This window comes from Benincasa hispida, chromosome 1, assembly GCF_009727055.1.
Source record: "Benincasa hispida cultivar B227 chromosome 1, ASM972705v1, whole genome shotgun sequence".
Classification (NCBI taxonomy): domain Eukaryota; kingdom Viridiplantae; phylum Streptophyta; class Magnoliopsida; order Cucurbitales; family Cucurbitaceae; genus Benincasa; species Benincasa hispida.
The window spans coordinates 18833629-18905717 of NC_052349.1; the positions used below are offsets into that span (position 1 = coordinate 18833629).

The window sequence follows — 72089 nt, forward strand, 5'->3', positions numbered from 1 at the left end:
TGGACCCTTGCAGAGCATTCTCCTTGTGATGCCACATCAACGGGGAGATGTCAGGGTCTTCCTTGTCATCTGAACCACGGAGTTGAGCCTCCGACGCAACTAATCTTGAATGCGGCCATGAGGTTTTTTTTTTCGTTGCCAGTTCAAATTGTGCTGACACTCCCACTTCCTCCCTTGTGGTAGTTGATTCTCCGTCGAAATCCGTGCTTTACGCTCTTTTCCTCTGCTGTTCCTCTTTTCTCAGGCGCTTCTCTTCTAGCCTGCGTTGTTTTCTTTCACTTCTCCTCTTTTCCTTATTTTCTTTCTCCAGCCAAGCGACTTCATCTTCCTCTGCCCATTTCTCTTCGACTCCTCTCTCCTCCTTCCCCGCTTCTTCAGACTGCTCTGTCCGCCTCCTTGCCTCCATGACCTCCAAAACAGCCTTAAGTGTTGCAATACCCAAGCAATCTCACTAAGTGTTGCAATGAAAGTAAAGATGCTAAGCAAGAAGATGGAGATGTAGTCGAAGGAATAGAGAAATGCATTGAAAACCCATTGTATTAATTTCTTAATTCAAAATGTCATACAATACAATATAGGAAATGAAAAGAAAAAGAAATGACCGACTAGAAGCAAAACTTTGCGTCCAGCAGATGTGTGTGAAGGCTGTTGGTGGTGCCATGGATGGTTGGAGAAGCTGACTCTCTCTAGATCTAGCTCCAGTCGAATGGTCCAGTCATCACTCAGAATGACTGAAGGAGGTGAAGAACTCTCAGCCATATTCTCACGCAGTTTCTCTAGATTGCGGGGAAAATCCCCGGTTGAGAGATAATCATCGGATGATTGAATTTAAGCTCTTCGGCCCCTATTTAAAGAGCTTGTGTTGCTAGCGTTAATTGGACTGCTCTGAGTCTGACATTCGGCGCATTAGTCATTTTTTGAACCTCTGCCACTAACAGCGTGGTAGGTGAAATGTCAACATCAGCTTTGGATTTTCTCGAGGTAGATGCGTAGTTGCGTTCATTCCACCTACCTTGCATTGATCCTATTAGTTGCGTTGTCGCGCAGCCGCAATCCTTCAATGACCACATTCGTTTAATACTGCAACTCTACACGATGAATGCATTCGCTTGACGAGCGCAACTCTCATGCGATAGACACATACGGCTGATTACCGCAACATTCATATGTTGATCGACGTGTTTGCCTTTGCGATAGAGTGTTTTTCCACATGTGATCGTCTATGCGGTCGTCCAGTTTTCGCGTTTGCGTTCATTTCCTACATTAGCTACAAAAATAGAACATTGAACGCATGATTAACGCAAAGTAATGGGTTAGCTAAGATTCATCATGTTGATCGATGTAAACTTTTTTTCTTGTGAATCTCTTTCATGATCGATACATATTCTGCCTAACAACCTTCATAATTCTAAGTAAAAGGCCTAAGATGACATGCATTTCTGCATGTCATCAAGGAGTGAGGTGATTGCGGCCATCTGAGTGGCCAGTGTGGTCATTGTATCAGTTGGTACAATGGTACTCTCTGCTTTCCCTCGTTCTGGGCCTCTTCCTCCATATCCTTCATCAACCCAGTCATCCGTATTTCGCGGGATGCGATCTAGAATAACTTTTGCTTCAGTATACGTTTTATCCATAAACCCTCCTGTCGCGGAGGCGTCTGCAACTGCTTGTGTTGCTCTTTCCAGGCCAATATAAAATGTCTCCATAAGGACGCAATCGAAATCTCAATATGCAGACAGTCTTTCACCAATTGTCTAAAGCGCACACATGCGGTGCTCAGAGTTTCATTTTCTGTTTGCTCAAAATTTAACACTTCCCATAGTCTTCTTGCATTGATAGCGGGAGGGAAGAATTTCTTCATGAACCGTTCAACCAACTGATCCCACAAATTTATCTCATTTGGCTCAAACGAATGAGCCCACCTCTGTGCTTCGTCTCTAAGTGTGTATGGAAAAAGATATAGTTTAATGCCTTCTGGAGTCACGCCAGGGATGGAGAATGTGTTGCACATCTCCACAAAACTGATCAGATGTGCATGCGGGTCGTCTCCTTGCAAACCTCCAAACTGACCTGCATTTTTAATCATTTGAAGCATGACAGGTTTAATTTCAAATCTGGCGTTCTCCTCTACTGTAGGCCTTGCGATACTCGGCAAGAAGCCGTATAGATTAGGCACCGCATAGTTCCTCATGGAAATGTTGAAGTTAGCGACAAGAAAGACTGATTCTTGCGGCGACCGATTCATTCCCTGATTCCCCTCGGGCGTCTCATTGTTGTTTGCCATATTTCTTTTACACCAGTACGATTTTGACGTGCTCTTCTGCGAAAAGTTCTCACGATCTCTGGGTCGGCATTGAATTCTTGCTCTGTTTCAGTACTCATACACCGTCAATCTGCTCTTCACTTAAATAAACTGTACGCCAGAAATTTGTCCTGCAAAATATCACAAAAATATTCAGCACTAAAATTGCCAATCTTCAGCAACGGTGCCAAAAACTTGTTGAATGGAAATTGCGGTAGACGTAATGTAATGCAATGTCGCCACAAAGACTTAATGATGATGTGTATATATGATATGCATTGCTAAATCAGGTTTCTTGATAATAAATGCGATACTACGTTCTAAAATAATGTATGTGATGCTGCTGAGATGCCCTCGTAGTATGCGTTCATGTAGTACGTGCGTGTCATAAGTTTTCTTGCGCTGAAACCAAGTATAATTCCACCGTAAGTTTCTTATAGTGATTTAAGGTCGAACAGGGGGATTGCGATGATAAATGCGATATTAATGTGATACATGCGACCAAAAACAAAATAATAATGAATTGTATTGGAAAAGTAAAATACGATGACAAATAAATAAATAAACAAATGAATGAATAACTGTGAAGTTGTGCAAGTGTCTGATGGAATGCGATGACAAGTTTTGTGAAATGTATCAAAAAGATAATGGGTTGGGGGAAAGGACATCGCAAGTTCATCAATCCTGTTGAGGACGCAACTAAGGTTCCACTTTCCCTTGGCTTACACCTCTCAGTGATCAGCCGCGTTCCCATATCTCTATGTTGAATCAGGGATGAACGTTGCGAATGCAAGGTTGGTTCCATCTCTGGAAATACTTCTTGCTTTAGTTAACGCATTATATAAACCTTCTTTCGAGAGGTGGATTAACACCTTTACTTCTGCTCTCACAGGTGAAGATATCGTTGAGCATTATTAGCTAAACTTAGCTGATTTCTTCAATAGGTATTAACTTACTCACTTAATCCTTCCCCTTTACCCTGGAGGATTAGTTACACATAGTGGGAGAAATGGAAGATGAATGTATAGTCGTGAACAGAGAAATGACGATGAATATGATAATGATATTAAAAGATAAAGCTTTTGTTACAGATAGATGAATGAAAGATTAGAAATGAATCACAGTTGATGAATAGAAAGTAAGAACAAATAAGGACAGCGTGTCAATGTCTTGACACAGATCCCAAACGGAGTTGATTTGCTTGTCAGCGTGTAGAAGGAGTGAGGTGGAAAACTTTTTTCTCAGGATAGTTTCCCAGGTAGAAATGATCTTTGCACAGAGCTTCTCTTCAGGATTATGAATGAATTTCTGGCTCCTGAGACTTCCTTTCAGACTTGTCTCATCTTTCTCCCAAATTTTCTCTAAATGTCTCTTCAGACCAGCCTGTCGCGAATTCTCTATCAATGTCTCTTCAGACCAGCCTCCTTTCTTTGGAATTGATGTAGCTATTTATAGACCTTAGCACCTCCTCCATCAGTGGTCCCGCTCTAAAAAGTTACTTTTTCTGCCAAGGCTTGGTGGAAACATCCACTCTGCTCCACATTCAATTTGTCAGATCGTACAACAAAAAGCTGTACAATTTCAGAAATCCCCACGAATGCGCCGCTCTTATTTTCCTCTAGCGATTGTCACATGCAGTGAAACCTGTTTCCTGCAAAACAAAGACTTGGCCATCCCTTTTTTCCATCGCAATGGGTTTAGCGGGTGTGTATCCAACATTTTACAACTTTTACGTTTCTAAGTCAATTTCTATATGTTCGACGCAACTTTTTCCTTCTTTTTGCCACATATTCTAAATAAAATAGTATAAAAAACTTGTATTTCTACAAGTTATCACGCCATATTGTTCAAACCCCGAATCAGCACTTAAGGGAGCAATCTATCTACTTACCCCTCCTTCGGGGAAGAAGTAAATTCTATCTTGTGTAGCTGAGTTTCAGCTCCTCAATCAGACGAATCCTTAGAGTGGTAGGTTTGAGTCGGCGATTTGGCCACTCGCACCCATACAAATCAAAGGACCGCCCTTATAGGCAGGAGTTTCCAACTCCCTCAGGATTAAGGTCATGTTACCTATGGTCATCCTAATGAAATGAAAGTCTCTGTCATGAACAACGTTATATAACAAGACTAAACATTTTGTGGTCCGGTCTTATACAAACTTCTTTGTATAGGATATCCCCACTCGCATGTCTCCACATGAATGATCAGGATCAAACTATTTGTAGCACTTTACAACACTTGTAACATCTCCAAAGCGGGTCCTATCCATAGTGTCACCAGGATAAGGTTTCCCTCCTTTATCCATATACTACAGACCATTTAGGTTATCACTTAAAGCATGATCCACTTGTATCTCTCCACATATATGCTTAGGTTACAATAATAACCAGGGATCATAGTTTATTTGTTTGTGGTTAATGCAACTAAGATATCTGATATTTCATAGACAATAGTGAAGAAAATATCTCATATTATTACATCACAAATGTTTGTTCATACATGTGTTTACAAACTACAGAACCCTACGAGATTTAGGGCATCAACCCCAATAGGGTCATCGTACTATTGATTGGTTATATCCAATGGACACATAAATATGCCTGTAGTGCAAGAGTGCAACTGTCAGTGTTTAGTGGAGTGCCCGACAATTAACGAATGGTGGATAATGTGATTAAAGAGTGTAATTAGTTATTCACGTATCGCTAAAGCTTCAAGTTATAGGTTCATATGGTCCCCTTGGTAGCTCAATGGATTTAAGTTGAGAATCATTTTTTTGGTTAATTTGAAATGTTCAAATTAATAAGAGGGAATTTAATTATATATGATATAATTAAGTTAATTCAATTATATATGATATAATTGATATAATGTATTTAATCTATTATTGTTTGATTGGAGGAACTAAAGTCAACATTTGCTTCATCTTCTAAAAAGTTCCATAAAGGTTCAACCTCTAGAACTAAGTTTGTACCTTCTTCCTCCAACACCAAAGAGTGGAAGAAGAAGAAGGGTAGAAAGGGGAAAGCTAAGCCTGTAGTTGTTGCTCAAAAGTATAGAAAACCCATCAAGGTTGCAAAGGGAATCTGTTTGCATTACTACCAAGATGGTCATTGGAAAAGGAACTACCCTAAATATTTGGCAGAAAAGAAGAAGGCCAAACAAGGTAAATATGATTTACTCGTATTGGAAACTTGCTTAATGGAAAATGATGATATTGCCTTGATTATAGACTTTGGGGCCACTGACCATGTTTGTTCTTCATTTCAAGGAATTAGTTCCTTACGGCAATTAGATGCTGTTGAGATGACAATGCGGGTTGGAACTGGACACATTATCTTGGCTTGGTGGTGGGAGATCTCCAGTTGACTTAACAGAACAAATTTCTTATTTTAGAAAATATTTATGTAATTTCTTATTTAAAAAGGAACCTTGTATCTGTAAAGTATTTGCTTGAACATTTATATTGTATAACCTTCATTATAAATAAAGTGTTTATTTCCAAAAATGGTGTTGATATTTGTTCTGCAAAACTGGAAAATAATCTTTATATGCTAAGACCGTTAGCAACTAACGCCCTTCATAACACAGAAATGATAAGGCTGCAGTAACTCTACATAAAAAACTTAACATTTCTCCTAAAGAAAATGTCCAATTTTGGCACCTAAAACTAGGACACATCAATCTCAATAGGATTGAGAGGTTAGTGAAGAATGGACTTCTAAGTGAGTTAGAAGAAAATTGTTTATCTGTGTGTGAGTCTCGCCTTGAAGGCAAGATGACTAGGAGACCTTTTACTAGAAAGGGTCATAGGGCCAAAGAACCTATAAAGTTAGTACATTCATGTTGGGATTGGTATCCTTATTCTCCTAGAGCCTCATTGTTTGTAATGATACACATTGTTTAATGAATAAAATAATTGTTATTTTATTCTGACATTTACTCATATCCAATAAACAAAGCTCCATGGTTATCTTATGTGAACTTACGCATGTATATGTGATATACAAGTGGATCATGCCTTAAGTGATAAGCTAAATAGATTTGTAGTATAAGGATTAAGGTGGGATACCAGATCCTGGTGACATTACGGATACGGCCCATTTGTAGAGGTTTGCAAGTATTATAAACTACTACAGATGGTTTATCTTGACCATTCGTGTGGAGACATGGAGCTAGGGTGTCCTATACAAAGAGTTTGTATAAGACCTCGACCATGAGATGACTAGACTCTGTATATAACGCCGTTGATACTAGACACTTGCATCTCACCTAAACGACCATAGGTGACACGACCTCAATCCTGAGTGTTTTGTGAACTCCTACCTTTGAAGGCGGTTCTTTGGTTAGTATGAGTAAGAGTGGCCAGATTGCCAACTCAACAGGCCTACCTTTTTGGGGGCTTGTCTGACATGGGGGCTGGGAACTCAATTCACAATATGGAATTCACTCCTTTCCCGAAGTAGGGATAAGTAGAGAGATTGCTCCCTTAAGGGCTGATTCCGGGGCTTGAATATAGTGGCCACGGCTTCTCTTTGGAGGAGAAGACTAAGTCATTGTAGGACTATGACTTATGTTCATTAGAGGGATGAGTGGTACTTAGGGAGATAGATGTAACTATAGAGGCATAACGGTTATTGGCCCAACTGTACTTACGAGCGATCTGTGAAGGGTTGTCGCATTGCTGATTGCTTAAGATGGAAAAATAATATATCTGTAGTGAGGAGAGTTCAGCTGTCAGTCTTTAGTGGAGTGCTTGGCAGTTAACGGATGATGGATCTCGTGACAAAAGAGTTTAGTCAGTTATTGACGTACCGTTGGAGCTTCGGATCTATAGGTCCATGAGGTCCCCTTGGTAGCTTGGATTCTGTTGAGAATCAGTTCTTGGTGTTGATTTGAAATGTTCAAATTGACAAGAGGTATTTTGATTATATATGATATAATCGGTATGATGTATAAGATACATCTAACAGAGGAGTTTTACAAAATTTTGAAAAAGAATTTTGAGTTTTCTCTACGGCGAAAAGAAACTCACGGAAGTCGTCAAGAAAATATAGATTTACTAAACGATGACTACGCGAGCTAAACGATCATGCAGTGTTTACTAAACGATCACATAGCTTTGCTAGATGATTCCTGGCCCAAGGTAAACGATCGTGTAGAGTCTGTAGGTGACAGACCGAGCTAAACGATTGCATAGCTTTTTCTAGACAATCGCATAGTTTTATCTAAAATATTGGGCATCAACCTATGCAATAGGTCTACGACTTCTCCCACTTGTCCAGTCGTGTATGCGATCGTTGTTTCCTCCGTTCATCTACTCACACCAACTCTAAATACAGCCCACACTCTGGATTCTCACACTGAGAATACCGAGGTCGCCTAGTTGGTGGTGTCAGACTCAACCCGACTTCGTCGAGGTTTTCTAAAGGTCGTTCGTGATGCTTTGGAGAAGTTCGTTCGTGGTGTTGCGGAGGAGTTCATGTTACAGAGGAGATCATGATCGAGGAGTTCATGTGCTATGCTCGTGCAGTGTTGCGGTCATGTAGATCGAGTGTTCGTGGTCGTTGTTGTTCGAGCGGTCGCGCATCGGAGCGTGAAGACGCGTCTGCCTATGTTCGTTTAGAGTTTGATCTCTGTTCTTCTGTATTGTTCATGCTGTAATTTCTCTGTATAATTGTGTAACCGCTTTTTTTGAAGTCTACTGTAAATGTTTTGTTGATTCATGATTGTAATTTTGAATAGTCTTGCTTCTACTGCTCACGGAAATCTCATTTCTGATTTTCTTCAGGTCATGCATTGGACTAAGGAATATGCAATATGCGTTTAAGAATATATGCGATGACCATGCATTATTGTCACAAGTTTTCTTGCTCTCTCGCCAAGTATAATGAGGTCACAAGTTTCTCAGGGTGATCTGAGGTCGAACTCAGGGACTTGTAACTAAATGTTGTGAAGTAATGTGTTTGCGGCGAAGAATAAAAGAATAATGAAGTTAAAGGACTATGCGCTACTCCTACTCCTAGCTAAACAGATTAAGCAATGGAAGTATGACTATGAGAATTGGTAGAGATGCAGCAACTGTTAACGCGTAATAAGATGCATGGAAAAATAGATAAATTGGTGGAGGGGTTGAATTCACTGCATCACTAAGCTTGATCGCCAGGGTAATCCTAGCCGGCACAAGTTATACGATCATACTATACACAAATATACACATGCGATGCATATGCGAAAATGTCGATAGAACTTATGTCTAAGTCTCTATTTTTGCTTATGCGATCTAACACACATAAGACAAGGTGGACGCATACCACCATATCCTATTTTTAGGGCGCATGCGATGTGTAAATAGCATTTAGAACTTATTCCTAAGTTTCTTCTCTTGCTTATTCGATCCAATCCAACTCTCCCAAGCCTAGATTTGTTCTTTAGACTAATCTACCAAGTATGTCCAAATGATGAATGATGCACTCATAAGACAAAATGATCACATAAAACATGGTTGAACATAAGATTATTCCTATCTCTAGGAACACTGCTTACTTTGCTTAGTGAGTTCCACTACTTACCCTCACAGGCAGTTAGTCACCGTTGATCAGCTCATAGACAAGCGTTGCTACAGCCTCACACTAAGCAAAAAGGATTTACTCACTATACTCGCACAACGCACACCTCTCGGTGGTTTGCTACATGCTTCATATATCTATGTCGCATGATTAAGTATGCGATACTATCGCAATCTTACTTAATTCGTTGCAATTAAAGTAAGGGATGATAAAGAAGAAGTTAATGAAGATGGAGTCAAAGGAAATAATGAGATGCATTGATCACAAAATGTATTAATGTCTTAAGCCAAAATGTAATACAATACAAAGATAGGAGAGAGATGGAGGGCTAGATGTAGGCAATCTCTTACTTCCATCAGATGTGTGTCAAGGCTGCTGGTGGTGCCAAGAAAGGGTGGTGGAGTAGTCTCTCTCGAGATCTATCTCCGACAAAGCTCCGGTCGTCACTCGAAATAGGTGAAGGAATGAAGAAATCTCAAAGAATGTCTTCTCACGCTCTCATCTATGATCAAAAAGATCTGCCTTAAGGCAGAAGCTTGAATTCCTTGAATTTGGGCTCTAAGGCTTTATTTATAGAGCATAATCGCCGACAGCATTAATGGTCCCGCTCTGAATCTCTGCCACTAATGGCGTGATGGTCCAGCTCTGAACCTCTGCCACTAACGGTACGGTAGACGAAATATCAACATCATCTTTTCGATACTCCCAAGGTATGTGTTCATGCTCGTTTTTCCCGAAGTATCGTCATATTCTACCAACCTTGCGATCACCCTTCTATCATGGTTATTACTTTGTAGCCGCAACATCCATGCGATGAACGCATGCGATCAATAACCATAATATCCATGCGATGAACGTACGCGATCACTCTTGTGATGGCCTGGGATTCACCACATACGATTGATTTCTGCGATAGCTACAAAAATAGACATTTCGACGCAGAATAACGCATAATATTAAGCTAGCGAAGATTTCCTATGTTGATCGACGTAAGCTCACTTTTCACATGAATTCTTAGTATAATCACTGCATATTCTACTTGTTAGCCCTCATAATTCTAAATAAGAGGCTACAATAACTTGTATTTCTACTAGTTATCACTACGTCTAGACTGGGGTAAGTGAGAGATTTGTACTGGTTGTGTGTTATGCCCTAGTTTATTTGTCTACTTTATATTTTGAATATATTCTACACTCCATTAGCTTTAGGTCAAGTAGAAGATTATTGGGGTTGATGCCCTAAATCTCGTAGGGTCCTATAGTTTGTAAATGTAGTGAACAAAATCATTGTCTATTTAATAAAATATATGATATTTTGTTCCATATTTTTGTTGCATTAACCACAAACCAATAAATCAACATCCAAGGTTATCTTGTAACTTAAAATGCATGTAGAGATATACAGGTGGATCATGTTTAAGTGATAACCTAAATGGTCTGTAGTAGATTGATAAGGTTGGGTACCTTATCCTTGTGACACTACGAGTATGGCCTGCTTTGTAGGCGTTACAGTTGTTGTAAAGTGCTACAAATGATCTGATCCTGATCATTCATGTATAGACAGGTGAGCGGGGATATTCTATACAAAGAATTTTGTATAAGACTGGACCACGAAATGTTTAGTCTCTTATATAACACCGTTCATAATAGAGACTTACATTTCACTAGGATGACCATTGGTAACATGACCTGTGATAGGCATAGATTGATGGTGTTAAATAAGCACATGGACAGTGATGAATGATGAAAATGGAATATGGATGATGTGTCATGCTTATTTAGACTTTTATGCGATACTACTTCTAGGTATATGCGTTATTAATGAAATGTTGGTAGTATGCTATGCGTTGTCACAAGTTTCCTTGCATTGAAACCAAGTATAATTCCACCGCAAGTTTTTCGGAGTGATCCGAGGTCGAACACAGGGATTGCATAGTTAATGCGTTACGTTCATGATATATGCGACTGGGATTTTTCAATTAATAAAAAGTGTGTGTGTATAGCTATCTAAAATTGTGGTAAAGTAAAATATTGCAGTAAAGTAAAGTTGCGATAATAAAATAAAAGTGCATAAAAGTAAACCTAAGCTATTATGATACAAGATACATACTACTGATACATGATACTAAGTTTGAGACTGACTGTGAAGATTATACAAAGGGTCGTGTTATGCGGTGGCAAGTCTTTATGTATGAAACAGAAATAGAATGGGTAATTAATATAAACATTGCAAGTTCATTAATTGCGTTAAAGATATAACTACGGTTCCGCTTTCCCTTGGCGTACACCTCTCCGTGATCGGCCACGTTCCCATATCTCTGTGGTGAAACAGGAATGAATGTAATGAACACAGGATTGCTTCCATCTCTGGAAATACTTCTCACTTTAGTTGACGCATTCTTCCACCTTCTTTCGACAGAAGGAATGGCATCTTCACTTCTACTCTCACAGGTGAAGATGTCGTCTAGCATGCTTTAGCTAAACATATTTATTTCCTTAACTCACATTAATTTACTTGTTAGATTCATGTTATTTACCAAGAGATTAAGAAAACATCATGGATAAAGCGATTAATGGAGGAACGGAAATAGACAGAAAGATGGAGATGAAAATGATCATGACATTCAATACTAATATTTAGCGTCTGATACATGGTGTGAATGATAGAGATTAAGAAGAGGAATACAATTGATGATAAAGATATAGAAATGAATACAGAAAAGTGCCAACGTCTTGACACAGATCTAGACGGTGGATTTGTTTGTCGGCGGATGGAGTGGATGAAGAGAAGAGCTTCCCTCTCAGGCTTGCTCGTCCGATAGAAGTGACCTTGGTACAGAGCTTCCACGGCGGGGATTGAAAGAATTTAGCCCTTTGAGATTCACCTCTCGGCTTTGTCTCTTAAATCTTCACGGATCTTCTACCGATCAGGCTCTTCAGACCAGTCTCTTCGTCAATATACAAATATAATATATTACCCGTATCAAGTATTATTTTCAATAGAATTTTCATAGGGCTATTTATAGGGCTCTCTTTCACTCTTCTGAGTGTGAACCCATTTATTGTTTATGGCAATTTCTGGAAATGGTGGAGTGAATATTCCTTCTGTTACGCAATCAATCTCGTCAGAAATGCACAACGGTCAACTGTACACGTGTCTAGATCCTCCGGTGTTGCTCTTTTGCATCTTCGATCTGTGGCCGCATGCGTGTTGTTTTATTACCACATATGGTTGAGATTGCATGATCACTTAGCACTGATCGTTTGTCACATCGTCGTTATTGCATTAGATCCTTTATTAATTTTCTGAATGATTGGCGCAATGTGACGTAGATGCGTTTGTTCTTTTTATCTTGAGCCAATGAATGCATGCGGTGACTTATTTCCTGCAAATAACTTGATATATTCTTTTTCTACCATCGCAAATTTGTCAGTGGGTGTATTGACGACAATTATGAATTCTTGATTTCTTAGCTAATTTCTCTACAATTGACGCAACTTTCCATCTTTGGCCGAATATCTAAATCAAGCAGTATAAATAACTTGTATTTCTACAAGTTATCACACCCCCAAATTAGATGTATGCTTTTCCTCCAAGCATATCTTCTATTAAGCACTATTGCTCAATTCTTATCCTAAATTTTGCATCGATTGGTTACTCTGAATTGCTTCCACTAGGTACATTACTAACATCGCAATTCTTTCTATTCTTTGAAAATCATAACAAAGCCCTACTTATTCATCTATACTACAAATTTCTGCTCAAACTGACTTTTCTAGTTTTTTTTTTAAAAGAAATGTTTACCTCTTCCTTGTTGAAACCAAACTTGGATGGCGTCTGGATGCGGTGGGTCAAAATTTGCGTCATTATAGAGACTATTGATCATGGTTACACCCTTTATTTTGGCTTGTTCCCACGAGTGTCATGTGAACATCCAACCTTACGTGTGTGCCAATCTCAACTTTAACTCATGAATTTCAGAGGAGTTGGTCTCTTGTTTCTTTTATTTTTCTTTCTCATTTTTCTCTTTGATATTGGCATTGTTCTTGGAATATTCCTACCTTCGTTTGGCTTGCTCCCAAGATTGCCATGCGGAACATCCAACTACGGAGCAGGCTTCTTTTCACAACTTAACTTTCTTATCAGGTTCGGATTGTTTTTGAGGTTTTCCCTTGCGCTGGACATTGGAGTTTATATGAAATATATATATATATATAATATATATAATATATAATATATATATATATATAATATATATATTTCTTAAATAATGAGCACATTTTTCTTAATGACCGCATACTCTTGATCTCATCTGCTCAGACCTTCCTCACCTCCATATTTAGAGATGCGCAAGGTCCTCATTGCGTTGTTTGGATAGAATAGACAAACACTTAGACAAAAATTTCAAAAAGAAGGTTTGAGCCGAGTTTTGAAGGATAAAAGGTAAAGCATTGCTAAGTTACGAATTAACTAAATGTTAGTTAGAAAATACAAGGTGTGAGAAATGCCCCTAAGTGTATACATATCATACATCATGGCAGCGCAATGAATAACGCAAAAGGAAAGATTAAGAATATTGCAAAGTTGACAAAGGATGATAGAGAAGAGGCACAAGCATATGGATAGAATTGTTACTTAGTTGTATTGAAAATTAATTAAGTATACAACGAATTACAATTAACGCAATACAGAAATTGTTGCCTGTACAAAGAATCAAAGAATTTAATTAAACAATGAATTAAATAAAGATAACAGAATGGCCACAATAAAAATTAAATTGTAAAAATTATTGTGGAGCAGGAGGTTCTGGAGGAGGGTTCAGATGTGGTACTTGAGGACCTGGAAAATATCAGCCCTTTCTTTGGAACGAATTGCACCAGGTACTTTCCAACGATGTATGATGGCGATATTTTCAGATTACTTTGAGGTGTCAGTCGAGGTATTCATGGATGACTTTTCAGTTTTCGGCAATAATTATAACTCTTGTTTATCTAACCTAGAGAAAGTCTTAAAGAGATGTGTGTAAACGAATCTGGTTCTGAACTGGGAAAAATGTCATTTTATGGTTGAAGAAGGAATTGTACTGGGTCATAAAATATCAAAGGCAGGATTGGAAGTTGATCAGGCGAAAATCGACGCAATTTCCCAGCTACCCCTACCAGTGAACGTTAAAACACTTAGGAGCTTTCTGGGACACACTGGATTTTATCAAAGATTTATTCACAACTTCTCCCAGATCGCAAGGCCCCTAAGTGCACTCCTTGAGGCTGACCGTGAATACAATTTTGATGATGCGTGCACTGAAGCATTCAACACATTGACTGATGCGCTCATCACCGCACCCATTATGATTGCGCCTGATTGAACGCAACCATTTGCGTTGATGTGTGATGCTAGTGGGTATGTTGTGGGCATTGTTTTGAGTCAGCACAAGGACAAGGTTTTGCATCCTATCTACTATGCGAATAAAACATTGAATGATGCACAGGAGAATTATACAACCACGAAAAAGGAAATGCTCATAGTAGTATTTGCACTAGAGAAATTCAAACAGTACTTAATCGGAAAAAAGGTGGTGGTGTACACTGATCACTTTGCGATCAAATATCTGATGACAAAGAAGGATGCGAAACCGAGACTGATACGGTGGGTGTTGCTCCTGCAAGGTTTGACCTTAGAAAATGAAGGACCGGAAAGGCGCCGAGAACCAAGTCGGCTGATTCTCTATCAAGATTGAAAATTGTGAGTTAGGTGAAAGAAAAAAGATATTGAAAGAAAGATTCCCCGAGGAGCCTGCTAATGTCAGTAGGCATTAATTGTTCCCTGGTAGCGACATTGTGACACGTTCATCATTTTCGGCGCAAGTACCAGAGGACTATATTTACCAGCAGAAGAAAAGCTTGAGACATGACGTCAAATTTTTATTTTCTGGATGACTCATTCCTATATCGACTTGGACCTAATCACATTTTTGCGTCGATGTGTTCCTTGAGCACCGAAGTCAGCAATTCTGGAGCTTTGTCGTGAGTCCCCTATGAAGGACACTTGCAGGCGAACGGACAGCCGCAGAAGGTCCTACCAGATTGGCTATTTTGCCAAACGTTGTTTTAAGGATGCCCCATGTCCACGTTGTTCAGTGCGGATTAGATGCCAGAAGAATGGGAATATGTCTTAAAAGAAATGAAATGCCTTGACGTCAACTCTTGAGTCGAATATTTGATGTATGGGGAATTATTAGGCCATTTCCACCACAGAAGGTATCATTACATTCCTGGTCGCAAATTGATTACGTGTCAAAATGGGTTGGAGCCATCGCAATTGCCAAAGAATGATGCGCACAGTGGCGAAGTTTCTCAAGAAGAATATCTTTGCCCGATATGGAATGACCACGGGCTCTAATCAGAAGATAAATGTTCTCACTTCATCAACCGCATAATCACCAACCTGTTGACTAAATTAACCGTCGGCAAGAGTTGCAAAACTGCTTATCATCCACAGACTAAGATTAGGACAAGGCAGAGATTTCATAAACCGACCCCTAGATCAAACACTATCTTGGAGAAAGTAGTCAGTACCTCCAGGAAGGATTGTCACCCAAGCTCGCAACGAAAGTGCTGGGGCATAAGGACTGCCTACCAAAATGCAATTGCTGTGTCCCCATATGCCCTGTCTTCGGAAAAGCTTAATCATCTGCCGCTCAGTTGGAAAACATAAGACGATTATGGCATGCAAGAACTGAACTTTGGATCTGGCAAGTGCTAGGAAAGTCCAAAAATTGCAACTGAACCAGCTGGTCGAATGCGAAGGGAGCCTACCGAAATGACCAAGATCTATAGGAGATAACCTAAGAAGTGGCATGGACGAGCTGCATAACAACCGGACATTCGTCGAAAGTCAACATACATATTGTTTAAGCACGTTTTGCGATGTTTCTAGGGAACGGTTGAATCTCGCTGGTTGGTCCATTCTGGATCAAGACTATCTTCTTTCCATGGAGCAGTTGGAAACTGAAAACTGAAGACGAAAACAACGCATTTAAAGTCAATGGTCAATGGATTAAGCCTTATTACGGGGGCGATGTGGATCGACGCATGGATACCATTGACTTTGGCAAACAGGATTAACCGCTTGCAGGGGGATGCTATTGCAGTAATTCTGAAAACTTTCTCCAATCAGCATCCCTATCTATGTTTACTTGTTTCTTTACAGCTTTTATTTACTGCTTTCTAAAATTACGTTATTTACTGCTTATTAGAATTAGCCTTTAATGCTTTCTGTATTTTCCTTCAATTTAATTCATTAGTATCTTTCCATGTCATGTTTAATTCCTTTAATTCGTAGACATTAGTAGCGATGTGCTTAAAATTTCTATGAATGACGGGATGAAAAGTTGAACACCGTATATAACGTGATGATGGGTGCATTCCATGATAACAGATACACTTTGCGTCCATTACACCCAAATGCATTGCGTTGAGGGGTGTGTTGCGCTCGTATGCGTTTTTTGCCCGTCCTTAATGAAGGTGCACTATGTTGAGGTAGTGTTGTGCTGGTAGAAATACCATGAGCCCGTTTTCTAGAAATGCGTTGAGTTGAGGGGTGTGTTGCGGGAATACATGCGTTGTTGCCCGTCCTCAGCAAAAATATATTTGTGTTAATGGAAGCGTGGTGTAATTTAATCGTGCATCCGTCTGAATCAAATTCAAAAGATAACTGCAATTCATTATTTTCTAGGTTTATCTTAATTCTTTGATTCTTTGTTCGTACTGCAAAAATTTTATATTGCGTTAATTGTAATTCCTTGTATACTTAGATAATTTTCAATAAAACTAAGTAACAATTCTATCCATATGCCTGTGCCTCTTCTCTATCATCCTTTGTCAACTTTGCGATATTCTTAATCTTTCCTTTTGCGTTATTCATTCCGCTACCATGATGTATAATATGCATACACTTAGAAGCATTTCCCACACCTTGTATTTTCTAACTAACACTTGGTTAATTCGTAGCTTAGTAATGCTTTACCTTTTGTCCTTCAAAACTCGGCTCAAACCTTCTTTTTGAAATTTTGTCTAAGTGTTTGTCTATTCTGTCCAAATAACACAATGAGGACCTTGCGCATTTCTAAATTTGGGGATGGGGAAGGTCTAAGCAGATGAGATCAAGTGATGCGATCATTAAGAAAAATACGTTCATTATTTCATCTCCAAAAAAAAAAATCATATAAACTCCAATGTTAGCGCAAGGGAAACCTCAAAAACAATCTACACCTGGTAAGAGTTAAATTGTGAAAGGAGCCTGCTCGTAGTTGGATGTTCACATGGCACCCGTGGGAGCAAGCCAAAACGAAGGTGGGTTTCCAAGAACAACGCAATATGAAAAGAGAAAAATGAGAAAAAAAAAATAAAAGAAACAAGAGACAACTCCTCTGAAATTCATGAGTTAAAGTTGAGATTGGCACACGACCGTAGTTGGATGTTCACATGACACCCATGAAAGGAGCCTGCTCGTAGTTAAAGCATGCTAGATGGCATCTTCACCTGTGAGACAGAAGTGAAGATGTCATTCCTCCTGTCGAGAGAAGGTTGGAAGAATATGTTAACTAAAGCGAGAAGCACTTCCAGAGATGAAAGCAACCTTACGTTGATTACGTTCATCTCTGTTTCACCATAGAGATGTGGGAACGCGGCCGATCACCAAGAGGTGTACGCCAATTAATGACACTTGCGATGTTTATATTAACTAAAGTGGAATCGTAGTTATATCTTTAACGCAATTAATGAAGTTGCAATGTTTATATTAATTACACTTTCTATTTTTGTTTCATACATAAAGACTTGCCACCGCATAACACGACCCTTTATATAATCTTCACAGTCAGTCTCAAACTCAGTATCATGTATCAGTATCCTGTATCAGTATCCTGTATCTTATATCATAATAGCTTAAGTTTACTTTTATACACTTTTATTTTATTATCGCAACTTTACTTTACCGCAATTTTAGATACCTATACACACAAACTTTTTATTAATTGAAAAACCCCTGATCGCATATATCACGAACGTAACACATTAATTATGCAATCTCTGTGTTCGACCTTGGATCACTCCAAGAAACTTGCGGTGGAATTATACTTGGTTTCAATGCAAGAAAACTGTGACAACGCATAACACTACCAGCATTTCATTAATAACGCATACATCTAGAAGTAGTATCGTATAAAAGTCTGAATAAGCATGACATATCATCACCATTCCATTTCCATCATTCATCACTGTCCATGTGCTTATTTAACACCATCAATCTATGCCTGTCAAGTTTATGGCGCCGTTGCTGGGGAGTGTTAACGGTTATTGTTGAGTATATTTGTAATATTTTGCAAGACAGATCTCTTTGTACTGGCTGTTCATCGCGGAGATCAGTCTAACAGTTTATGAGTACTGGGACTGACCCAGAATTCGAGGCTGACCCAGAGATTGAGCGTACATTTCGAGCAAAGGCACGCCAGAACCGAGCGAGGCGAAAGAAGGCCAACATGGCAAATAATAATAATGACAATGTGGCTCCCGCGGAAAATCAAGGGATGGGACGGCCAATGCAAGATCCAGTTTTCCTTGTCGCTGACCACAACATTCCAATGAGAAACTATGCGGTGCCCAATCTATATGATTTTTCGCCCGAAATTTCAAGGCCGATCGTTGAGAAGAACGCAAGATTCTAGATCAAACCAGTCATGCTTCAAATGATCCAGAATGCGGGGCAGTTTGGGGGTCTGCAAGGTGAAGACCCATATGCCCACCTGACCAGTTTCGTCGAGATGTGCGGCAACTTCTCTATACCTGGCGTTACTCCTGAAGGTATCAAATTATATCTCTTCCCTTACACCTTGAGGAATGAGGCCAAGAGGTGGGATCATTCATTGGAGCCAAATGAGATTACTTCATGCGATCAGTTGGTTGTGCGATTTATGAAGAAGCTCTTCCCTCCGGCTGTCAACGCAAGGCGACGGAAAGATGTGTTGAACTTTGAACAAATGGATAACGAGACCCTTAGCACCGCCTGGGTAGGATTCAAAAGACTGGTGAAAAATTGTACGCATATAGGTATACCCGATTGCATCCTAATTGAGACCTTTTATAATGGCCTGAACAGATCAACGCAAGTTATTGCTGATGCCTCTACGGTAGGAGGTTTTATGCATAAGACATATACTGAGGCCAAGGTCATCCTTGACCGCATCTCGCGGAATATGGATGACTAGGTAGATGATGGATATGGAGGAAGAGGTTCCAAAAGAAAAAGAAATGAAACTGCCATTGTCCTTACGGAGACAGTGACTACTTTGGTCGTCTAGATGACCGCAGTGACTTCTATCCTCCAATCGATGGCGCTTTATCAAGGTTCCCTCTCCCAAACAACAACGCAACCCAATGCGCCGGTACAAGTGGCCGCAATTAGTCGCGTTAATTGTAGAGGAGCCATGCAGCGGAAATGTGCCCATCGAACATGCAACAAGTATGTGCAATCCAGAATAACCCCTTCAGCAACACGTATAATCCTGGTTGGAGGAGTCACCCTAACTTCGGTTGAGGAGGGAATCAAAACCAAGATGGGCCAAGTAACCATCAGAATAGCAATTCAGGGAATCGAGGAAACCCTCCACCTTTTCACCACAATCAGAATCAGGGTCAACAAAGGCAATCACACAATCAACAACCCTCATCTTCAAACACCTCTAGTAATTCATTGGAGGCCCTGCTTAAGCAATACATGGATAAAAACGATGCGATGATGCAGGCGCAAACGTCTTCAATTAGAAATTTGGAGATTCAAGTGGGGCAGCTGGTATCCAAGTTATGTAATAGAACACCTGGAATGTTGTCCAGCAATTCTGAAGCCCCGGGATCTCATAGAAAGGTGCAATGTCCCTGAAGACATTGGGCAGGCAAGCTGGACCGCTGCGGAGGTGTAAATTGCGTCCATCAAAGAAAACTATCTTTCGGTCCACATCTCGATTCTATGCTTACATGCTTTCTTTTAGATTCCTGTCTTTATTAATTTATGAACTTTGTCATTTACTGCTTCATTCAATTTGTTTTTCAATGCTTTATGAATTTATGATTCATTTAATTCCCTTGCATTTATTTCTATACTCTCTTTAATTTCTTTAACTTTTTTGTCATAAATGCGTTATTCTTAAACCAGGTGAATGATTGATTAATAAGAAGAAAATTATTACCGCAATGTCTGTGTGACTTGCGTTGATGAAACAAAAAAATAATAATAATAATAATAATAATAACAAAATTTTAATAATAAAACAATCAACATCTGATATGCATTGCGTCAATGGGTGCGTCTTGTATCAACAAGCTACACTTTGTTTTCATCCAACTCAAATGCATTGCGTTGAGGGGTGTGTTGCGCTCGTATGTGTTCTTTGCCCGTCCTTAGCAAAAATGCACTATCTTGAGGTAGTGATGCACTGGTAGAAATACCATGCGCCCATCCTCCAGAAATACGTTGAGTTAAGGGGTGTGTTGCAAGGATACATGCATTGTTGCCTGTCCTTTGCAAAGACGTTTGGTTGATGAATTCATTGCACTAATTCTTCACCTTGCGCCCATTCAAATAAAACTCCAAAGAAAATTTTTTTTGCAAATTGAGAAGTCTAATCGCTTCAACTTCTAAGGACATGATGAATTTGCAGTTGAAAGGATGTACAACTCTGCAACTTCATAAATGTAAGGAGTGCTAATGGCAGGCTTTTTGAGTAGCTCGAGGCATGCCACCACAGAATCCGCGTTGGGCCCATCAAGGCCCAACCTATAAAAGCGGGTCTCTTCGTCTTAGGTTGTTTTACTTACTTCATTTTGTAAAAAGAAACCCTAAATCGCCTCTGCATACCAAACCTTATTTTCTTCCAGAACCGTAACGATTTTCAGTTTCTTTTACTCTGGCATCCATTAGCAGGACCAGACTTCCCAGCCATCTTCTTCACCTTCATCACCTTTCAACAACCCAGCTTACCATGCGAAAGGTGGCCAGTCGCCGTCTCGCTGCTCAGCCACAGACTGTCCCTCGAGTCGTTGGAAAACCCCGGCGAAACCACTTAGCAGCCAGGTCACTTCAGTTCAAGAGGGGGCAGAGTTTTGAAAGCACCCACTCCAACACCAAAATTCTCCTTTGAAAGTGAGAAGAAGAGACAAGACGAATAAGGAGGTGTTTTGGAACATTCTCAGCAACCTGGAGTAAAGAAGGAAGATTGACGAGGCTGGGGTTGTGAACCAACCACTGCCTATGGAGGAGGTGACAGAAGAGAAGTAAAGGAGAAGCGCTCTGGTCATCGTGGATCCTAAGGAAACTACGCAAGTAAAATCCTATGAAGGACCCATCAAGAGTCGCTTTGGAGGAAGCGGCAGCGGAGAAGCAGCTCGAAGGGGTGAAGAGAAGAAGGAAAGAAGAGTAAGGAAAAGAAGGCTTGGAGGAGATGAGCCATCCCATCTAAACAAAGCAGAGAAGAAGATCAAAGAGAAGGAGGACGAAGAAGATGAGGAGGCCAGGCTGAGAAAGAAACAAGAAAGGAGTGAGAAGAAAGAACGCAGGCGGGAGAAAAAGCCACCTGAAGAAGGAAGAAGAGAGGAGAAAGAGGGTTGCAAAACCAGAGCTAGATGGAGAATTTACCTTCGTAAGGGAGGACAATGGGGAATCAGCACAACTTAGATAACCAACAACAGTTGCAACTGACGAAGGAGAAGAAGAAGATGTTACCCCCCTTAACGCGGCGTCGCAAGGAGTATACCCTGCAAGGGTCAACCATGGACCCTCCAATTTTGATTGATGCATTAGAAGAGCAGGAAAGGAGAAGAAAAGAGGAGGAAAAGAAGCAGGAGAAGATGATACGGGTAAAACTCATCATCGCATAAGGTAGTCGAAAGAGAAGATTACAAGATGAGAAGGTGCGCCGCAATAATGAAATATCGAGAATCGAGGAAATAAGAAGGCTCGAAAAGGAACAGCGCCTTTTGCTGACCTCCGAGCAGTTTGAAAGAGAGTTTGAAATAGAAGAGAGAGAAGAGGCAGAAGAAAAAAGAAAAATAAGGCAGAAGAAGAGGAAAAGAAGAAGGAAGAAAAGGAGAAGAAGCGCCAAGCAAACGTGCAGTGCTTAAGAAAGAAGAAGGGAAAAGAACTTGCTGAACGGGAAAAAGGGGAACAACACAAGGAGCGAGACAGAAAACAAAGGCAGAAATCCCATCTTACGTTGACTAAGGAAAAGTGCAAAGCGGTCGCAGAGAGCAGCAAGCCCGCGTTGGAAAAGGTGTATCCATCAAGAAAGAAGGAGAACGATGACTTGCTGACGGAGATGGGCTTTTTCCCTACGCCCATGCCACTACCAGACCTGATTACAAGCGTGATCGTAGAACATGGATGGGACACATTTTGCCAGTGCCCAGCCATTGTCATTCCAGAGGTAGTGCACGACTTCTACCATGGACGGCTACATGGCACCAAGGATGTAGTGACCATAAAAGGGCAAATGGTGTCTTTCAGCTCAAGGGACATCAATGAACTGTACCAGATGAAGGATAACTCGGATGAACCGGACAACAAAATCATTGATGATCCCACTGAAGAGTAGATGGAAGATGCACTGCGAATATTAACGCAACCGAGCACTAAGTGGATTGTTTCTTTAAAAGGCATCAGGACCCTGACGTCCAAGACACTGCTTCCTGAGGCGCGGCTTTGGGTCTATTTGGTCAAACGGCGGCTAATCCCAACTTCCCATGACAAAACAATTTCGAGGGATCGAGTCATGGCCGCATATTGCATTGCGCACGACATTCCAATTGATGTTGGTCAGTTGATCAAAAGACAAATTCGAGGTTTTGTGAGGTATATAAGAGGGCAGTACTTCTTCCCATGGACGGTTTCAAGTTTATGCCTATCACTGGGTGTGGGCATTGATGAAGAGCCAATGGTAGAAGTTCACGGCCTAATAAACGTCCAAGATTTTTGAAGTGTGCTCTCAAAGATTCCCCACATTGCCTTGAACTCCCTTTGAAGAGGCCCAACATTGATTTGAATGGCCACAAGAGCCCAAGCCAAAGAAACAACGAGAGATGACGAGGGAAAGGAAAATCCAAGACTCAACAACGCAAGAACTAGAAACCCTTGGATCCTTTACCCTTAATAATTCGCCCTCCAAGCCCTTCCGTACAACCTTCTTCTTCCCTTCCCGAGCACTTTACCAATCTTCTCCTTCCCCCAAATTTCCAACCGCATACCCAACAGCCCTATCATCACCTTCAACATCATCACCGCAACTTCCCCTTCCACTGCCGCATGTTGATGACCCACACGATTTGGGTGAAGGCACTTCTGCCCAACCCCAAAATGTCGATGGTGAGGCATCGCAGGCACAACCCACCATTGCTTCCTTATCTGCTGAGTTAGCAGATATGCGATCCCCTCTTGCCCAACAATAACAACTCTTCTCCCAACAGTAAGAATTCTTCTCCCAACAAAAAGTCTTCTTCGGCCAAAGAATTGATGCGGTAATCGAGCGAATTGACGATTTACAAACGCAGTGCTGCCATGACAAGGCAGGTGTTGATCAATATTCAGCATAACACTTATACGATCCACTTGCACCAAAGATAGCTAGCGGAATTTCACAAACCATGAGTACTTCAATTTTCTGACAGCATATCTTCATGGACCCATGGTACCTCCGCATCTCAAAATCGTGAGTGAGTTGTATACTCCTGCCTATAAGGGCGGTCCTTTGATTTGTATGGGTGAGAGTGGCTAGACCACCAAGTCAACAAGTCTACCATTTTGGGGATTCGTCTAATTGGGGAACTGGGAACACAACTACACAAGAGGAAATTCACTCTTTTTTCGAGGTTTAGAACTTACGAGACAAATAACAGAGAGCACAACTCAACCTATTTTACAAACTTCATGAGATGGTATGAATATACCCAAATAACTTGAGGCAACTTTACGATAAAGTTGCCTCAGCCAACTTTATGAAAAAATTGACTTCGTCAACTTTACGAGATAGCTCGATTGATTTAACTTTCACGAGACAAAAGTTAAACAAAGGAGTTGTCTCGTAAAGTTGAACCAACTCAACTTTCGCATCAAGTTGGACAAAGTCATCTTCACGAAAATAATGACTTCACGAGACATCTATTTTGAACTTTATGAGACAAATCATAGAACACCAGCAATAACTTCCCACATTCAATCATGTTCCAGTATTTTTCATTTTTCAATTTTCTCTCCACTTTTTTCCTAAAACGTAAGAATTCTCCTTTATAAAGTAAATAAGTGAAAAAGAAGTAATAATTTAGTTGCTTACTGAAAACTTTCTTAAAAAAGTAATTTTTTGGCTCCATTTTGTCCATTTTCTAAAAAAAAAATAAAAAATAAAAGACTACTTTTCAACATACCTATCTCTTTTGGAACTCTCATAAAGGAAAGAAATTGTTCCTCTTAACTTGAGACCCTCTGAAAACGATTATTCCTCTGAAGTTGGGACCCTCACATAAAATATTTCTATATTGAAAACAAAATGAGAAACTGAATATTGAAGTTTCTAATTTAAGATATATGAATTAGGTAAGTTTGGTAATTTCACATTAAAGATAATTGAATGACCATTTATTGAGTGGTCCCTCCACTTAAAGTCTGAAAAGTCCCTCCACTTAAAAATGAGGTTACTTTTGGATGGGAAAATTTTTTTTGGGTCAAAACCGGCAATTTCGCAAAAAGTTGAAATTTTTAGTTAATAAATGAATTAAAAATAGTTACTAATATAGTTAGACTAAAATTATAATCGCATTATCTATAATGTATTACTAAATAAATATTAATATATTGTAAGAATATATAAAAATATTCAAATTGATTTTAAAAATAAATCAATTAAATAATATTTGGTCTAAATCATTGAAAATTGTACAAATGACAATTTTTTTTAAGACAAGATCATACTTGTATTGCAGGTGGTAAAATAATCGATTCTTGAATGTATAAAAAATAACTATAATTATTATGTTAATGGCATAAGTATAATAAATTAAAATTTGTGAGGCTATTGTAATCTAGAAGGCGTATTTGGAGTAAGGACTATTTTAAGATTATAATAACCGTGTTTTGCTACACGAAATATTATTTTGTATTCTCTAATTGACTACCGTCAACACTATTTCAAAATCTTATTTGTTATATTATTTACTATTTGCTAAAGTTTTTACTATTTTACATTCATCATTTTTTTTATTCTTTACTGGAGTGTATACTATTTCATTCTCAAACTAGAATAGTTTACACTTCAAATACAAACTATTATAACCCAACTATAATAACCTAGGACTATAATAACCAACTCCCTTCTCTAAATTTTCTCAAAATGTTTTTCAAACATTCTAGCCTTTTAATATATATATATAACCATGAATTAATAAAAAAATTTAAGATATAATAATTTAGAAAAAATTATAAAAACATTTGCACTTCAGAGCATAGCTCCAAAAGTATTTTGTATTTTTGAAATTTTTTGCTATAAAATGTAAATATTTTTAAATATATTTTATATATTTAAAAAGATTTCAATATTTTATACTAATTGAGACATATTTAAATTCGTGGAGAGACAAACTACCATTTAACATAATCATTCGTATAAAACAGGCCTATACTTTGAATTTTGACCAAAAAAAAATTAGGAACAACTTCTCGACCGACCTTTGTTCTGTTCTCCTTTATTCGGATAAATTAAATTAAAATGCAAGAAGTTGAAAGAAATTATAGAGCTTTAAAAATAATTTGTTACGTCTTTTGGTTAAAAATAATATATATTTTTTAATAGGACATTTTGATTTTATTGATCAGCTGCTAAACTTTTTAGAAAAGAATCGGTTTGTTGGGCCCACTTTTAACTTTTCGTAACTTTCCATTTTAGTCGTTAACCTTACATTTAAATAATTGTTGCAATTTAACATTGTAATGCAACCTAGACGAGTCTATTTGTAAGGAGTTAGTTGTTTTCGGGTTCGTCTAGTAAACATTTCTGTTTCTTATTTTTCATTTTTTAAAAATAGATATGTGGGATAATCATTTCAATTTTTTCTCTGTAAATTGAGAGGATACAAAATATATATATATAGCTTCTCTTTGTTCCTTTTTTTATTTTTGTTTTCTATTTAATGTTCTATATTAAAAGACTTTGATGTTTGGATCATTGATGTTGAGGTGCAAATGAATTTGCATGACAAATTCAAGTCTTGGGTTTTTGAATTCCAACAATTTTTTTTTTTTTGTTTCTTCTTAATTATATAATATGATATGTATACTTAATATAATTGGGTTGGATATGAGTTGATTTAAGGTGAATGACTTTAATAAGATATAATATTGTAAATCAAATTCCGACAGCTTATATATAAATAATCTATTATTATTTTAAATTTTGATGGGAGACCTATTCAAATTAAATAAGATAAAATTTTAATTTATCTTTTTATATATGCTTTAACTCATGCTATAAATATTTTATATTATATATAAAAAAATATATTTACAATTGAAAAATATTATAAAAGTATATATATATAAGAAACAATAAATAGTTATTCAACAAGAATTTGTTTATGTTTCTTATTTCCGGGAAACAAGAATAAAAAATAATTATCGAATATACTCTCATTTATATTTCTTAAAAAACATGAAATAAGAAAAAGAAACATAAAATATGAAACATGAATGTTATCAAATGGGACATTAGATACACGTAATGATTTTAATTATTTTTTGTGGTATAATTAGTGATAGGGGAATTTCAACCACAGACCTCGTAATTATCAAAAGACATGAATGCCAATTGAATTATGTTCCGTTTGACGTGATTTTTATTAGTTGATTTTTTAGAATTTTGAGTTTTTTAAATTTATTTATCATCATTTTTTTAAAATAAGGAAATTTGGTTGGTTACGGTGTTTTTATAGTTTGCATTTGAGCTTTTTCTCGACATAATTTTATAAGATACATTTCTTTAGTCTTAAGGTTTGCACAAAAAACAAAAAAAAAGTTTTTTCCACTAGAACAAATTTTAACCGTTGTGAATTTTAGGAGCACAATGGCACACAACGAGAACATGAATATGGAAAAAAAATATAATATAATAATAATATATAATATAATATATAGATATATAAAATAAATAAATAATAAAAAGTAAATAAAATAACAAATAATGGATTTCTCTACTTTCTTCGATCTTTTTAGATTGATGACCAATATTTATGTGTCTTCTAAAACCCACCAAATGCCACTATTTATAGACAATTTGGCAAGTAGGAGGTGGATTATATGGACACTAATAATGTATAATCTTGAGACATATAGATAACACATGGGGTAATGGATAACTGACACATGGCTACACTAATAATGGTCATCTACATTATATCTAATTTAATATATTTATAATATTCTCTCTTAGATGCCCATTATATATGAAATATGCCTCATTAAAACCTTACTAGGAAAAAACTCACTGAAAAAAATATCATAATGAAGAAAAAGAAATACAAATTTCATATAATTTGATACTCTTAAAAAGTATATTTACTCCCCCTCAAAGAATCATCACTTGAGATCTCTGAGCGGCCGCATTCCAATATTGTGCACCAGTTTTTCAAAGGTTGTGGTAGGTAATGCGTTTGTAAATAAGTCTGTCAGGTCATCTTTCCAACAAATTTTTTATACAATGATGTCATCATTTTCTTCAAGATCATGAGTGTAGAAAAGCTTCAATGAAATATGTTTTGTTCTATCTTATTTAATATATCATCATTTGATTTGAGATATGCATGATGTGGTGTCTTCGTATAATATCATTGGAAGATTTTTACTATAAGACAAACCATACACATTCTCAACTAGCCTCGTGAATTGCAAGGATTTCAGCATGATTTGAGGAAGTGGTTGTTATGGTCTATTACACCGACCATCATGATATAATAGTTCCTCTGCATGTGAATTAATAACTTGTTTGAGATTTAGCTTTGTGTGAATCAAATAAATATCAATAATCTGCATAGCCAACTAGATCAAAATTTGATTTATTTGAATAAAAAAAAAACTATGTCGATTATTTCTCTGAGATAACGGATTATATGTTTAATTTCGTTCCAATGTCATTTTGTTGGAGAAGAATTATATTTTGCTAATAAATTTACTGAAAATCTAATATTTGGTATTGTATTATTAGTAAGATACATAAGTGCACCAATTGCACTAAGATATGGCACTTCAGGACCAAGAAGTTCTTCATTATCATCTTGAGGTCGAAATATATCTTTCTTCACATCTAGTGAACGAACTTCCATTGGAATGTTCAATGGATATGTTTTGTTCATATAGAACATTTTCAAAAATTTTCCTGTATAAGTTGACTGATGAACAAATATCTCATATACTAAATGCTCAATTTGTAAGCCAAGGTAAAATTTTGTTTTTCCGATATCTTTCATCTCAAATTCTTTCTTAAGATATTTTATTGCCTTTGGCTATTCAGAAGTCCCAATTAGATATAAGTCATCAACATATATAGTTATAATAGAAAATCTTGACTGTGATTTATTTATAAAAACACATGGACATATTGGATTGTGTTGATATCCTTCTTTCAACAAATATCCACAGGTGATTGTACCATACTCGTCCTGATATTTCAATCTATAAAGTGATCTATGTAACTTTATTGAATACAATTCCCGAGAATTTGATTTATATGTTTCAGATACATTAAATCCTTTTGGGATTCTATATAAATATGATTATCTAGAGATCCATATAAATATGTTGTGGCTACATCCATAAGATGCATGTTCAGATTTTCATACACAGTCAGACCAATTAAATATCATAGTGTACTTGCATCTATCATCGAAGAATATATCTCCTCATAATCAATATCAGGTCTTTGTGAAAAACTTTGTATAACTAGTCTTGCTTTATATCTTGTGACCTCATTATTTTCATTTCTTTTCCTCACAGATACCCATTTGTATACCACAGGTTTGACACCTTCTGGTGTTCAGACTACTGGTTCAAAAACCTAACGTTTTGAAAGTAAGTTTAATTTTGTCTCAATTGCTTCTTTCCACTGAAATCAATCTTTTCTATGTTGACATTCTTCAACAGATTTTGGTTCAGAATCCTCATTTTCAGATATAATATCAAGAGCAACATTATATTAAAAAAAATGTTATCAGTAACTACACTAGTTTGGTTCCATCTTTTTCCTGTCATGACATAATTTATTGAAATCTCATTATTATCTTTAGGTATTCCACCTTCCTCATTAGTCATATCTTGAATTTCTTCATGGGTATTTACATCCTCAACCAAGTCTTCTTGACTATTAATTATTTTTCTTTTACAAGGATTTTTATCTTTGAAACTCACTAGTTTACCATGCTTCTAGCGTGTTCTAGACTCATTAGTGACAACTTGTTGTGTTGGGATATCAATTTTCAATGGAACATTTGCAGTTGGTATATGTGACTTTATTACTTTTTTTGTATCTATAAATCCATTTGGTAACTTATTTGCTATATTTTACAAATGAATTATCTTCTGAACTTCAAGTACACATTGATCTGTACGGGGATCTAAGTGAGACAATAACGATGCATTCCATGTAATTTCTTTTTCCAACTTTTTAATTCTTCCCCCTAATGTTGGAAAACTTGTCTCATTAAACTGAAAATCACAAATTGTGCAATAAATACATCACCCGTCGGTTCAAGATATTTAATAATTGATGGAGAATCATATCCAACATATATTCCTAACCTCCTTTAAGGACTCATCTTAATACGTTGTGGTGGAGTAATTGGAACATATACTGCACATCCAAAAATTCTCATATGGGAAATATGTGACTCATGGACATTAAGCTAATTGTAATGAAAAGTACTTATGACAAGATACTAACTTAATGCATACACGTGATGCTGGATGCAAAATAGCATGTCCCCGTACAGATGTAGGAAGCTTAGCTATAGTATAACAATTAACTGTAAACGTATTATGAATAATTCTGCTAAACCATTTTGTATATGAACATGAGCTACAGGATGTTCAACACTTATTCCAATTGACATACAATAATTATTAAAAGTTCGAGATATAAATTCACCAGTATTATCAAGACGAATGGTCTTAATTGTATAATCAGAAAATTGTGCTCTTAACTTAATTATTTGAGCAAGTAATCTTGCAAATGCAAGATTTCGACATGATAATAATCATATGTGTGACCATCTGTTGGATGCATCTATTAATACCATAAAATATCTAAATAGTCTACTTGGTGGGTTAATAGGTCCACATATATCACAATGAATTCATTCTAAAAATGTAGGTGATTTAGTCCCCACTTTGACTGGTGATGGTCTAATGATTAATTTGCCTTAAGAGTAAACATCACATGATAATTCATTCTATTGAAGAATCTTTTGGCTCTTCAATGGATGTCAATTTGAATTCTCAATAATTATTTTCATCATTATAGACCTAGATGACCTAATCTGTCATGCAAAATCGTAAATATGTCTGGATTCATGAACTTCAGGTTCATTGTTGCATATGTTTTAATTACTCGTATATGAGTATAATATAATCCAAAAGATAAAGCAGACAACTCTTCCAATAAACATTTTTCATACGAGACAGTAGATTTGATATAAAGATACTCCAATGTATATCTTTAAAACTAAATAGATTTCTCTTTGATTGACTAGATAACAATGCATTGTCAGTGATAAATTTTGTTCCTCTAGACAAAATAATGTTTGTTTTTCCAAACCCTTTAATTAGGTTTGTAACCTGATATTATATTGACTTTTACTTCCAGTATTGCCAGTTTGGAAAATTATTTTCTACTTGTAAGTATTGTATGCATAGTTCCACTGTCTGCTAGACATATATCTTCTTTACTCATTTTTTAGCCACCCAATATATGAAAATGATTCAGTTTTTTTTCATTAAAAGAAAATAATTACAATAAGAAAAATAACATTTGGAATATACAAAGGTTAACATCTACTAAAAGGAAAAAAAACATGGAGATGAATAAAAAAATCAAAATTAAGTCTAGATATTTTTAAAATCAAAGAAAACACTTGATGTTCCATCAATTATGTTGATTTTCTCTTTATGAGATTCAAATACATCCACCACATCCAAATTTGTCATATAGGATAGGTCAAATACATCATTATCCTAGTATGCAAATTTGCTTCCACATTTTTCTCCTTTTCCTTCAAGGATGCTTGATAGAGGTCAACTAAGTGTTTTAACGTACGACAAGTACGTGACCAAATACCTAGTCATTCCGAATCGGAAGTATTTATTTTTAACACTTTCTGGACTCTTATCTCATAGAGTTTTTTCTTTGTGATCACCATTTTGTATGGTTCTTTTAAATTTTGAATGATTAGAATGACCGCCACAAAAATAATGATTATTTCTTCCTCTATCATGGTCACAACCTCGACCACGACCATGATTATTATTAAAATTCACAGCATTCACTTCAGGGTATCATGTTGTCCCGGTTGGTCGAGATTCATGATTTTTTATTAATAACTTGTTATTTTGTTCGGCCATGAGAAGATATGAAATTAGTTCAGAATACTGTTTAAAATATTTCTCTTGATACTATTGCTGCAGGAGCATATTCGAGACATGAAATGTAGAAAATATCTTCTCTAACATATCAGTATCAGTAATTTTTTCTCCGCATAACAATAGTTTCGAACTGATTTTAAATAACACAGAGTTGTAATCACTTACTGATTTGAAATCTTGTAGCCTTAAGTATATCCACTCATAACGAGCTTTAGGAAGAATAACTATTTTTTTTATGATCATACCCCTCTTTCAAATTTTTCACAAGATACGGGGATCTTTTATTATAAGATACTCCATTTTCAGTCACTCGTGGAGATGATGATGAATGAAAATCATAGCTTTTACTTTGTGCTAACTATATGTCATATTTCCTTCTTTTATAGTCTCTTCAAGATTTATAGCATCCAAGTGGATTTCGGCATCAAGTATCTATGACAAATAATTATTGTTGTTAATATCGAGGACGACAAATTCTAATTTTGTGAGATTTCACATAACAGCACTATCATAAAATATTGTATTTATGTTAAAATTTTAATAGATATTAAATATACGAAATAACGTTAAATTTATTAATTATAATGAAGAGAGAAAAACCAACATATCTTTAGGACCTACCTTTAGCGAGAAAAACGATAGAAGTCTGTGTTGATAACGTGTTGTGAACTTGAGGAGCACAACGACACACAATGAGAATAGGATATGGAGAAAATATAATATAATAATAATACATAATAACATAAATAAATATAATATAATATATAAAATAAATAAATAACAAAAAAGTAAATAAAATAACAAAGAATGGATTTCTCCATATTCTCCAATCTTTTTTTATTGATCATCNATAATATATAAAATAAATAAATAACAAAAAAGTAAATAAAATAACAAAGAATGGATTTCTCCACTTTTTCCAATATTTTTGGAATAATGACAAATATGTGTCTTCTAAAACCCACCAAATGCCACTATTTATATACAATTTGACAAGTAGGAGGTGGATTACATGACATTAATAGTGTATAATCTTGAGACACATGAACAACACATGGGATAACATAAATGATACATGACCAATGGACACTAAAAATGAGCATCTACATTACATCTAATTTAACCTATTTATAATGTTGAACATAATTTTACGAGGTGCATTCTTCAGTCCCAAACGTTGGTAAAACAGTTGTAATATATATTATTATACTATTATAAAAGGTGCAATGAGGCATGATTCTTATAAGGTACTATCATCAGTCTTTCTTCCCAATTTGTCTTTACTTTTTTCTAATATCTCATATTTTATCTTTTTAGGTGGGATACAACTTTTTGAGTGCAGGTGTTTGTTGAGTCTAATAAGTATAATTGTTGCCAACGGGATGATACTCTTCAAGACGAGGCATGATTCTTTAAATACATGTCTATGAGCCTGATGGATACAATTGTTAGCAATGGGTTGCAATTGTTCAGGTGAAGGGGAGGTATCGAACATCTGCATTTTTCGAGTATTGATGAGCTACATGTATAATAATAATAATAATAATAATAATAAACCCTTTTATTTACAATCTTAAAAATGATTTTATACTATATCCAAGTTTAGAGAGAAAAAAAATTCATCATTTAGAACAAATAAGAATCAAGTTTTTACTTTAAAAAAAAAATCACGTTTTTAAAATACCTTTCTAAAATTGCAAATAAATTTATAAAATAAAGTTTTGAAAATCTTGAAACAACAATTTTTGTAGAGAAAAATAAATAAATATTTTGTAGACAGTTTGATTCACAAAAGTTAAAGATGAAATAGAGTCATGTAGACAAAGTTTGAAAGAGAAAAGTTTAAAGTTAGAACAAAGTTAGAATAATTTTAGAATGAAAAAATATAGACTATTAAAGGAAAAATTTTTGATAAAAGAAAATTATAAAAAAATTGAGAAAAGTAGAGAAATTAAAAGTAAAAGATAAAAGTCAAAATGAACACAAGTCAACTAACGCATGAATGTGTCAGTAACTATGAAGTTAGTAGTTCAAATTCTTTTATCCTAATTATACCAAAAAATATCAGAGATAAAAAAAAATGATCTTAAGGACTAACAAAATTATTTTTTTCATAAGACATCAAATTTTATTTCACATTATTTATGGCTACATTTGAAATTTAGAATACGTATGATCATAACATTAATTATTTATGAGTCTCTTTTTGTTTTCCTTCACTATAGTTTTAGAAAAGAAAACATATGTATATGTAATATCATATATTTTTATTTGAGTTGTTTCTTTAGACAATTAATACTAATTTAAAACTTTAAATTAATACTTTGACATTTTCACATGAATTGTACGTGTTTAGTACTAGTAGTTATAAATAGATTAGTTGACTAATCAAAAAAATATGACAAGTAACTTGAGATTTGGCTAAAACTCAAAACTAGTAATAAGTTGTAAACCGAGATGCAAATTTTTCTCATGGAAGTGGGGTGAGGAATATGGAGGGGAGTGAAAATTTTCTCGTTAGTTAAGTGGGCATGAGGATGAGGATTAGGAAGATGCTCATTCTCATCCCTCTTTACTTGTCTTTATTATCATATTATCACACAAATATTATATTTAAATTTCAACTTTTCTTTTTACTTAATAGCTAAGATAATAAACATGTATAGCACTTTAGATTTAGAAAGATTTAGATTATATATATATATATAGTTTATTTAATAGATAGTTTATTTTGTTATATTAGTAGCTTTTTTTTCTATTTAAATTGTTCACGTGGAATCAATCATTCAAACTTTTCAATAGAAATGTCCTATCAATATTTGTAATGGGAAGAAATTAAAAAAAAAAAAAAAAAGAAAAGAAAAGAAAACAATGGTTATTAATCAATTTCTTAATTTTCAAAAATTTATTTTTATATTTTAGTAAGTCAAATATTTATAAAAAAAAATAAATGGAGAAAATTATAGTAGAGATACTAAATAAACACAGACAAATTTTTTTTTTTTTTTTTTAAAAAAAGTAAAAAATCTTTATCAAACCCATCTTTTACTTTACGTACGATTTATTGTTTTTTTAAATAATAAAGAAGAATATCATTTTATACCTTTAAACTGAAGTTGTATCAATCAAAAGCATAAATTAATAATCGTATTAATTTAAATTTTAAGTTTTTATAAATGTATCAATTTACATATTCTTCCAAATTTAGTTTGATCGGTATGAATTAATTGAATCTCTAAATTTTCACAAGTTAATCAATTTAGACTATTCACTGTGATTACCTTTTAAAATTATTAATATATTAATTTTTGAAATATGTAAGACTCTTCACATGTCGATTTTATAATATGGATGATTAGCATAAATTCGTGAAAGCTTTTTTTAAAAAAAATTCTAGCTAATCGAAATGTAATGAAAGGTATAAATTGATATATTAAAAAATATATATAATATAAATGAGTATTTTCTCTGATAAAAACGGCCGTGGCCCGCAGTCCAGTTGGCCGCAGTAAAATAAAATATAAAAAATAAAAAAATGTTGTCGAAAATCATGAGAGGAATTTTTAAAAAAAGGAAAAAAAAAAACGAGCGAGTAGAGAGAGGACTGGGCGTCGGGAATCTTACAGAAGAGACGCAGAGTGATAGTGGTTGAGAGCAAGAGCCCCTTCTTCTCCCTCTCTCTTACTCTCTCTTACTCTCTCTTCTTCATTTCTTACCACCAAAATTTATTCTCTGAAAACTCCACTAAGTCATGAACCAGGAATCTCATCGCTCCAATCCTCCACCTCTGATGGTGAAGCCTGAATCTGACGATCGCAAACCCTCATCTGCTGCTGCCGTCTCCAAGAAAATCGTCATCAAGAGCGCCGATATGTTCAGTGACATGCAGAAGGAAGCTATTGATATTGCCATAGCTGTTTGTGCTTCTTTCTCTCTAATTAAACCACTCTTAATCTCCTTTTTCTAATCCTTCCTTAACTAATTCCCTTCACAATCTGTTTCGCTTAGGCATTTGAGAAGCATTCCGTCGAGAAAGATATCGCCGAACAGATAAAGAAACAGTTCGATAAGAATCATGGACCGACCTGGCATTGCATCGTCGGTCGTAATTTTGGTACCTTTTTTCACTCTCTCTCTGTAAATCTCTACCTTCCTGTTTAATTTTTCGCTGATAGACTGAATCTCTATTGATTTCTCTTGCTTGGAAATGCTTCTCTGACTTCAACTTCACTCTGTAGGTTTCTTTTCCCTCTACTGATATTGGGATCTAGTTGTTTATTTTTAAACTTTTTTTCCAGCGAATAATTAGATGAAGGGCTCTTCTTTCAGGCTCCACCACTTAGCAGAAGCAAGATTTGTCTGCATAGGCAGTTTTAGCACATTAGTGTGTTAGTACATTGAAATTACATATATTCTTGCATCACTAGGTAAGTGAACTCTATTGGAGAATTTCCACTCCATTTGGTCCATCGCCGTACTCTATATTGTATTTGCGAGCAAATTCTCAGCTACCGCAATCGTATTAGCCTATATGAATTGAATATCAGTGGATGGTCTGGCCATGGTTTGTGGCAATTGGAGGGGTGGGGGCTCCCCATGTAATTTTGATGATGAGGCCAACTAGCATAGTGAGATAGGATCGTTTGGAACTATGCAAGTTGACTATCAGGTTCAAGTGTTCCATAGTGACAAAGACCAATAGGTTGTGAATAGTTATTTTGGGTTCAAATCTTCCTATTTTGAGTTGCCTCTTTTTTCTTAAAGAAGAAAATTAGGGTGTAGCATGGAAGTAGAATTTGGCTTAGTTTTGCTAGTCGTAGTTCAACTGAAACATTAATGGTTTAATTTCAATTTGCAATGTGATCAGGCAGTGTTAAACTAAAGCTGGCTTCACTGTGATATTGTCTCTAACCATTTTTGTTCAACACGAGTCAATCTGATGTCTGTATGGTTCTGTTCACATGGTGAAAGATAGGAATCAAAATCCATTGTTTCATGTTTAATTTAAGTGTCGAATGTTCAGTTCTTGGTATTTATGGGATGTGAAAGATTGCTCGATGAGATACAGGGAGGTGATCTGCAACTTCTCTTTTTCTTTGTGCTGTTAGGGAAACAGAAAATTCTTACAAGCAAAGAATAGAAGTTGCGATCAGTGATCACACCACACTGACAGAGAGCCCTGCTAATATAAACTTTGAATAGTAAACTCTTGTTACCATGCCATTCTGAGATTTAGAGCTGAACAGTAAATGCTTTGACCTCAAGTTGGTATGTAGCTTGTAAGTGGGTAGTGCTGTTGCTCGTGGATTCCATTACCCCTTAGAGCCAAAATTTTCCTTTATATGGCCAATCCATTCACCCCAATCCTTGGAAGAACCCCTCGTGGTATTAGTGATCCATATGGTTTTTCCATTTTGGTGGACTGAACTTACTAACAATGCATTCCTGGCCTTAAAAAGTGCAAGCCCTTGTAGTTATTATGTTAGCAGATGAAAAGAACCTACTGTTCTGGTTGCTGGCTTCAGACTGAAAATTTTGGGACAATTCTAAATAATATGCTCCCTTATACCTGAATGTTGCAGTGCATTGTCTTGCTCTTGATTATTGAGCTTTATTCAGGATTCTATTCGTGTATGTTCATTTTCCTGCATTAAATTAATATCAAGTATGATTCTAATCTCTGGTTTCTGTTTCAGGTTCTTATGTGACACATGAGACCAACCATTTTGTTTACTTCTACCTGGATCAGAAAGCAATTCTACTTTTCAAATCTGGTTGATGATTGTTCTCCCCTTGAAAAAGATGCCACAAACTACTTTGGCGAGCTTGGCGATAATGATGCTACAACTATTTCTTGTATGTATAATCTAGTCTACCGGTATGTAAATCACCTGATGTTGCATTTTATATATTGTAACTAATATATCAGTGGGGAGTAGATTAAATGGTGAAACGAGAAATTCAATGCGCCATATACACAGTGTCTCGAAAGGTCTTTTTGTCCATATCATTAAAACAAAAGGCCGCAGTACTAGCTTCAAAAAGTAAAAGAAAATGCTGTACCGTTGGCCAAATGGTCAACGTTGCTTGAAATTGTGTCACTACGTCTTGATAGATGAGTATATGGTGGTTTTTAATGGGGTATTTTTGTGGTTCAATTTTCAAATACTAGCTCTGAAATCTGCCTTGGAAGTTGATCAGCTATAGAAGAGTAAATGCACCATTGTTGCAGTACAAGTACAATACAAGATAGGGTGTGGTAAAAGGGGGTGGTGCAGACTGGAACTTCGAAACAAGAAGAGTTTTTGTACTGTTGCTGAATAAAGGGAGGAGTTAAAAGCTCTCTTTTCTGTTGATTTTGCAGCATATTTCTGTTGATTCATTACTCTTGTTTCCTTTTATAATGGTTTGCCTTTTTTACACAGCTTAGCAGCCCTACCCTCAACTTTCTTGGTCTGAGGAGTAACTTTGGGGCCTGCTTGGCTACTTTGTTCTTGAAAATTATGGTCGAGTGTGTTGTAATATCAAGGACCGGGTGCGTATGGAGTCTGAATTTTGATTTATATTTTCAATTTCGCCTAATTTGCTGAATATCAGTTTGACATATTTGTTTTTGAAAAGTAATACTGGATTTTGTTATTCAAATAGTCAATTTTGAGAACTTCTCTCTCTTTTTTATTTTTTGGTAATGTTTTTATTTATTGAATCGGCTTTGAAGTTAAAATTTTAAAATACAAAATTACATTAAAAGAAATAAAAACACTAATATATGCAATATTTCATGTTATATGGTAGAAGCATTCGAGTTTTCTATTTGTCTCTTTTAGTGATTGGTTACAAAGATATCTTAGATAATTCTTCATTTAAATTGTTAAAAAAAAAAAATTCCCTATTTTTTTGGCCATTATGCATCAATTAAAAAAAATCCATATTTCATTTGGTCATTACAAGTTAATTTTTTTTACCATTACACGTTGATTCTTTAAAAAAAAGATTTTCCTTATTTTTTGGTATGTTAATTGTTAAATTATAGTTTTTTTTTTTAAAAAAAAAAAAAAAAAGAAAAAGAAAAATCGCAATATCTCATGTTATATCAGGTTAATATCCTTTTATTTAAAACAAATCAAATTATAAAATCAAAATCTTATCTATAAACGGCTAAATTCAACTTTTCATTTTCATTAGGTATATCTTCCCCCTTCTTTCTTTTTCTCAAGAATTTTGTAAACCCCTTCCCCAATATTTTTTCTTCCATTTTTTGTGTAGAAATTGAAGAAATTTTGTTGTAGCATTTAGGTATATTTATTTATTTATTTTTGAATAAAAGTTAGGATGACTTGTCACTCGAAATCCGGATATTAAACCGAAAACACTAACAAGAATTGTAACAATAAACAAAAACAAGTAATCGAACATAAGAGTTGGTAACCCAGTTTAATGATAAATCACCTATATTTGGAGGGCAGTATGCTCAGAAAAGATAATCCATTAATACTGATGAGTTAAGCAATTTACAATGTATCACTTATCTCATGTAGAACTCAATTCCCAAGTCACCTGCTCCACTTAGATGTGAGACTCTCTCTCAAATGTACTTAGACTCTCTCTAAGCTTCATGATATTAGTGATGAGACTTCTTTCATGATGATATTTTTGCTTCGAGTTAGTGAACTCCCTTCACGAATGAATCTTAGGATCTTCCTAGTATGGAGAATTCCCTCTTCGAAGCTAAGTCTTAGGCTCCCTCTAAGACTAAGAATCCCTTCTCTGGCAACTAAGGCCTTGGCTTCCCCTAAGTCGTGATAATCTTCAACGTGTTGCAATCAACGAATGAAGAACTTGCACAACGGGATAATAAACAACGAGCAAGTACTAATGTGGAACAGTTCAGAGAGGTACAAAAATCGTCTTGCTCTCAAAAATACAATTCGGCTTCTTCCAAACGGCTCTCAATAAATCACACCTTTTACAAACGAATTTAGAAAAGGAAATAACTCTCAAATAGGAGAAGACAATTCACTCCTCATTAAAGGAAAATATTAGACAAAATCAATTTACCAAATTTTTCCAGATAAGGAAAAAAATATTATGCAGGAAAATATTATGATCTCAAAACCCGATGTCAAGGAATTTTATGAGACATCTACAGAAACCAAGACCTTAGAAAAATATAAAGCCAATCAAATGAAATCTCCAACAAACTTCCCATTTGCTTATATTTTTAAGGCAGGACCAAAAATAACTATAAAATAACATGTCTGAATGTCAAGAATAAAGTGTTAACAAAAATAGTAACAACAATAAGTCTAGAGCAGAACAGTCAAAATCAACAAAGTCTTTAACAACATATGTACAAAAAAACAAAAGAACATAAACACAACAACAAAACAAATGATCAAACCACCAATAAAAACCACCAACATCAGCAACCGCCAGACAAGATAAGGTTACAACACTCCCCTTTCTGGCTTAAAAATTAAGGTTGAACATGAGAAGAAGAGGCCACAACAGAATGTGCCAATATTGCACGTATTGTCTTTAACAATCCAGCCACAACTTCTCTTCGTTCCTGAAGTTTTAGTAATTCATCATCAATATTTTTTAGTTCAGTAGACAGATGTTATAGACACGATTGCCAAAAGGAGATTCTATGAACCTCTGATTTAAACCATCAACATAGGAGTAGCAAAATCAGACATGTGAAAATTTTGGATAAGCTTCAAGTGAATTAAAATAAGTGTTAGAGCAAGGCCAATAGCCTTGTCAGGGCCAACAAGATTTGATTTCTAAGCCAACAAAACACCACATATCAAACGAGAGTAGCAAATGAGCAACATTAAAGCTTGTGACCCAATGTATCGTTTAATCTAATTAATTGCAAAGGTTCCAAAATCATACTGAATACTAGTGCCAATTTGGAATAACAAAGTAGCAAGAGAAACTGGCAACCCAGACTTGTGAAAAAAGGGACACCAGTTGAAAATCCCCACTTTATGAAGAGCAGCATATTAGGAACTCAAAATCGCAGTAGATAACTGTCCTTTCTTAGGCCAGGATGTCCTTGCACTTCCAGTCAACTCAAAGACAAACTCTCTTCAGGAAGACTGTTTCTCAGGAACACCAATAGACATTGTTTGATTGAGATACTTATTAATCAGATCATCATTGAAAACAAATGGATGATGACGCACATGAACTTTTTGAAAATTTGGACTGCTTAAATTGTCAAAATCTGGAGGAAGATTGACAATAAATTCTCGAACAAGTTAGGGATAGAAAGGACCCAAATTTAACACAATTCTATCTAATTCAGCTTGTAAGATTAGATTGACAAGATCAAAACATTTCTGAGTTCGATCAGACATCTCTTTTTCATCAACAATCTTCCTTTGAATCATATATTTCCACAGGTTGGCTTCCAACTCAGTATGAAAGGACACATTGTTTAGAAGAACAGATGACACATTCAAGGAAGCAGGTCTGGAGGTAGCAGCTTTCTTCCCTCCAGTTCTTATAGAAGCACAGCCAGCTCATCTATGAGAAGAATCCTTCAAGATACTGTCTTTAGTAGAATCAGAAATATCCTCAGACTCCCCTTAATCAAATTCAGACTCCGATGTTTTAGAGGATGCATCACCACCACCTTTAACATTTTTCAATCTTTTTGCTAGTAAGTCTTGACAGAGATACATTATCATCTGAATCAAAATCCTCAACATCCTGTCGAACATCTTCCTTCGCAGCACTAGTTTCATGAGACATACGATCATCTGTTGAGCCAACACCAACTATTACAGCTTCACTAGTGTGAGGAACTATTGGAACATTTTCGCTTCCAACATTCTCACCACCCTAATCAGCCAAAGAACTGTCTCAGGAGAAACACTGAAATCCCTTCATCAAGGTTTTCAACAATTCTATTCACATTATCTGTTAAAATCTCAGGCTCATTGCAAACGGGTAAAGAAGAAACAGAGACCAGCGTTTCATAAACAACTTTGTCAACAAAATCATTTATTGCATTAACATTAGAATCAAACAGTAATACATTTTCCGTCTCTAACACGACAGAACCAACATTTTCCTCAGCAACCAAACCAGAGTCAGAAATAATAGAAGTTAAATTATCGAAACTAGAAATAGGTTTCTTATCATCTGTAACCTTACCCTCAGAAACCCTATCTTTAATTTGTTCAGGGACAAACTCACTAGAGACAACCCTGGGGTTTCTAGGAAAAATGATAAACTCATGCATGCTTTTAGGAGAACCTTCAGAAGAGGACTTGTCTTTTTTCAGGATAAATGTCAACACCCTCACCAACCAAATCATTCAAAGTGAGAGACGAAGAACTTACTTTTTCTTTTCCCTTTGTGTTGCTCGGTTAAGCAGTACCAGAATGTCTGCATTTAGCCGTCGGAGGAGGGATACCAACTTCTTTTTTTGCAGAAGACATCCCATGAACACGAACGTCATACTTGTTCGTGGAAACCAGAGGAAGTTCCTCTTCAACAACCTCTTTCCATTTTGCTTTCTCCTTGTAATGCACCATATTTTCATCGGAAGTGTGTGTGCCTGTTCTAGTACTGGGCATTAAAGAATCAAATATATTGAACTCAAGTAAATAACCCCTCGGGGACGGTTGAATATAGAAGACAGACACAAATTTAAAAGAAGAACTATCACTTTCAATTAGTGAAAACTTCAAATTTGAAAGATAATTTGAAATCAAGCAACATTTGAATTTCTTTAACCCAATACCAACCGTAATTAATATGATTTGATCATCAATTAATTGCTTCGACTTCCACGCTTGACATGCCATGAAATTTTGAAAATCAGCCCAAAATAGTAATTGCTAATCCTTCAAAATGCACAAACCTAAGGAAACTCTCAGGGCCTCAAACCTATCAGCGTCAAGAACCTTGGTGAAGATGTCAGCTAATTGGTATTTCGTGTTAACATGCTCTAACAAGATCTGCTTACTCTCTGCAAAATCACGAATGAAGTAATGTCTGATGTCTATGCGTTTAGTCCGACTGTGTTGAAAAGGATTCTATTGCACTTAAGTTGTCACAACAAAGAGTCGTGACATCTTGTAAGACATCATACTCTTATAACATATGTTTCATCTAAATCAATTGTGTACAGCTACTTCCTGCAGTAATACATTCAACTTTAGTTGTAGATAAGGAGACACAATTTTATTTCTTGCTAAACCAAGAAACTAGATTATTCCCAAGAAAGAAACACCCTTCGGAAGTACTCATTTTGTCCTATGAACTTCCAACCTAATCAACATCGCAATAGCCAACCAAAGAACTACTAGTGTCAAGTGTGTTGGGGTTGATGCCCTAAATCTCATAGGGTCCTGTAGTTTGTAAACACCTGTATGAACAAACGCTTGTGATGTAATAATATGAGATATTTTCTTCACTGTTGTCTATGAAATATGAGATAGTTTAGTTGCATTAACCACAAACAAATAAACTAAGATCCCTAGTTATTTTTGTAACTTAAACACGTATGTGGAGACATACAAGTGGATCATGCCTTAAGTGATAACCTAAATGGTGTGTAGTATATAGATATAGAAGGGAAACCTTATCCTGGTGACACTAGGGATACGACTCTCTTTATAGATGTTACAAGTATTGTAAAGTGCTACAGATGGTCTGATCCTGATCATTCATGTGGAGACATGCGAGCGGGGGTATCCTATACAAAGGAGTTTGTATAAGACCAAACCACAAAATATTTAGTCTCGTTATATAACACCGTTCATGACAGAGACTTTCATTTCACTAGAATGACCATAGGTAACATGACCTTAATCCTGAGTGAGTTGGGAACTTTTGTCTATGAGAGCGGTCCTTTGATTTGCATGAGTGCGAGTGGCCAGATTGCCGACTCAAACCTACCACTTTGGAGATTCTTCTGATTGGGGAGCTGGGAACTCCGCTACAGAAGATGGAATTCACTTCTTCCCCGAACCGTACAAATGGGAGGCTAATTTTAGTATTTAATAACTGAAGGATAAAATGAAAAGAGTTTTCATTTGGCTAATCGATCGCTTCATAATTAGATTCACTAATCGCATGCTCACGAGAGACTAAATGATAGAGCGAGATTTACTAAACAATCGTGTAAATGATTGAGCGAGAGACTAAGCGATCAGCTAGATGATTCTCACGAGAGTTAAATTTACTAAATGATCGTGTAAACGATTGAGCGAGAGACTAAGTGATCGGCTAGGCGATTCTCACGAGAGCGAGATTTACTAAACGATTAAGTACTCTTAATCTATGCGATAGATAGAACCTTTCTCCCACTTACTTGATCGTGTAGTTTGATCGTTTTTTTCCTCCTTCCCTGTACCAAATTCACATAGAGCCCACACCTCCTGGATTCTCACTCCGAGAATACCAAGGTTGCCGAGTGGTATTGTTGAGGGGTTACTGCTCGTGGATCAAACAGTTCGTGATTGCTAGACGATTGGTTGAACAATTGCTCACAAGAGCGAGATATTGCTAGACAAGTGCTCAGAGAGCGAGGTATTATTGGTCGATTGCTCACGAGAGTGAGAGATTTACAGAAGAAGAGTTCTTCAAAGTTATGTCTCTCATTCCTTTTGTATTTGATTAAGAAAGCATGTTGTAATTATGTTTGAGATGCATAACTGTTCTTGTATGTTTGTGATTCCAGGTCTTGAATAATTGGGGTCCTGCCTTCTCATAATAGAGAGGGACATGATTCATAAGTAGTATTATGAATAAATTGTTCATTAGAGGGTCAATGAGAATCTGAGGAACAAGATGTATTTACAGAGGTAAAATGGTAATTTTGACCCAGTTGTAATTATAAACGACCTGTGAAGGAGAGACTTATTGATTATGGTTTACATGGATAGAAATATATTTACAGTGAGGAGAGTGCAACTATCAAGCTATAATAATGTGCCTTGATAGTTAAGAATAGTAATTAATTCGATTAAAGAGTTTAACGAATTAATTATAAATCGTTGGAGCTCTTGATCTGTAGGTTCATTAGGCCCCTCAACTAGCTCTTAAATTGGAATAACAAATTGAGCATTGATATATGAAATTAGATTATGAATTTGAAATGTTCAAATTCGATTTTAGGGTCTTCAATTAATTGTATATGATACAATTAAAAATGTTTAATTTAATTGAAATTGAACGAAATTAGAAAATCAATTAAATTATGATTTAAATATGAAATTGATTTATATTGGTGACATTGATGTTTTATTAATTTAATATTAAGATATTAAATTAATATTCTTTTAATTAAAAAGTTTAATTAAAAAATTAAAAAATTAAAAAATTAAAAATAGTTTTATTTAAATTAATTATTTTTTGAATTAATTATATAAAACTAATTTAAAAGTAAAATGAAATGATCATGTTAGTGGTTTTTTCCAAATTTTAGGAAAAATACACTAACTTCATTTTAATGGTTTTTCACCAAAATCCAATTGAATCTTGCAATTTCTATAAATGCACACCAATGAATCGGTTTATAATAATTTATTATTTTCACGTGCTTTTGTTTTATCTTTTCAAATGTGTTGTAAATATACAACAATTCATCTTTATATAATTTTGAAATAAATATAATAGAAACGGGTTGTTATTTCTAATAAAACTAATGAGCTTTTATTTATAGTTTTCTTATTATAAATACACATATATTTGTTTGATTGTTTGTTCTCTTACTATCAAATATTTGAATTAAGAGATCAAAAAAATCAAGTTGAGAACTTAAAAAAAAAAAATAGTTTAAAAATATATATTAATTCAAATTTGTTTTGTGTAATATGATTTTTTTTAATATAAAGAAAGAATGAGTATTAAGTAGAAGCCTTTAACTACTTATACATATACATTTCATTCCAACGTTATGAAACATGTGCAACGTACGTAGTTTCGATTAGTTAAATTAAAATATGTATATTATATTATATTATACAAAATTAATTCATAAATTAATTAATAATAATTTATATATATATAAATTTCTTCACCTATCTTTATACGATTCAAGTAGCTCTCCAATGAAAAATGTCATATGTTAATTTTTTAACCAAATAATTTTTTTATATACAAGAATGAAGAACAAAGAAGACTGGAGCTAATCATTGCTTTGTGAAGTAAATGACTTGATCTCCAACCATATTTATTATTTGTTATGATTAAGCTGTCCATTTTATCAAATTCCTTCAATGGAAAAACATCTTTTCACTAAAACAAAATTGTCTTTTCAATCGGTTGAACATTTACACTAAGCTCCTCAACTTTCAATTTTACATATAATATGTGGATGTACTTTTAATTTTATATCTAAAAATCTTTGAACTATTCATCGTTTTTTTTTAATTCACAAATCTAGTACCCATTAGAATGAAAATTTAATGTACTATTCTACAAAAAAAAAACTCAATCTTTATATCTAATAGATTCATTATTTTTTTTTTTTTTAAAGAATGTTGTATCTCAATACCTTCGAGAAAAAAAAAAAGGTCAATTGTGTGGGTCAAGTTGGTTGTCTTTCCCAAATCGTTAGAGTAACTTTGTTGTCAGACTAAACTCGTGAGATTGGACTCTAATCCATAACCCTAAATATTAGTTTTCTCTATGGATTGGCCAACCTTATGAGTCATACATTTAGTTGGCCATGAAGGTGAACCCTTAGGGCCATATACATAAGGGTGAACCCTCTTCTATAATTCTATCTTTTTTAATGACGGTTTCTCAAAGTCATGTTCTTTTCGGCCTCTATTATATAATTGGACTCTTTTTTCGAGTTTCAACTCAATAAAAATGAGAGAATATATAAGTTTGACATATCAATCAATGAACGATTGAAATAAATATATAAGTTTGACTTAAAACACATAATTCCTTTTAAAAGGAGATACTTTAATTACATCGAAAAGAACAAGTATCTCTCTAAGAAGAAACTAAAGAAAAAATAACTTTAGATAAATAATTATTCCAAGCTCTAACGTATTAAATTCTTACTTTCACTCTCAAATTCGAAACATTACTGTTAACCCGTATTACACTAGACGTCACCTATTTTGGCAGTATGCGATTCATTTAACCAACAAATACATGTACTTTACAATATATATTTTTTTTAATAGAAAGTGTATTATAATCTCACTATTTTTGTCGTTACTCCCAAGTTTAGAATCAAATCTCCAAATTGATCATACAAATTTGAGAAAAGTATTTTTTTTCTTAGATTTTGGATAATTTTCATTTGATTGTTTAGGTGTTAACATTTAGTTAAATTTTAAATTTGATATTAATTTAATTTTTAAATTTCAAAATGTTACGATTTTACTTTTAAAATTTGAATTTTATTTCAATTTGATCCATAAATATTAAGACAATGCAACTATGTCAAATAAATATATATATATAAGTAAATAAATAAAATTAGCACATTTTTTTCGCACTAGAGATATTATAAATCTCTCCACTAATTTTATATAATCAAAATAAACAAATAAAATTAGCACATTTTTTTCCCACGGGAGAGATTATAAATCTCTATTCAATAGCATATCATCGTTCGAAAATAATGGCTACAAATATTTATGTGTGAATGTTTTAAATGTTTCAAAAACATATTAAATATTTTAGGAAATTTAAAATTTTAAAAATAAAATAAAATAAAATAAAACCATTTCTCCATAAGCAAAAGAACATGGTTTCAGAATTATTTACCTTGTATCGAAATTGAAACCATTTAATGAATTGAATTCGCTTAAATGAACTAAATCATCATAAAATTAAATCTTTGTATTAATAAGGATCAACAAAGAAAATAATAATAGAGACATTTAGTATAATTCATAAAAATAAAAATAATAAAAAAAGGTGACATTTAGTACAAAAGATTATAGGTTAAAAAACTATTTTTGATTACTATATTTAGTTTCCATTATATTTTAGTTCCTATAGTCCATAAAATGGTTAAATTATAAACAAATTCAAAAAAAAAAAAAAAAAAAAAACTATGCGTATAAATTGTCCGACTTTAAAAATCAACCACATAAACTTTCATTTGAAAGTATTCGAAGTTAAAAGGAAACAATTTTTTTTAAAGCAAAATGATATTTTAAGCAAGAGTATAATAAGATATTTTCATAAGATTCAGCTCATATTTGTTTGGGAGTAGAGGATTTAGACACATTAATATGGATTTAACTTCTAGTTTGTTGCTTGGGAAGCATAACAAAGCTCATTTTCCAAAAACAAACATAACACCCATCTCTTTTCCACACATAAAAAGAAAAAAAAAAAAAAAACAATCATCAATAATATCCACCTTTTATCTCAATATCTATGGAAGTCTTTTTGCCAATTTGATCTTAAATACACTCCATTCTTTTTCTTCCCTTGGTTTCATATTCAGAGATCAAAACCCACCGAACCAAAAAAAAAAAAAAAAAAAAAAAAAGAAAAGTACAAAAGCGATTCATGATTTGATGACGGTCAGTAGGCAATACCTGGGGAGTGGTTTTTGGTGGGTTTAGGGAGGCGAGAAGGGGGAGGGGAGGGAGAAGGAGCGGTGGTTTGTTGTGGGTTAATGGCGGCGGCGAAAGAGCAGTTTCCGGCGTCCACCATTGTTTCTTCTTCGTCCATGAAAATCTGCCGGCATCTGCACTCTTCGCTGCAGAAACCCTTGTCGCCTCTGTATTTTTGTATATATAAATAAATAATTTTTTATGTCCTAATTTAAAAAAAAAAAAAAGAAGAAGAAGAAGAAATATATTTAAAAAATGAATAATAAAAAAAAGGTTAACTACTTACTCGTACATATAGATGTCTTTTCCGGGGAGAAGCTTCTGGGCGCACAGAAAGCATCGGTCCAGAAATGTTGGAGTTTTAGAAGAAGAAGCAGAGTGGTGGCGGCGGCGACGGTGGTGGTTGTTGTTAATCATCATAAGGGTAGTTTTGTCAATGACCTGACGAGTTGACTCAGTGACGATGTCGAGTTTCCGAGTTTCTAAAATTATACTGAGTCCTACCATGTCTCATCTTTTTTTTCTTTTTGCCCTTTAAGACAGAAGACGGTGGGCAGCGGGAGCGGAGGAGGGATTTCTTTTTTATTTATTTTGTAGTTGATGTTGTGGTGGAACGGGAGGATTTAAAAGAAAATTAATTTATTTTTTTAAAGAAAAAAAAAAAAGAAAAAAAGAAAGAATGGGAGGGTCAGGTGAGGGTGGGGCCAGTACAGCTATGTAAGTTGTAAGAAGGACGATTTGACTGCTTCTCCTCTCTTACTGCCACGTTTTCTTTTCTTTTCTTTTCTTTTCTTTTCTTTTTTACTCTTGTCGTTTTCTCATTTTCTCTCTCCTTTTATTTTTTTTTAATTACTTTTTTAAATTTCCAATTTCGTTACTATGTATGTTCTCGTTCTCTTAAAATAAAGACTAGTTACAATGAAGCTTCAACTAATTAACTCACTCACATTTTCGTTGGAGAGTTGTAAGTTGAAACGACGATCATTTTTTTTTTTTTGTTTTTTAAGAGTTATTGTAATTAAAGTGTGGGATAGGAGAATCGAATCTCAAACCACGAGATTGATAATATGAACAACGTCTTGTTAGCTAGAAGTTTACAACTTTATGTCTACTGTGTAGAGATAATTAGATTGTGGTAGGGTTTGGAGCATCATTTGCACACTTAAGGCCGTAATTAAGCAAGAGTGGGCTACTTAGAAAACGTGAGATGGGAGTCGGTATTTCATTGGACATGCATATTTTGTATTTTGTATTTTTTTTTCTTTAAGATATGATATCGATCCTTGAGGAGATAGAATCCAATTTGCACAGTGGGATGGAAACACAAGTCGTGTTAATTCGTTTTAGCTACCTTGGAATCTTCTTCATCTTCATAATAATAGGACAATATATACTTGTGCGTATAACTCAAATATATGACAACAATTATTACTGATTATTTAAGTCTCGTTTGATAATTAGTTTGTTTTTTAAAATTAAGTTTATCGATTCTACTTCTACCTCCAAATTTCTTTATTTCTTATCTATTTTTTACCAACTGTTTAAAAACTCAAACCAAATTTTAAAACAAAAAAATAGCTTTCAAAAAGTTGTTTTTCTTTTAGAAATTTGATTAAGAATTTAATTATTGTACTTGAGAAAAATGTAAATTGTTGTAAAAAAATATTGATAAAATAAGCTTAATTTTTTTTTTTTTTTTTTTAACTAAGTTTTTAAACAACATTTCACCTCTAAACTTCTTGGTTTATTATCTATTATATACTGCATCATTTTGAAAACATTAGAAAACAAAAAAGAGAGTAATTTTTAGAAATTTATTTTTCAGATTTTGAAATTTGGCTAGCTAAGAATTCAATTATTTTACTTAGAAAAAAGACATAAATCATAATAAAAAAAAATTGAAATAAAAAAATCTTAATTTTCAAAACCAAGAACATAAACTCAAATAGTTACCAAGTTATTATATGGACCTTCTATTTCACTCAATATTTGTTGGAGTGAGATGGAATTATGATGTTTGAGATGGTAATTGCTACGTTATTCGTAGAATGTTTAAATCGATTTTATAAGCGTAGGTTAAGCCTAAAACTACCTTTCATAAAATGGTTTTTAAAATGGATTTCTTTTCCAACTATGAATTACCTCTAAAATAAAAATTTTAAAATAACCTTTAATACTATATTAAATCTCCATTGACATGCAGATATTTTTATATTTTCATAAATTCAATTTCAATAGGCGCAATAAATCATTATTTTCATTATATTATAAGAACGATACTCTATGTAGTATATATAAAATAAAGCAACAAAATATCATTAATATAAAATAATAATATAAAAGTGAAATAATTTATTTTATAAATTTAAATACATTTTTTTAATTTTTTTTCGATTTCATAATTTCCAAAATTTAGGAAAGTATCTTTTTGAGTATAATTCTATTTGGTTTCTAGGTTTCAAAATGTCACACATTTAGTTTTAAGTTTTGACTTTAATTTTAATTTACTCCATAACTTTCAAAATGTTACAATTTTACCCTTGAGATTTGAGTTTGTTTCAATTTGGTTCTAATTTTCAAGATTTTACAGTTTTAATCTTAATTTTTTCTATTAAATATTCATTTTTAACCATTGACGTCAATATTTTTTAATTAATTTAAAATAATTATGAAACAAAAATAATTTAATCTTAAAAGTGATGAAAAATAATAAAACTTGATTAATTATAATTATTTTAATTATTTTAAATTTATTAAGGTACATTTACAATAAAGACCAAAAATGGGAATTGAAGTGAAAAATCAAGGTTAAAAGCATATATCTTGAAATGTAATGACCAAATTAAAACAAAACTCAAATGCTAAGAGTAAAATTGCAATATTTTGAAACCTAAGGACTAAATCGAAACTAAACTCAAAGGTAAGGATTAAACATGTAACATTTTGAAACTCAATGACCAAATAGAAACTAGATACCACAATCGTTAAGAACCAAAAAGATATTTTTTTTAATAAAATTAAGATCTAACATTTCTATCGACATTAACCTTTCAAATCTTGCCTCTAATCTTGATTCACAATATTTATAGATACTTTTAAGAAGTTGTTTATAAATTGTTCTTAAATACCCTTGAAAAGAAATGCATTTAGGGTTGGGGGGAAGCAAAAGGTGGAAGAACAGGTGGATAAGCTTAAGATGACCAAAGTGATGGCAACCTTTATCTCTTTGTTTGTCCTTTATTTTTTCTTACCTAAAAAAACAAATAATATATGCATTCACAAACCAAGTCATGAGATGTCACTTTAATCCCCTCCCAAACATATATACTATGTTCATTATTATTATTGTTATTATTATTATTTTCCCATCCTTTCTCTGTCTTAGATATGGACAAAATTAATGTAACATATAAATTATATTCCAAGTTACTTTCATCTTCCAATCAAAATTCAACACATAAAACCAAACACTTTGAATTCACTCATGAAAATTAATTCCGTGTAGAAAATTAAAGAGAGTTACGATTAGAGATAGAGTTTCAAAAGTGTTTGTTCGGAGTGATATTATTAATTATTGCATGATTTCACACGCAATCATCAACCCATCTAATTCAATATTATTACTCATCATCATTTTTCTTTTCCATAATTTTCTTTTTAAATAAGTACTAAACTTGATGTTTAAACCGTTAAATTACTCTAAACATGTTGAATCTGAAACCTTTTTTTTTTGGTTGATGATATCTTATTTGAATGATTTAGGTTTATGAATTTATAAGATGAGTATTAATGAAGTGAAAATTGAAAACCATTGATATAAAATTTTGGTGTATGAACTCTAACATTTATATCTATTTGATTTTTGAACGTTTGAAAATTGAAAGTTTAATTCAAAGTTATTTTATTTAATTTGTTAAAACGTTGTGTTTATCAATTTATTAAGTTTAAAATTGAAAGCTAATATTAAGATTTTATTTTTTATTATTAAACATCTTTTGAAAATTCAAACATTAAGTAGACAAACGCTTCAAAATTGAAGAACTAAACTCGTAAGCTAAAAAGAACAAAATGGAATATGTTTTAATTATACTCATTGAAACCACCATTGTCCACTCTTCTTAGGTAGGAGAATAAGGTAAGATTATATACATATATATCACTTGATACCAGTTGAGTGTACATATTTAGTTTATCTTTTTATATCCAACCATCAACTTTAAAATGATAATTATTACTTCCACAATAAATGATATGCTCTCACCGATTAAAACATTGACACTAAGTTGGAGTTTGTTTATATGTTATTCGTTTTATTAGTTTATTTTTATTATATATGATAATTATGTAATTTAATAGATTTTATTCTATTGAATAAAAATTATTGGATAGTTTTTCAGTTCATCACAAATTAAGAGAGAGAATTCAAAATCTCTAACTTTTTGATTGAATGTATTATATATATATGTTAAGCATATATCTTAATCATTTGAACTATTCTCAAATTAGTGAACGATTCATCGACTCTATTATTACCTTATTCAAAATATGACTTTTTTACTCTAAAAAAAATGGCTATTTTATATATTATACTTATAAAATAAATTTTGTCATTTATTTGAAAAAATATCTTATTTTTTAAAAAAAGTTGCAGTATTTATTTTTCATAACCTTTTCTAAACGTCGTTTCAAAGCTACGATATAAGTTGAGGATTCAAATTTATGCTTTAAGGACATTGCCGTACCGTTCTACATCTCAATTTCGCGTTTTTTTCTTTAATGATTAACCTTTAAAATATCAATAAACCGAAACCATCAAACACATTGAATGTTGGAATAGGACAATTGAACAAAACGATTGTTTTGTATTCATTATTTATTTTAAAATTTGAGAGATGTTTGGAGCCTTCCCTTAAATTATTTTTTAATTTCCATTTGAATTTCAATCTAGTATCTCCTAAATTTTGTATTTTTCAAAAAAAATCATGTCTTTACTAGAGGTTTAAAATATAGTTTTAGTGTCGTATTTTTCCTTTGGATGATATGAATTAGGAAGAAATGTAATCAAAACTTACCTTTTGGAATGCTAATATTAACGATAAGAGTCCATTTGGATAAAAATATTTTTCAAAACATTCATTTTTATTTGTAAAAAGAACTTAAAATATACTTGTCAAACATTCTTATTTTTTTCAAAATGACTTATTTTAAATTTTTACTTTTATATCTAATAGATTCATATCTTCCATAATATTCTATGGAGTTTTTAAATCTTAGATATTGAAATTGAAAAAGGTCAGTCATATTATAGTACATGAAATTGAAAAGTCGTAGTCATATTAAACACAAAATTGTTATAAAGTTTGAAGATTTACTTGTCAGGATAAAGTAACACTTAGTCATTTATTTATTTGAGCTCATTTAAGAAAATGGTTAACAAACCATGATAATATTGTCACGTATTGTTAGATTTAATAATCAAATATTAAATACTGTAATAATGAAACTTTCAAAACCCTAAAAGCCAAACTGAAACCAAAGTAGCCTCCATGTGAGCTAGATGGTGATAAAATAGTATATAATATAATAGTTTCTATCTTATAAAAATTAAAAGAAAAAAACTATTTCTTGGAGAATAGTATATTTTTTTTTCTTTCTTTTAATTCAATAATAATTATATACGAGGGTGAAATTTTGAAATGAAACATTTCCATTTAAAATAAATAAATAAATTATTCATTAATTCCAGCATCACTCTGGTCCGTTGCCATTCCTATCATGTACATCACTCTCATTAAAATTGATTTATATACGTCTACGCTTCACAAATTTATAAGAATAAATATCGTTTTATCTGTGATTTTTTTTTTTAAAAAAGGACAAAAATAAATTGGATAAAGCAAAAAATGAATGAAATGAAGCTGAAGGTTCTGATAGAATGGCGGTGAAACGTCATCGGCGAACGACGGCGGCGGCGCTATTAGTTATAGACTCGTATTATACTCGTCTCTAGACCCATAATTTTGGAAAACCTAATTAATTTCATAAATATTGGTGGGCACCTCCTGCAAAGGCGGCGGCACCGGAGACAGGTGGCGCTAGGTTTCCGCCGAACTTCAGGTTTTCACTTTTCACTCCGCCATAATTCAATGATTTCGTGCTATACTTCTTTATATTATAATTAAATTCAACCTCATTCTTCTAACTTAAAGGTTTTGAACACTTGATGATTTAAGATAGTATCAGAGTCCATAAAATCCAAAAAAGTATTTGTCTAATATAAAAAATGTGATCCGATCTATAATGACGAACTCAAAAGAGGCATGATCTTAAAAGACATGTTAAGAATCTCACGTTGAAAAAATTAAAGTACCTTACATTTCTTATAAGATATATGATCTATTTCTTTTATTGTCGATTGATTTTGAGATAACTTAATACTATCAAATATGGTAAAAAAAATGTAATATACCCAAGCTTGATATTCCAACTTAGAGATTAGAGAAATTTGATCCCTTCATTCCTACAATTGTGCCAAAAAAAAAAAATCCCAACATACACGTTCAATTTTGAGTTATTTTGATTAAGTTACAATTGGGTAAAATTGAAAGTTTAGACTAAAACTAATGTATTACTTTAAGTTTAATGTAAAGTTAGAATTTTTATAAGGGGTAAGTGTAGATTTATTATTTTTTTTAAAAAAAAAATTTTGAACACTTCAAAATTAATAATACAAATACTATTTCGACTCTTTCTTATAATAATTATAGGTACTCTAGGTATACTTTTTACATTTAAATTCTTAAATGGACCATTTTTTAACTAATTTTTACAATAACTTAACTTTGATTTGCCCTTTCAAATAGTTTTTAAAAATAAATGTTATTTTAGTTGTAATCCACAAATTTTTATGTTACTTTCTTTTTTCTTTTTTATTTTTTCATAAATATAAACTGTCAAGTACGATTTGAGCAGCTAAAACAAATATAATTTGTTTGACATATGGATATGTTAACAAATAAAAAAACTTAGAATTCTCTTAACTCTTCATTGTACTTCGATAGGATTTGAACATATTTTGATAGTAATGGACATTTTTTTTTTCTAGGAATAGAAATATAAGAAGGTACATATCGCATAATGAGTCATGGATTCATAATTTGTTTTTGTAAATTATAATCTTGGAGATATATTTTCTCGTTAGCACTATTAAAAATGCAGATATTAAATGATTATATAAGTACATAAGCATCTCTAATCATATACCACACTACCACAATTTATTGATTTACCCCACTTTTTAATATAAATGAAAAATTTGCATGCGGGTCTTAGGCACTCTTCTGGTACAAATACATCATTGAAGTTGACCTGTGAGAGAGTATTCACACGATATGGTGTCGAGTCGAGTACACTCTATCCCCTAAATATTAAAGTATTGATATGATTTATCTTTATCCATCAACTTAAGTTTTTTTACTCTATCGATAATTTAACATAGTATCAGAGTTAAAGATCAAGTGTTCAAATTCATGCCATATTATTTCTTCCTTAATTATAATATCAGAACAAGAGGTCTAATAGAGCTTTTTTTTTCCTATAAATTTTGAATCTTATTTAGAATAACCTCGAAGAGATATAATATTAGAAGTTAGAACTAAATTTACATTTTATCATATTTGTCAATTCACCCTTTTGATGAGAATATAATTTAATTTTCACTTTAATTTGACTTGCTTAGTGATTAATCATTATTATATTTCATGATGGGCATTTTTGAGTTCCAGAGTGCCAACCTCTTGCAACCATTATTACTTCAAATATCATTACACATTTGATAATATTCACTTAAAATTTTCGTTCACCTAATCTTAAACTAGTTTAAGATCGATCATTAATTTTTGTTTAGAACTTCTTTCATTATTGCTCGCGATGATTGCGATCATGTAATTATTAAAGATTTATAAACAAAATAGTTAGTTTCATTATGAATTATTATATTGCTTTTAATTTTGCATGCATATGCGCCTTTAATCTTGATCCTTCAAATATTAACCTAAATATACATACATTAGGATAATAATTTATACATCATAATTAATCTAAAATATAGTTTCATCGTAATTAACACATTTTTTTTTTTAGAAAATTAGACTCCTCCTAACCTTATGGTGCCACATACCCCTCTTTTTTTTTTCTTTTTTAAAAAAAAAAAATTGAAATTTTAGTCTTTCATCTTCCTTTTTTTTTAAAAAAAAAAAAGAAAAAAGTTTTCTTGCTCCCAATCTCAAGTTCCATTCCCATGGCTGCTCTTCTTCTTCACCATCAAATTTGTTTATTTTTCTCTTTGTTCCTACATTTCCTTTTCTGCTTTTATTTTCTGTCTTCCTTTTGTTTTGTTTTTTTCCCCCTTTTTAGGTCTTAATCCCAAGCTCCACTCCCATGGTTCCCTCTTTTTTTCATCATAAATTTGCAAATTGAAAAAAAAAAGACTCTTACTGGAGACTGATGAAAAATATTAGATTTAATTGGATTTGGTCTTGTTTTATGGAAGTTGTTCAGAATTTTGCCAAAAAAAAAAATATATATATATATGATTTGGAAGAAAATGGCGGAATAACACTTTAGCCCAATAAAAAATTCAAAATTTGATGGTGGATGAAAAACTCTCGAGAGAGTTGAGAGAAATTTAGAGAGAATATGGTGGGGATTTTTGCATTAGGATTTCCAACCATTTTACAATAGTAAAAATAACAAATTTAAATGCAACAAATCTAGAAGCCTATTGAGATTTTACATAATATAAACATAACCTAAACTAAATTAACATAATAGAAAATGCTATTAAATGAAAAAATGAAAAAGAAAGGGACGAACAAATACCTCTTGAAAATTTTAAAATTTAATGATAGAGAAGAAGAGAGGATACAGTGGAGAATAAAGAATCAAAGAGAAAGAAAGGGATGAACTAATGATTAAAAAAATGAACGAGTGCTAAAGAAAAAAGAAAAAAATGGAGCTTGAAATTTGGAGGAAAAAAGAAACCAAGAAAAACCGGAGATAGAACGAAGAAAGAAAAACAAATATATCAGGGATGTTTAAATGACCCGACAATTGGAATAATTTGAACTATCCAATCATAAATATAAGGATTGAGTTGAGCTAGTTTTGTTATTGGATTAGATTGGTTTACACTTTTCTATTTTTGTTGTGTTAGGTTGTGTCATGGGTTGGCTAAAAGAAATTAGGTTGACCAAATCCAATCCGAATTTTATTTGTTTATTTGTTTAAAATGGGATTAATTTTGTGAATTTTTAATATTTTCATTTAAAATTGTTATGATAGTTGTCTTTGTTTAAAATTTGTAATAAATATCATAATATTTGGTATTTAACCTTTGAATTTTATGAAGATTTGGTTATTAATCATATGTTCTAGATAAATTTATATATTTTTAATTAAAAAAGAAAAAAAAATTATAATCCGAGAATCTAACCCAACCCAAATTTTAAGAATTGGATTGGATTGGGTTGAAAACTTTATTTGTGTTTTTTGAATTGTCAATCCAACCATCTAAAAATATCCAACTCAATCAAACCTAATCCATGTACATTGTAGAAGTGAAATGCCTCAATTTAAGACTTTTTTTAGAGTGACATGTGGTACTATTATAGACAAATATTTATTGTTGAAATCTTTATACTCATAATTTTGGTACTAAAAAATCATGGACAGATCTTTGTTGTTCAAATCTTTATATACATAATTTTGGTACTAAAAAATCACGGACAAATCTTCATCTATCTTTTGGGTTTAAATTAAAATAGGTTTATTATCGTGGTTGTTGTTTTTATTATTATGGTAGTGATTACTATTATCATTATTGTCGACAAATCAATATTAACTTCAAGAATAATGTAGTTGTTGAAAGTAATGACAACAATAGGACATCGTAGAATAAATTTTTGAAAATAAAGTGATTGAAGAAATAAATTTTAGAAATAAGGTTAAAGAACAAACTACTGACAAAAATAGACTAGGATTGGTTGTGATAAAAATCGTGTACCCGATATACGATTTTCAATAATCGTGTCACCACCAAGGTGACTGTCATGAGTCCAAAATCATGGACCACATCTATAAGTTTTTTTTTTTTATTTACAATTTTCTTTCTTTCGTGGCCCATCGCTTTCTTTGGTGAAAGGATTGGAATATGAAAATAAATGGGAAAAAAATATCAAATATGAATATGAAAATTATAATTAATTGAATGAGGAAAGCGAATGGTTAATTTTATGAAGAGATAGCTGTAGACATTGAAATATGAAAATAAAGAACTGCGATAGATATTGGAATATGAAAATTTTAATTATTTAAATGAGAAAAATGAGAGGCCAAATTTTGGAGAGATTTTTGAAGAAGAAAGAGAAAGAGAAGAACGAAAAGAAAGAGAAGGAGAAAGTGAAGAAGAAGAAAGAGAGTGAGGGACATAATTTTAGGGAGATTTTTGGGGAGGGGAGATTTTTGGGAACAGACCTATAAAGAGAGGTGGATTTTGGGGAGAATTTGAAGAGTGGATCCTTGTGTACCCGATTCACGATTTTCTTTTGTACACATGTATCTCTATTGGCAAAATTTGAAGCCAAATAGAGTTTAAATTGTAGACCGGATACTAGGGGTGTACATCGGTCGATCGGTGGCGGTTCCAGGAGAAAATTGGCATAAAAAACCAACCAAAAAAAAAGTGTGAAATTCGGTCGATCGTCGGTTTTGTCGGTTTGTTTTTTTTTTCTTCTTTTTTTCATAGCTGAAGGTGAATGAAAAGGAAAAATGAATTGATGAAGTGTTTTTTTTAGGTTAATATAATTTGCAATTTTTAAAATTTTAAATCTATCATTTTTTATGAAAAAAATAAAATCAATCATGTAGTGAATTTTGAAAATTAGGCAACATAAAAAAAATTAATACTAAAATAGTAGGTTTGGGCTTGAGTTGGTGGTAGTGGGCGTGTTTTTATACTTATTTAGAAAAACAAAAAAAACTATATATATATCGGTTGGTTGATGTTCCAATTTTTTATAGGAAAATAGAATTTTTATCGGTTGGATCAGTTTTCAATGCTTTTATATACACCGTGGGTATACAATTTAAGATAAATTACCACGTACACATTTTCTTATAATCGTGTATTAGGTCCACAATTTCTCAACCCTATTTTTATTAGTATTTTTTCTTCAACTCTAATTTTGTCATTACTTATCAAAATAACATTATTAAAAAAAAAAAAAAAAAAACCATTTTCTGAATTCTTCCTTATTTGGGCCATTGATGTCTAATGAATTGGGTTGTTCATGGGTAATTGGCAAAGGGGTTTTCTACCCATCGTGGAGATCCACAAATTTATATTAGGTGTACAAGTTTATTTACATGTAATATTTTAGATCGAAACAACAAAATTCAAGTGACGTCAATAAAGTTAAATCAAAGTTTATTCTTTAAATTTTTGGGATTATATATGTTTGGTCCCTAAACTTAAAAATGAATTTTAAAATGTATCGAGTAGAATCTTCAAATTTCAAGTATGTCTAATAAATCTATGAACTTTCAATTTTCTGTATGATAGATTATAGAACTAATTGACATTTATCAAATCTTGCGGATTCACTAGACATAAAATAAAAAGTTTGAGTGTTGAATGAGAAATTTTGGCGAATCAGAAGTTGCCACATCATCAACGAAAACCCGAGTCTATTGGAAAAATTATAAGTTAAAGTCGCTCGAGCTCAACCCAATTCAAGTCCATGGTAAAATTTTGGGTCAAATTAAAGATTAAGCTCAAACCTAATATTTCAGCCCAACAATAAATGGGTCCAAGCCCAACTTTAACCCAAGCCCAATTTGGACTCAATTATTGGGCCCAAGCCCATGTAAACTCCATGAGAAACCTCGTCTTACCTCCCTATTTGAAGGGAGGAGGTTGGAAGAATGTAAGGTCAAAGCTCTTTGAAAATCGGAAGTTTTGAAGCTCCGAGGATCTAAAAACACAACTCCTTCAAAGCTCTGAAAATCAGAAAACATACTAAAGTTTTGAAGATCAGAAAACATATTAAAGCCCTAAAGATTTAAGCTTCCAAGATCCAATACTTAAAGCTCTCAAGATCCAAATACTGAAGCTCCTAATTCTTGAAAACCAACGGAAGCTTTAAGTGTTGAAGACTGAAGTCTCCAATTTTGAAGAATTGAAGATCTGAACTATTTGAAGTTTAGAAGATTTCAACAAACTGACTGTATTTTCACAACCTACTAGCTAAAGATTCAATCTCCAGAAGCTCTCCTCATTTGGAAGAGTCAGAAATTTTACATCCCAGATGGTCTAGAGACAATTCTCCTAACAACCAGAAGACTCCTGACTCCTAAAGTCCTTCGGAGATACAAGCATTTTTAACATCACGCGCTTCACTTCTTCAAATCAAGCATACACATTCAATTGAGAGAGAATTAGATGATCAAGTACTAGAGATCGAATCACATTGCATCAAATCAACATCAACATCAACATCGACTCAAATTCAACTTCACGAAACAAGTTTCTCCAGAAATCTCATGCGAACGGTCTCATTATACACAAATTTCAATCTTATATATAACTGTTTAGTTAATTTTTGAAAATTTAGTACAAACCAATCAACTATTGAGAATTTAGAAACATGTTAGAAATTTTTTAAAGTTGAATGACAGAGCCACAAACATGAAGGTACTAAATTTATAGTTTAATTTATCAATTATTGCATTTTAATAAACTATCATGTATATTATCAATCTGTTTAATAAACAAACTAAAAAAATATGACTTTATACATACATAATTAAATTGTTTAAATAAATAAACCAAAAAAGAAAAAAGAAAAAGAGACTTGAAATAATTTGTAATTCCTTTTCCCCTGAAAATGAGTTAAAGTTATTGAGGCATCTTATGCCTGTTGGCTAGCAAATATCATTAGAATACTAATAAATAACAAAATCAAAGTTAAAATTTGAAATAATTCAAAATTCATGACATTTATAAAATATATGATTTAGAATGGATTTTTCAGGTAAAAATTTTTTATTAGTTAAATTTTACCAAAAATAATGATTTCTATTTAACTTATTTATGTTCTAAATGTATGATATACGGTTGATAATATTAAATAAAATCCATATTAATTATGTACTCAAAACTCTCTGACATTCTAAATTTGAGTACAATAAAAAAATATGAATATTTTCACTTTTATTCATCTTTCATATGTTTTTCTTTTATTATATTTATAAATAAATGGACTCATTTATTATATTTAAAAGTGATCTTTAGCTTTTTTTTCACTTTTTATTTATTTATTTACTACTATCCTTATTATTATTTTAGATAAGCGTTTGACGGGAGAAAAAAAACCTAATAGATTCGAATTTTACTTTGTTCTCACCTTTAATCTTCTAACAACATACAATTTTCTGTGACAAATTTCTTTTCAAGATTTCGAAATGTTAATAATGGTTGGCTATTTTTCAATTCAAGCTCTAAAAAATGGCCATTCATTCAATTTTCCTCAAAGTATCTCATTGGTTTATTTAAATTTTACGAAAAATATCAAATTATACTCCTAAATTTTGAATGTGTATCAATAACATAAACTAATAATTATATCAATTTAAACTCTAAATTATGTTATGATAGGATAAACATCGTGTGAGACTTTATAATTTTGTCAATTAAACTTTAAAACTTTCCTAAGCAAAACAATTTAGGAGGATTTTGGGTAAGAAGTTGGTTATTATAATCCTAGGTTATTATAGTAAGGTTATAGTAGTTTGTGTTTGAGTTATAGGTTATTTTAGTTTGGGTTATAATAGTATGTGTTTGAGGTGTAAACTATTTTAGTTTGAGAATGAAATAGTAAACACTATAGCAAAGAATGAAAAAAATGATGAATGTAAAGTAGTAAAAACTGTAGCAAATAGTAAATAATATAGCATATGTTGGTTTTGAAATAGTGTTGCTGTAGTTAATTGAGGAATACAAAATAGAATTTACTAAATATAAAATAGTATTTACTGTAATAAGGGGTGGTTATTATTGTCTTAGGATAATTATTGTCCCAAACACACTCATAGACTTTTAATTAAATTTTTCTTTGAAAATTACCTATGCATTAATTCTAATTGTCCAATTTGTTCATCCGTTATTTAAAGAAGTCCACACGGGTAAGAATTGATTCACTATTACAAAACTGGCTTTAATGTCGATTTAAAACTAACATTATAGGGGTACAATGTCGGTTGTAAACCGACACTGAAGATTGTGTTATAAAAGGTCTTTAATGTCAATTGCCTTTAATGTCAATCGTCTTTAATGTCTTTTTTAAATCGACATTATATATAATCAAAATTTCAATGTTAATTATCTTCAATGTCGATTGAAAACCGACATTGTACACCATCTTTAATGTCAGTTGAAAACTGACATTGTACACTATTTTCTATATCGATTTTTTACCCATTTTTTCCAATAATTGACTGATATTCTTTTTAATGTCTCATTTTTCTAAAATGTTCGATCCATTTCTAATGTCGATCAAAACTAAAATCCAATATTAAACGTCTCATTTTGCGTCAGAAAATGTCCATTATCACATTTATTAAAAAATATAAAAATTAAAATTATTTGTTGCAATGTGTGCTTGCTATGGTAAATGCATGTTTGTTGTTATGTATATGGCAAGCCAAAAATATTTCTCTTCTACCTATAAATCCACATAACCCCAACCTAAAATATAACAATGTTACAACAATACACTCTACCATAAAATAAAATTTAAAATTACCTAAAATACAATAACACTTTCATAAAACTACGACAAAAACATCATATCCAACACTTCCACTGCTTTGTTGTGGAATCATACTTCTATCATCAACGCTATTACGGCTTGAATCTTCCCTATGAATCTGTAAAATAGAGAATAGAACAAAAAAGACCACATAAAACATACCATCTTAATATATAATACATTTGAAAGACATATTTCTTTGACTTTATATAGTGCACACCCTCTGATTGGAGTGCAACACAGATTGTTTTTAACTACTTAATAAGACATCATCAACTTAGATTGACAGGTTTTCTTTTGTATCTCCTTGCAAAAGGGATGTCTTTATCCCTTGTTTCTCAAACAATAAAATAAAATATCTTATATGATCCATCTAAACAATAATTATGAAACATCATAAATATGGATATGAAACCAAACTTACCTTTTTCATCAAGGATACTGCAGAGCTTAAACTTAAAAATTAGAAAAAATGGCCATAATATTTAGTAGTTTTTTAGGTGAGCAAAAATAGAAATAAATTAAGGTCATAGTATTACTATAGCCACCAAATTTACTTGCCAATGTTGTTTTACTTGCTACTGAAATGTGGTTTATGCACCAGGAAGAAGTACATAGGGGTCATGACCTCTTTCCTGCAGCAGTATCAGAAGTAAAGTTAAAATCAGCACGCTAGGGCATCTGTTTATGTCTAAAAGATTAACAATTAATACTGTCGCTTAAAAATGAATGTTCATTGTGTTCCTGAGTTCGAGTGTTAAAGTCTCGTGAAAACTTTGAAACAAATTATAGCTCAAATAAAAAATTGACTAAAGAATATAGATCAAACCTTCACATGTTTAAAATTGTTTAGTTTTGACTAATCTAAATGCTCAAACTTAAAGAACCAACCTTGATTGGTTTGGTTTCCTTAGTTCAAAGGTCATACCGATTCATATGCAATACCCCATTTTAGGAGAATGTTGTGTGGTATAATACTTACTTTCCACCTTCAATCAGCCCTTGTGTTGCTTGCTCTAGAATATTTTGAACTCTTTCACTACCCGTTGGGGCGAGGCGAATATACTCCAATGCTCTAAACTACTGATAGAACAAACTCCGCAGCTTGTCAACAACATGGTCAATATAATGCAAATGTAAAAACTTGGATTTCATTGTAACAAGATTATAGATAAATGGAGTCGAAAGGCTCCATAAGAAAAAAAATTAGCTCCTGGTAAAGGACATGCCATATTGAAAGTTGAAATCATGTATGATAACTATTTAGTTTTTAGATTTTCTTTTAAATAAGTCTATAGGCACTACTTCTATTCTTTCTTTGTCCTGGTCTAATTTTTATCAATAGTTTTAAAACCAAGCCAAATTTTAAAATCTAAAAAATGTAGCTTCTGAATATTTGCTTTTATTTTTCTAATTTGGCTAAAAATTCAACCATTGTACTTAAGAAAAATGTAAATCATTGTAAGACGCGAGGAAGAATTAATTTTACAAACTCTTATATTTTGGAAAATTTTCGCTAGCATAACGACGCTACCACAACAAAAACAAAAATTTTACCTTGAACTTGTTCAAAGAAACACACTCCTGATAATATTCTACAGCCACTTCTTCTCAATAGAACTACCAGAATTCCCAAAAAAATAAATATTGAACACTTCACAAAATAAATCCAACAAACCTTGTTAAAAACTAACCAATTGTATTCAATGACAACTCAAGCAAACTAAACTAATATCTATTACAAGTTGTCAACTAAAAAAGCTAAGAACCAACTTAAGTTTAAAACAATTTCGAATTCCAAAATCCAACTGAGGCCCTCCATACCCACCTGACTTCCTTTTGAAGGAACTCTTATCAAAGAGAACCCATGGGTGGAAGCACGATCAATCCAAATTCATCGTGACAGAATTACAAGCATTCAAAAACATACAAACTAGTTATCATACAAACTAGTTATGCATCTACTAACAAATTACGACATGCTTTCATAAATAAATACAAAAGAACGAAAGACTTACCTTTAAAGGACTTTTCTTCTGACTTTCTCTCGCTCTCGTGGAGTCTAAAACTGCAACCTCTCGCTATCTCTACGATCGTCTACCCAATCGTCTAGTCAATCACGAACAATCTTCTCTACGAACAAGTAACCTCTCGAACACCACCACTCAATAACCTTGGTATTCTCGGAGTGAGAATCCAAGAGGTGTGGGCTTTGTTGGATTTGGTAGAGGTTTGGAGGAAACAACGATCAAACTCAACGACCAAACAAGTGGGAGAGTATAGTGTCTATCACATAGACTTTGTGCTTAATCGCTTAGTAAAATTTCAGCAGGTACACGATCGTTTAGGAAATTAGGTGTGATCATTTACATGATCGTTAGTGAAGCTCGCTTTCCACGCGATCGTTTAGAAAAAGCTACACGATCGTTTAGAGAATGACGTGTGTACACGATTGTTTAGACAAACACTTGATGACTGTCGTGTAATCTCTCATGAGCTAAATGATAGGTTGTGTACTTAATAAAGTGACCCTTTAAAAAATGAAAACATTTTTCATTTTATCCTTTTATTATGAAAATTGAATACAATCTCCCACTTTCATGCACGGTTAAGGAGAAACCACCTACAATTATCTCATAATTGTTTTAATTATAAATAAATATAATAACTAACTTATCACATTATATTTATAACCTATAAATTAATATCACATCATATGTAACATTTAAACCATAGTTCTTTTCTCCTTTATTTGATATAAATCATATTTATATCATGTTTCTCCAATTAATGTATCTCATACAGATATATTTCTGTGTCCATTGGATATAACTAGTCAACAGTACGATAACCCTTCACAGATGCTCGTAAGTACAGCTGGGCCAATTTACTGTTTGCCCCTGTAGTTACATCTAACTCCTTAAGTACCACTGATCTCTCTAATAAATAATACATCATAGTCCTACTATGAGTGGACACCTCTCAAGCCATGAGAAGGTGTGTGGCGCCACATCGTCTAAGCCTCGGAATCAGCCCTTAAGGGAGCAATCTATCTACTTACCTCTACTTCGAGAAATGAGTGAATTTCATCTTGTGTAGCTGAGTTCCTAGTTTCCCAATCAGATGAATCCCCAAAGTGGTAGATTTGAGTCGGCGATCTGGCCACTCACACCCATGTAAATCAAAGGACTGCCCTCGAAGGCAGGAGTTCCCAACTCATTCAGGATTAAGGTCATGTTACCTATGGTCATCCTAGTGAAGTGAAGTCTCTGTCATAAACGACGTTATATAACGAGACTATATACTTTGTGGTCCGATCTTATATAAACTCCTTTGTATAGGACATCCTCGCTCGCATGTCTCCACATGAATGATCAGGATTAGACCATCTGTAGCACGTCACAAGACTTGTAGCTATCTACAAAGTGGGCCACATCCGTAGTGTCACCTGGATAAGGTTTCCCTCCTATATCCATATACTACAGACCATTTTGGTTATCACTTAAGGCATGATCCATTTGTATGTCTCCACATATATGCTTAAGTTACAACGACAACCAGGGATCTTAGTTTATTGGTTTGTGGTAAATGCAAATAAAACATCTCATGTTTCATAAACAATAGTGAAGAAAATATCTCATATTATTACATCACAAGCATTTGTTCATACATATGTTTACAAGCTACAGGACTCTACGAGAGTTTAGGGCATCAATCCCAATACTTTTGTACATAAACTCGTAAGGTAACATCTTACACTTTCTAAAAACAAGGTCATTTGGAGGAGAAAGTTCATAGATTTTAAGTTAAATAAGAAAAAGTTACCTCATGTTGATTCGACCCATTTGGAGGAGAAAGTAGAGATTCAATAGCTAATACTCTAATTTGAAGAAAAAAAAAGGGCCACTAATAGTAGCCAATATAAGAAAATAAATAACCAATAATAAATATTTAACAAACGCGAAGGTATAATTACTTACTACAACAACATTTACAAGTGAATTTTTCTAGCATTCTGAACCCAATCAGAGATAATTCCATCTCCTATTTGAAAATGAGACTGCAATAGGAAAATTGATACAATGTATCTTAACCCACGTAGGTTTGCATCACATGAAGAATCAAAGAAAAATAAATAATCTTTTGTACTCAACTATTAGCAAAAAGATCATATTAAAGCTTAGCACCATTTTCCTTAACATCTCATCTAATCAAATTGTTTGTCATAATCAACAGAAGTAATTAAATAATCTCTACAATTCAATTTTTCTTACTCAGTAAAGAAAATTATCTTCAAAATGGAACAACTTGAATCGTGAATACACAAAACCTATCGTAAATCTAGTCTCACATTAGTTACAAATAGATAAAATCTTATATACATAAATAAATAACAACACTATTGGCATGACACACATCAAATAGAACTCCAAAGTAAAGCCACATACTAAAAAAGGAGACAATGTCAAATTGAGTTGGGAGTTTTTTTCTTTTTTTGTTTACTTATCAAGAATGTTTCTAAAGAACCAAAAAAGTTACAACAGGAAATTTAAAACAAACAAAAAGTACCATGAAGTTGTCCAGTCGGGGATCAACTCCCAACTCAATAGAAGATCTAGGAGGATGATTTTCACGACTAATTTCTTCAAAAGGAGAAGCTACTTGTGGTGGAGCTCCAATCTTAAAAACACATCAAAATTTGAAAAAACATGACAATCTCAAATACATCTAAAACACATTGAAAAACATATGATTCATAAAGAGAGAGGTAAAAAGGGAAGGAAAAAAAAAAAAGAGAAGAAAAATTGTAAATTTTTTGGCATTCAATGTAAGTAGAAATCAGTTTGGGATAAAGGGGATGGTTGACAATTTGAGTTTTGACTTCAAGGTGAAGCATATCATCATCCACCATTAAGGCTTCGTGAATCCCTACACAACCGGTGCTTGCAATGGCTTCACCTCCAACAACACCATTAGAATATGAGGTTATAACAGAGTTGTGAAGCCTGTAAAATTCTTCCATTTCCTCATACAACAAAGCTTGGAAGATTGAATTTTCTTTGTCTTAACTTCAAAAAAAAAAAAATCCTAGAGAGAAACATAAGTCATAACTGTTAAGTGAGAGGAAAGTTTAGGTTATAAAAAGAGAAGGAAAACAGAGATAACAATTCGATAACATCCACTATTGACAGCATTAGAAACAAGTATCCCATGACAGGTCCAACGGCGGAAGCCAACATCTACAATGTTAGAGCCTTCAAATTGGTGTGTGCCCTAAATATTTCAACACACCGTGGCGCAGGGATTGTGATTGCGAATCAGGTTCATTTAACCAACTCTTTAATAAAAGATTTGTAAGTAAGTAAGTTCAGGTAGCCATTGACGCATGCAAGTTTCCTAAACTCTCCATTCTTGCAAGCAACAACGGGAATAGGGTAATAGTTCCAACTACAAGAATGTGATAATAGAAGATGAAAAAAAGACTATAATAAATATTCTAAATTGATTCATACATCAAAATTTAGAAATTTAATTAAAATATTAAATGTCTCGCTATGTTGACTTTGCCATTAATACCATTTAATTTGAAGGTTACTACTAAAGTTATGATTTAATTTTTTTAGTACAATAAAGTAAGATTAGAATCATAAATCTCTTGATTGTTAGCACATACTTATGTCAGTTAACTAATTTCATTTTGACAAGTTACAAGTTAATTCATAATTTTTATAAACTCAACCATATAGAACAGAGAAAATAAAAGTTCAGAAATGGTAAGAATAATTTTAAAATATGGGAAGACCAATACAAATTTATAATACCCTAACTTTTAGGGATTATATCAATTAAAATTCTGAATTAATAATTGTATTGACTTTAATAATGAACTTTTGTAAGTGTATCAAATTATATCGTTCACTACATTTCGTTTAGATAAACATTGTTTTGGATTTAATTATGTTATCAATTAAACCTATAACACTTTCATAAGCAAATCAATATTATAGACTCTAAGTCAAGAATTCTTTTATGAATCAACCATGGATCATTTCTAATCGTTCATGTTGTTACTTTGACATTTGAAAAAAATCCTTATAAGTATATAAATTGATGCATGATTGATTTTCAAATGTAATTGTAATAACGGATATAATTGATTCATTTATGATAAATGTAGAAGTTTAATTTATATAATTATAAGTCTCTCGCAATATTTTTTGTACAAAGTCTAGAAAATGGTGTAAGTTTATATAATTACAAAAACTTAGAGTTTAAATTGATACAATTATTAACTAAGAGTTTTAATTGAAATAAAACTAATGTTTTTGGGATTATAAATTGATATTTTCCCTAAAAATCTTGACCATTATGTCTCTATGTAAGCTTGATTTTTTAGATATCAACACGAGCATAATTCAACTGACATAAAATACATAGTCTTGATCAGTAGAACATGAGTTCAAATCTCCCACCCCAAATATTATTGAATTAAAAGAATTGTTTTTCTGAAGTAAAACACAATTTTAGGTTAAAAAACTATTTTACTCCCTATATTTTCCCTTTCATTTCATCGTAATTGTTGTACTGTTCAATTTAATTCCTTTTATTTTCGATAAGTGTTAGAAAAAAAGTCTTCCTTTTCTTAGAAAAAAACAAAAGTATGAAAATTAACGTTCCTTTCATCAATTTTGAAAATATATCCGCATTTAAGGCAAGATGACGATAACGATGATATAAATACGATAGGGTATGACGTTATGTCAATTTCTAAAAAATTAAGATATGGATACATTAAAGATATATTTCTGTTTTTCTTTTAAAAAAAATATAGGATATAGATACATTTAACATACAAATTAATGACAATGATATAAAATACAATATAAAAAGCAACATCTAAGATGTTGAAGTAAAATAGTCAATAAAGTATAATAGAAAAGTGACTCATATTGATCAGAGAAGATTAGAAGGAGAAGTATGAAGATAATTGAAGAATTTCTTTGTTGAATTGTTGAGGATATTCAAGTGGGTTATATTTTGGTAGACTTATAGAGACTCGAATGTGAAGATAAAGTTTATAGGATTATAGGATTTTGTCTTTTATTTTTTTTCCTTTTAGTTTTGGACTCGAGTAGTGAGTTTCTTGATAGACTGCTTAGTTTTAGATCGAGAAAGATTAAATGAATGCATAAAAATATATACGTCAAATCACGTGTCAGATATACATTTGAAAAATATCTGCTGATACGAATTCTTTGCCTCACAGAATATATGTGCTTCATAGATTATTATTATTATTATTAAACAAATTTCTTTAAAAGTTAACTTGATAGGTAATTTAAGATTTATTGGAGCTAGACTAGAATAGAACTTTAAGTACAATAATCATTAATAAAAACAATATATTAACATTTTCTTTACCAGTGAAGGGTAGCATTGTAATTTGAAGAAAAACCTAATATTTGTCTAAGCCGTTGATGTCCATAATTTTCCGGGGCCGTTTTGTTTCTCCGTTTTTTTTTTTTTTTTTGGGCATTCCCATCCATCAAAGGATATTTGGCTATATTCTTATATGCCAAAAAAAAAAAAAAAAGTTTAAATTCAATTTAATAAGTTTTTTAAATTTTTATTTCATTTATGATAAAAAGTATATTTTTTAATCAAATATTATCACATCATCTTCCGTTACACAATTAACAAAATTATAGATATAAAGATCAATATGGTATAAAACTCAAATCTTGTGAACTAAGGTTAATTATTTGATTTTTTAGTATTATTTTTAAAAATTTAGCCTATTTCATTTACATTTCTTATAAAGATTTTCATATTTCTTAAGTATAATGATTGAATTTTTAGTCAAATTTAAAAAATAAAGACAACTTTTTTAAAGCTATTTTTTAGTTTCCAAAATTTTATTTGATTTTTTAAATTATTAATAAAAAATAGTAAATAAAAAAAATTTAAGAGTAGAAATAGTATCTATGAGCTTAATTTTAAAAAAATAAAAAAATAAAATGGTTCACCAGATCTAAAATGTCAAGTTTTAAAATTCAGGATATAAATTTCTAATTTAAAAGCGTATTTTTAAATGGAAAAAAAAATACTCTGTCAATGCAAAAGAACATTTAATATATATATATATATATATAATAAAGGTGCTTGAAAAAGGCAGCCTATTTTTTGCGGTTTGAGAAGAGCATGAATTTGGATAAAGAAGACAAACAAGCATCGACTCAGACGAATGGATATAAACTCAAATTAAACACATCGCATTTTAACTCCATCAAATAAAATTTAAATAGTTTATTACATTTATATTGCTATTCTTTTTAATCTTAAAATAAATAAATAAATAAATAAATCCCCACATCATTTATATATTTCAAGTCTAAACAACATTTTAAAACTAAAAATGTGTATTCTTTTTATTATATTATTGAATCAATATTCTATAGAGATTTTCTGTGAATTTCCTAATAACCATCAATAATTTTTATGATATAAAAACTTAGTTAATGAATAGTTTATAATTAATTAATCACACTTTGAACAATAAATCCATATTCCTTTGCTGATCGAAATCTAGTGTGCTTTTTTTTTTTTTTTTTTTTCATTACTTACCATCTTTTTATGTAAATTGTTTGTAATTTGATTTTAAATGTGTCATTTTACGAATATGAAAACTAAAAATTAAATTTTAATTATATTTAATATTAGACTTCCACGTACAAATTAAAGTTGTTTAAAAAGGAAATTTTAACTCGATATGAAGTTTAAAGTTTTTTTTCTAATGTAATATGTGTGCATATATATATATATATATAAGAGTAAGAATTCAAATTTTATTATAAATTATTTTTATAATAAGGGATTTCATATACCAAAAAACAATCTAATTTATTTTTCTAGTTATATGATATCTTAACTTATTAAATTGCGTTCAAATTGATATTTATATATAAAAAGTTAAGATATAAAGTTATTTATATTAAACATAATAAAAATTAAATAATATATATAAAGTTTATTACACGCTATTTATACAAATTTCAAGGCACTAAAATAAAAACACTTT

General features: G+C 32.8%; 2 protein-coding genes across 2 annotated transcripts; one reads left to right on the forward strand and one right to left on the reverse strand.

Moving 5' to 3' along the window:
* The first annotated feature begins 35132 nt into the window (after positions 1 to 35132).
* LOC120090982 (dynein light chain 1, cytoplasmic-like) lies at positions 35133 to 38156 on the forward strand. The gene is made up of 3 exons (XM_039048773.1): positions 35133 to 35500; positions 35593 to 35698; positions 37281 to 38156. The coding sequence occupies exons 1-3, from the start codon at positions 35336 to 35338 to the stop codon at positions 37361 to 37363; spliced, it is 354 nt and encodes a 117-aa protein (XP_038904701.1). The 5' UTR covers positions 35133 to 35335; the 3' UTR covers positions 37364 to 38156.
* A 9760-nt stretch (positions 38157 to 47916) lies between these two features.
* On the reverse strand, positions 47917 to 48753 carry LOC120073450 (FCS-Like Zinc finger 15-like). Its single transcript, XM_039026301.1, has 2 exons — positions 48430 to 48753; positions 47917 to 48310 (listed from the first exon to the last, which is right to left on the reverse strand). Exons 1-2 carry the CDS (start codon positions 48648 to 48650, stop codon positions 48112 to 48114), a joined length of 420 nt encoding a protein of 139 aa, XP_038882229.1. The 5' UTR covers positions 48651 to 48753; the 3' UTR covers positions 47917 to 48111.
* Positions 48754 to 72089: the final 23336 nt, after the last annotated feature.

Bases quoted from the DNA above. Each gene is read 5' to 3' on its own strand.
- LOC120090982 (XM_039048773.1), top strand. From the start codon at position 35,336: ATGAACCAGGAATCTCATCGCTCCAATCCTCCACCTCTGATGGTGAAG. The intron at 35,501-35,592 runs GTTTGTGCTTCT...TGTTTCGCTTAG, and splicing joins CTATTGATATTGCCATAGCT to GCATTTGAGAAGCATTCCGT. The intron at 35,699-37,280 runs GTACCTTTTTTC...TTTCTGTTTCAG, and splicing joins CATCGTCGGTCGTAATTTTG to GTTCTTATGTGACACATGAG.
- LOC120073450 (XM_039026301.1), bottom strand. From the start codon at position 48,650: ATGGTAGGACTCAGTATAATTTTAGAAACTCGGAAACTCGACATCGTC. The intron at 48,311-48,429 runs GTAAGTAGTTAA...ACAAAAATACAG, and splicing joins AAAGACATCTATATGTACGA to AGGCGACAAGGGTTTCTGCA.